The 72089-nt window shown below is 44.3% G+C and overlaps 1 protein-coding gene and 1 long non-coding RNA gene across 2 annotated transcripts; both read left to right on the top strand.

The window, feature by feature from the left end:
- Window positions 1–20497: 20497 nt before the first annotated feature.
- Window positions 20498–21504, top strand: LOC123494276 (uncharacterized). The gene is made up of 3 exons (XR_012186882.1): window positions 20498–21002; window positions 21091–21166; window positions 21256–21504. It is a non-coding gene; the product is annotated as an uncharacterized lncRNA (long non-coding RNA).
- Window positions 21505–22980: 1476 nt separating this feature from the next.
- LOC123494538 (protein FAR1-RELATED SEQUENCE 5-like) lies at window positions 22981–45833 on the top strand. The gene is made up of 5 exons (XM_045230447.1): window positions 22981–23049; window positions 23487–23601; window positions 23683–24143; window positions 24238–24327; window positions 45732–45833. Exons 1-5 carry the CDS (start codon window positions 22981–22983, stop codon window positions 45831–45833), a joined length of 837 nt encoding a protein of 278 aa, XP_045086382.1.
- The last annotated feature ends 26256 nt before the right edge of the window (window positions 45834–72089 follow it).

The raw sequence follows: 72089 nt of genomic DNA, 5'->3' as shown, positions 1-72089 counted from the left end.
GGCCGACCCTCGCAAATCTGGAGAGCTATTCTGGACAGAAGGGATATGCTAAAGTTGGGTATAGTCCGGCGAATTGGCAACAGGAAAACGACAGAAGTTTGGACACAAAACCGGATTCCAAGACCGGGAATGATGAGACCGGTGTCGCCGTTAATACAGAATCCGCCGCGCCTAGTGTCGGAGTTTATCAATGCCCAGGAGGCCACTTGGAACGAGCAGCTTGTCATGTCTGTCTTTTTACCTGTCTATGAAGAAGCAATATTGTCTATACCTCTATGTACACGCAACATGGAAGACTTCTGGGCATGGAGTGGCGAGAAGAAGGGTAATTTTTGTGTAAAGTTGGCCTATAGACTGATTGTGCAAGCAAGGCTAGAGGGAGAGCATGGAAGTGGCGACACCACATCAGCATCTGGAAACACGGGTAATGAATGGGCTAAGTTATGGAGGACGGATGTGCCATCGAAGGTGAAGCTGTTTTTATGGCGATTTGCACGCAGCTCTATCCCAACAGTGGAACTACTCCACCATAGAAACATGTCGACTACATCCACATGTGTGTTTTGCGGTGCCAGGGACTCATGGAGGCATGCTTTGCTTGAGTGCCCGATGTCAAGCAGTGTATGGGCTCTATCTGACGATTCTCTTGTCGAACATATGAGTCAGCAAGATGGTGAAAATGCAAGGGAATGGATTTTTGCTCTGAAGGATGGCCTTTCGCATGAACATTTTGTACGTATGACGGTTACCTTGTGGGCAGTGTGCGCAGCTAGGAGGAAAGCTACATATGAGGATATATTCCAGAGTCCGTCTGCAACACACTCTTTCATTAACTCCTTCCCGAGCGATCTTCAAGTGGTCAAGAACATGAGCAATACTGTGGTGCAGGCCAGAATGGCGCGACCAACTCATTGGCTGCAGCCGCCGTTGGGCACATCCAAAATAAATGTTGATGCGGCCTGCATGGGAAGTTCAAGCGTTGGCTCGGTCGCAGCGGTGTGCAGGAGCAGGGAGGGGCTCTTTCTTGGTGCGTCCACTGTCGTGTTCAAGGGTATCTCTGACCCTCTGACACTTGAAGCCATGGCAGTCAGGGAATCGATGGCACTAGCAGAGGATCTCCAATTGCAAACGATTCACGTGGCGACTGATTGCATGGAAGTGGTGAACGATATCAAGCAGAAGAGTAGCCCGAGCTATGGGGCAATTATACATGAGATCATAGAGTACTCTAATAGTTTTAATTTTATGTACTTTTGTTCATGAATTTAGGAGCTTGAATTTCGAAGCTCACAATCTAGCGAAGCATGCTTTGAGACTAGGGATTGGTCGCCATGTCTGGTTAGGCCACCCCGGTGATCTTACTTTCGTCCCTGTAAACATTGTGACGGTCTAATAAAAGCTTCGCATGATTGTCTAAAAAAAGCAGCCCACCGTAAAACATAAGGACCCAGGCTCACGCACGTACACGGTAGTTTCCTTTGGCCCCTTGTTTCCAATCTGCTAGTTATTGGCTTCTTGCGATTGGAAAAACCTACTCGCTGCCGCCGCCTAGTAGATCATCTACCGTCGGGCATGCGCCGTTGCGCCGATCCACAGGCACATTCCGGCCGGCTGACAGCGATCAAGCGAGGAAAAAGGGTTAGTTTATTTTTTAGGATTAGATGACTTTGTGTCTTATGATGTACTCGTAGAACTACATACAAGGAAAACTAATTTTCAATTTTCAATTCTCTAATTGTGTTTGTGTAGTCATGAAGATGAAGAGAGATGAATCAATTCATAGTTTTTTATGGCAATTGGTTATTTTTTATTTTTCTTATGCCAATTGGTTCAAGCTGTCACCCATGTGAACATGATGCAAACCAAACGATCTGCAACCTAGCCAAGAGAACAACCCTACTCCTGCTAAAGGTGATTATCAGCCTGATCATTGTTTTAGCCAGCATAAAATGAATTAGGGGTTCATTAGGGGAAGCACTATCACGAGGAGCCACCATGGACCTAAAGATGCATGACTTCCTCTCCGCCTCCATGGTACAACCCCTCTCATCAACTTCAAATATTTTAATTTATTTTGTCTAACATGAATGATCGTCGATTGATGGACATGAAAATCAGATTGGAATCAATTATTCGTAGTACAACGTACCTAATTTTGCTATATAAAGTTAATACAAAATGAAGTTGTCTTGTCGAAGATGGACAATTTGGTAGTCTTCTTCTAGTGTTTACATCAATGAAAACATGGTTTCAGTTTTGGCCTTTTATACAGTCTTAATATTTTTTGGCTGGGTCGAAGCTCATCAGTATGTAAGAGCTCAAGTTAGGAACTCGCCCCCCTACACCAAATTCCTAGCTCCGTCCCTGGTCGCAAAGGAATCCTAAAGTTTTGAAATGAGATGAATAGATTGGGAGTATATTGACTCCAAGGAAGTATTTGATACCATTCGCAAGAACTGCAAAGTGTCTGACTTGATGGCTCTCCAACAAGATTTGAATGAAGAGCTAATTCTATAATTATTTACCACGATGCAGTTTGAAGATGTGTTAGATAAATCCTACCAATAGATGTTAAATGGCAAGGTGTACAAGTCAAGTATATGTGAGTTTCCTGAGGTGCAAAAAAAATCACAAGCAAAAATCAAAACTTTGAGACTGTACATTAGAAGGAAATGTCCAATAAGGAGAAGATAGCATGGTTATATAGTGTGACCTTGTGTTCAAACATAAATGAAAATCTTGTAATGACAACTGGACTCCATGAAGGATCTTTACAGTTAACTACCTCTTGAGAGTCATTTTTGACCCCAAGGTTGGAGATAGCATATCAAGATCCAAGGTTTTTCCAAGCAACTTCTTATGCTTGGCACGGATGTTCCTGTGGCTTCGAGCAACCTCTATGGTGTGGGCTTGGTCGGTGGTTGTCTGCAAAGATTTTGAAGTCGCTCGCTCGGACATCAGTGATGACGATTATGCAAATGTGGTACATCGATGAGGTTTTCATTGAAGTGGTGTGATTGATGTATCTTCTATGTGCCTGATCAACGAGTTGTGCCTGTTTTTCCATTAATTAACTAGGTAGCTCTCTTCTTAATTAATGGATTAAGCCCAAAGTGTTTTGGTTTTAGAAAAACCATCTATATTTTTAAAGTATAAAGATTGTTGCATATGACAATGAGAACAATGTTCCATCAATTTGGTCCATTCATTCAAAATTTTAATCAATCATGTAGTGAAAGGTCAAGTTTTTGTCATGGACAATGAGCACATTGTCATAATCCAAAGAAATAAATTGACATGTTTGATCCTAAAAAGCTTAAGCTCGAAAGAACAAGATCAAGAAACTAAGTAAGCAAAAGCTGGATAAAGAACTTCCTCAGGTTCTATGTCCATTGAAGAAAGATTTGCAAACCTAAGACAAAGGACATCATGTTATGTTCTTTAAAAACTGAAGTCAATATTGATGTGCATCTCACTATAGCTTTTATCTCAAAAAAGCTTAGGCAATACAAAGATCAGATAAAAAATGCATCAACAAGTGGTTGCTCAAGTAAAGAGAACAACCACTACCCGATAGTGAAGTCCATTCCCCTCCTCCACAAGCAGAAGAACCTACTGCCACCTCAATTGTTGAATAGTCAGTAGAAGAAGAAAAGCCGGAATCTCAAGACTCGGAAGCCACTCCCAGCCCTAGTGATGCATAAGAAGAGTAAGAATGTGACAAAGATCTCATTTCGTCAAAGAGTTATCTTCCTAGTCCATGGCTTGTGGATTTGATAGTAATCTTCTCTAACTTTTTGGCGTCCTTGATGTCAAAGAGGGAGAGAAGAGTACTACTTTAAGATCTTATTTGCTTCAGGGGAGAGAAGAGTTAGTCATGGTGTTTGTTTGTGTGTGTGTACTGGTTTGATAGTTACAAGACTTGTTTCTATTGCAAGATAATGTGTGATCTTGTTTGTATGTCTTTGTAAACTATATTCTTGTGTTATGCTTGCCCTCATGACATGCTACTTGTTCATGCATATTGTTATATCATGCTATATTTGAGAGTGTTGTTTTGTGTTTTTACAAGTGATGTCTTTACTACAAGTGTTGTTGTGTCATATACTTGATGTTCTCACACTACCTAATGATATGTGCATCTACATTCCAAAAGAAAAATTCAAATAATGCACACAAATAGGGGGGGGGGGTCAAAATATGTGTTGAGTACCTAAACTTACAGATCTTTACCATTTCGTGATATACTCAATCGTGTTGTCATTAATGCACCAAAAAGGGGGAGACTAAAAGTCCATCTCTTAGATACCCCTGTTGGGTTTTGGTGACTAATGCCAAACCAATTGACAGACTAACTTTTTATCAAGTTTAATTTCAAGAATTTAGTCCCTATAATTTTGTGGATACCATTTGTGGCCACTACCTCCATGTTTTGAGCAAGGTGTCTACCTCAAGCTTTTGTTTGTAATTTATAAGATTTTGGTGAACCAAGATTCACATTTAGTGTAGTACAACCACTATCAAGAGGGGCACAAGCAAATGTAATCTGGTTTGAACTCTATGAAAAATATCCTAAGCCAAAGGTCCTAAAAACTATCCATTTTAGCCACTCTACACCTAAGTTTTTCCTAAGCCCCGGCACCACCATGTTTTCTTGAGCTGTACTACTTTATTAAATTAAACCAATTTCCCCCTGTTCGGAACTGACTCTCATTTTGTTCTGGTACTGCCGAGCCAAACTCATTTGATACATTCCTTTCTTAGCTCTAGCACCTTTGACCATACTTTATAAATGGTACTTCCGGATATTTTGGGTTTAATTCTTCCCCTGATACTTTTGAGCTATGACTTTTGCATTTTTATAGGTCTCAAACATATCTATTATTTTTTATTGTTTCATGCTTGAAAGCACATTTGCTCCCTTGGTGGTGATGGTAATTCATGTCAACATACATGCTGTTGGACTAACATTTTCATCTAGAATATTTCAGGAAGTGTTCAACATTGGCTTGTAGATGGATGGAGAAGTGGACCCCTCAAGCTACAAAGGACAAGCATTGGCAAGAGCCTCGACACTACAGTTTTTGTTAAGTGATCAAAGATCACATTGAGTCCACAGGAAAGCCAATACTAAAGGGGATGAGACCTTGACCATGAGTCATTTGCTCAAGTGCCTGGAGATATTGCTCCAAAACCCTCAACCACTTTCCCACATTCCAAACTTTCGAAAACCCTAAGTATATTCTCGGTCCCACTAAAAATCTCCCATCCGGACCCACCGAGATACTGAAGACAGTGCCATAAGTCAAACCCTAGAAACTCGGTACAACCAAGATGACATTCGGTCCCACTAAAGTGCATGTGCCAGGTTTCTGTACCCAATTGATTTCACTTTGGAATCACCAAGTGAAACCAATCGGAATTAATGCAATGAGGTACTGCTTAGGTCATCTCTAATCAGTCTCACCGAGTGGATCCATCCGGTATCACAGAAACGTCTAATGTTCGAATCTTTTGCGCATGTCCGTCTCATCGAGATTTCAATTAGGTGTAACCAAGTTATGCATAAAGTTTGTAATGGCTAGATCTTTGGTGATGGCTATATACACCCCACCCACACCACCTACTCTCAGAGAGAGCAACCAGGATGAAACTGCACTTCCCGTATCAATTTTCTGAGAGAGAACCACCTAAACTTGTGTTGAGATCAAGGCATTCCACTCCAACCATTTGATCCTTGATTTTTAGCCCCCTCAAGTTGCTTTCCTCTCCAATCCTTCTCCCACCACCATGCCAAATCTGTGAGATAGTGATTGAGTGTTGAAGGGACTACCTTTTGAAGCACAAGAGCAAGGAGTTCATCATCAACAACAACACCTACTACCTTTTGGAGAGTGGTGTCTCCTAGATTGGTTAGGTGCCACTTGGGAGCCTCCAAGCTTGTGGATTTGAACCAATGAGTTTGTAAGGGCAAGGAGATTGCCTACTTTGTGAAGATATACCCCGAGTGAAGCTAGTCCTTCGTGGGTGTAAGACATGATGGAATAGACAAGGTTGCTTCTTTGTGGACCCTTCATGGACTCGCGCAACCGTTACCCTTTGTGGGTTGAAGTCTCCATCAACGTGGATCTACAATAGCACCACCTATTAGAAGCACGCCAAAAATCACCGTGTCTTCATTGCGTTTGATCTTCCTATCTCTACCCCCTTTACTTTATTTGCACTTGCATATTGTACAATTTCCGTTGCCCTATCTCTAGATATGCATGTGTAGAAACTATTGGTTGCAACTTAATTAGTTGCAAAATCTGCCTAATTGTCAAGAAAATCAAAAACTACACCTTTGCCTTTTTAAGTGTCTATTCACCCCCACTAGACCTATCTTCTCAATCTTTCAATGCTATTATAATATCACTTTTGAATACTTTTTATAGCATACATATTATTTTTCAGGACTAACCTATTAGTGGCTAGAGACAGTTGTTGTTTTCTGCATGTCTAACTTTTCAGAAAATCCATATCTATGGAGTTTTAAAAATTCTGAGGATTTAATACGATTTTCACGTCATGAAGATTCCAGAAAGTGTTGGGACCTGTCGAGGGTGCCAGCCAGGGGCCCCACGCAACCAGGTGGTGCGACTAGGGGGTGACCCGCACTGAGAGGTCACGTGGGCCGCCTGTTCACCACCTTCCGTCCATTCTTCACCTATAAATTCCATATTTCCCAAAACCCTACGTACCAATTTTATCAGAATTTTTCCGCCACCACAAGTTCCTGTTCCGAGGAGATCCAATCTGGAGGACTGTTTCGGCACCCTGCAAAAGGGGGGATCCATCATGGGAGGCTTGTTCATCAACCTTGCTGCCTTCATGACCATGTGTGAGTAGTTCCTTTAGGACCTTACGGTCCAGAGCAGTATTTAGATGTCATCTTCTCTACCTTGTGATTCAACAAAGTTCCCCTGAGCTGCCTCACATGATCGGGATCCATAAGATGTAATGGGTGTTGTGTTTGTTGGGATATGATGAGTTTTCACTTTATGGTCAGATTGTTCATTGAATTCTATTGAATCTTTTGAAGTTACTTTGTTGTATAATTAAGTAGCTTTGTATGCTCTCCGATACATTTGTCTTCTTTTGCCAAGTTTGATGGGTAGTTCTTCAGAGGGATTGGTGCAGAGTAATGGGTTCAATTTTTTGGTGATTCATCCTAGTGGAAGAAAGGGAACAGACACATATTGTATTGTTGCCACTAAGGATAAAATGATGGTTTATTTATCACACTGATGTCTACTATGCAACCTTCTTCTTGTAGACGTTGTTGGGCCTCCAAGTGCAGAGGTTTGTAGGACAGTAGCAAATTTCCCTCAAGTGGATGACCTAAGGTTTATCAATCCGTGGGAGGCGTAGGATGAAGATGGCCTCTCTCAAGCAACCCTGCAACCAAATAACAAAGAGTCTCTTGTGTCCCCAACACACCCAATACAATGGTAAATTGTATAGGTGCACTAGTTCGGCGAAGAGATGGTGATACAAGTGCAATATGGATGGTAGATATAGGTTTTTGTAATCTGAAAATATAAAAATAGCAAGGTAACTAATGATAAAAGTGAGCACAAACAATATTTCAATGCGTTGAAACAAGGCCTAGGGTTCATACTTTCACTAGTGCAAGTTCTCTCAACAATAATAACATAATTGGATCATATAACTATCCCTCAACATGCAACAAAGAGTCACTCCAAAGTCACTAATAGCGGAGAACAAACGAAGAGATTATGGTAGGGTATGAAACCACCTCAAAGTTATCCTTTCTGATCGATCTATTCAAGAGTCCATAGTAAAATAACATGAAGCTATTCTTTCCGTTCGATCTATCATAGAGTTCATACTAGAATAACACCTTAAGATGCAAATCAACCAAAACCCTAATGTCACCTAGATACTCCAATGTCACCTCAAGTATCCGTGGGTCTGATTATATGATATGCATCACACAATCTCAGAATCATCTATTCAATCAACACAAAGAACTTCAAAGAGTGCCCCAAAGTTTCGACCAGAGAGTCAAGACGAAAACGTGTGACAACCCCTATGCATAGGTTCATGGGCGGAACCCGCAAGTTGATCACAAAAACATACATCAAGTGGATCACGTGATATCCCATTGTCACCACAGATAAGCACGACAAGACATACATCAAGTGTTCTCAAATCCTTAAAGACTCAATCCGATAAGATAACTTCAAAGGGAAAACTTAATCCATTACAAGAGAGTAGAGGGGGGAGAAACATCATAAGATCCAACTATAATAGCAAAGCTCGCGATACATCAAGATCGTATCACCTCAAGAACACGAGAGGGAGAGAGAGATCAAACACATAGCTACTGGTACATACCCTCAGCCCCGAGGGTGAACTACTCCCTCCTCGTCATGGAGAGCGCCGAGATGATGAAGATGGCCACCGGTGAGGGATCCCCCCTCCGGCAGGGTGCCAGAACAGGGTCCCAATTGGTTTTTCGTGGCTACAGAGGCTTGCGGCGGCGGAACTCCCGATCTAGGTTATTTTCTGGAGGTTTCAGTATTTATAGGATTTTTTGGCGTAGGTCCCACGTCAGGGGGGGGTCTCCGGGTTGTCCACGAGGCAGGGGCCCACGCCCAGGGGGTGGGCGCGCCCCCCACCCTCGTGGGCAGCCCGGGACTCTCCTGGCCCAACTCTTTTACTCCGGGGGCTTCTTTTGGTCCAAAAAAAATCATCAAAAATTGGCACGTCAATTGGACTCCGTTTGGTTTTCCTTTTCTGCAAAACTTAAAACAAGGAAAAAACAGAAACTGGCACTGGGCTCTAGGTTAATAGGTTAGTCCCAAAAATCATATAAAATAGCATATAAATGCATATAAAACAATCTAGAAGGATAATATAATAGCATGAATACTTCATAAATTATAGATATGTTGGAGATGTATCACACACTTGGATGATATTTTCACTATCTACATTATGTCATCATGCTTACTGAAATGCCTTGTTTGTCATGAACTTAATACTTCGAGATGCATGTTGGATAGCAATCTTGGGGTGGAGTATTAGTTGTAGATGTAGTTGCATAACGGTCTACATATCACGGGTGTAATGCCTATACGAGATTATACCATGAATAATCCTAGTCATAAATATAAATACTACAATTTAATCACCGCGCAACTGTAATTTGTTTACCACGCTACACTTGTATGCTTGGAGAGATGCCACTAGTGAACCTATGCCCGAGGGGTCTATTTCGCTTTACCAAAAACTCTACCAAAAATATTTTTATATATCTATCTAACAATTCCTACCATACCGTGCAACTTAATCTTATAACTAGCAGGACAAGAAGGTTGATAACCTTCTTGACATGTTGGGGACAAGTGTATGGTGTTTTGCGTGCAGGTACCCGTGACTTCCTTATCTATAAGAACTCCTTTTGGTTCGATAAGCCTTGGTTCTCTACTGAGGAAAATACTTATTGCTAGGTTACTTCACCCTTATACCTGGGGTTACCTAACCACTCTTACGAGAGAGCAAGCAAGATCTCTGCATAAGTTCCTATTGAGAATTGCAATGGTCAACTATGGTACTATCAAGACATTGGTCTTACCAGGTACTTCCAAGCCTGTTTTATGCAAGCAGAAAGGAGCCACCACTTTTCTTTCACAACGACCACCTACTATTATCCCAGTACTCCCATGTGATGTGTTCTCCTCAGGTTTTCGAATTCAAATTTGAATGTGTAATACTATCGAGATTTATTCAATAATACTTCCTGGCTAGTTACATTTTTAGTGTAACAGTCAAATTTCTGTCGAGCTCATATTTCTATAGTAGGATCGATATAAATGTCCAGTTGCCAATGAATCTTTGTGAATGTTTGCACACACACACACATATATATATATATAGATAGATGTCTAGTTCAGACCATTTGGATTCAAAAAAAAGTTGTCTAGATGTATAGATTCCATTAATTTAGGCAAACATGGCGCACACCCATGCCCCAACCTATATGCTAGTAACCACTAGACATTTAGTTATTATGGCTAAGAGTGTAGTTCACGTCTTGAATAAAAATAAGGCTATTATGGCTAAGAGTGTAAGTAACACCTTGAATAAAAATAAGGTCAGATATGCAGAAGCAAGTTCATGACATAGATCAATAGAGGGGTAAAAACTAAGTCAATCTAATCGATGCAACCATTAGCTTAGTCCGTTTGGTAGCCTCTCTCCTGTAAATGACGTACATTTCACTTTAACTACACTATATTTATGTTTTATGGTATTGGTGGATTAATTAGTATGTTTGATTTCATGGGATAAGATGAATTTTACTGGATAAAACAAGCACGATCACTTGTATGGTTTATAATTAACATATTGGTGTCATTTCAGTATCAAGTTCAAAGCAAAACACAAGATGTCCAATAGATTACCAAACTAACTAAACCATGTGAAACACATTTCACAGCCACTAAAGTAGCATACTAACCATTAAATGGTAAGCTCCTCATAAAAGCCTTATAGACGCATTAGGAACCATGCCAAAGATATTTATTGAACTGTATGATTTACATATCTGTGCTGAGATATTTAAGTAACCACACACACACACACACACACACTATGAATATGTTATTTAGAAAACACATTTAAAGAAATCATGCATCATATTTTGAAGGGCATTATCTCAAAAAGGAAAAATAAAACTTTTTCCGTAATATATATAACAAATAACTCTATAATTAAATTTATCAACATGTTGTGTGGTTAAATAAAAAATATACACAATTTTATATTTTTAATTTTATAGAGAATATATATATATATACACATACATACATAAACACTATTTTGATCACGGGATCAGAATAATATTCTGCTCACAACCTGAACGGCCTGAGTAACGCGCCTGAACTTTCCCTCTGTACGAACACGACCTTCGGGCTATCTTCGCAACCGTGGCTTCCCCCACGAATTATTCTTGTTAGTCGTGTTCTATATGATGTTAGTGTAATCTAGAAACGTTTTTAGCAACTAAATACCAGTTTAAATAGGAATCTCGCTCGTTAGCGGATTTTGCTCTCGGTCGTGATGAAATTGCGTTTTTTGCAATTTTACTGCCTGAGTTGTTCGACCTGAACTTCTCCCAGTGCTAGGTTGAACTTCCGCCAACATTATCCAAATGGGGCTTGCGATATACCGTTGGCAAGCTATGGACACCAGTATCATGACCCAAGTTAAATTTTTGGCAAAATGTAAGCGGTTTAAGAGCAGTTTTGAAAACCGTTTTTTCTTCATACAAAAAACGTGAATCGTATTTCGATCGCATTTCTAAACCGTTTATCAGAATGAGGAAAATAATATGGCGTTGGAAAGCTGGTGCAAAACCGCTCCTCCCACATGTTGAAAGTTTTCTCTAATTCCCTACGGTTAAGGAATAATTTGGAAAATCGTAATTCGCAAACCGAACAACCGAGTTCGTATTTTCGATGTCATTTCTAAATGGCTAATCCAATTGAGGCAAAAGATATGGCGTTGGAAAGCTTATGAAAATGCGCTACTTTTTCATGTAGAAAGTTTTTTCTAATTTTGAACGGTTTAAGAGTAATTTAGTAAATGGTACAAGCTCCACCGAGTTCGTATTTTCGATCTATTTTATGAACCGTATGTCCGAATGCAGCCAATGATATAGCGTTGGAAAGCTTGAGGAAATGCAAAACTTTTTGGTATATATTGTTTCTCCCAATTCCTTATTGTTTTAAGTCAATTTTGAAAATGGCTAAAAACGTATTTTCGCCGTAATTTCTACAAACTTTATCGGAATGGCGCAAATAATATATCGTTGAAAAGCTAAGGAAAATGCGAAACTTTTTCATGTTGACGGTTTTATGTGATTCCTAGCCGTTTTCAAGTAATTTAGAAAATGGCGAGATCATTCGTTCTACCTTTATCGCGAAATAGATTCTTCAAAAATGCACCACGTGAAGAACGTGAACTTCTCGGCAGGTCTACTTGAACTTCACTCTGTTTTTCATGTGCTTTTTTTTGCTCATAGATCTCCATCCACTGCTCGTAGCTCTCCATTCACTCACCGAAATTGAGCAAGTGATATACCGATGGAAAACTGTTGTAAACACGCAACTTTCTCGTGTTGATCGTTTTTTCATACTCGCGACGATTTTAAAAGTTTTTCATCTAAAATTCATTCACTGTAGTAGTTGAACTTCCTACTGTTTTCACGTTGAACTTCTGTGACGTATTTTCGTTTGTAATTTTCTCATTCATTCGTTAGTGTTACACAAATGATATTCCTTTTGTACAAACCACTCTCACAATAATTTTTTTTAACTTTCTCCGACGGAGGACTTGAAATTATAACAACAAAATAATTAGCCTTTGCTTTTTTATTCTTTTTTAATACAAATGCGCACCGTGTAGTACGTGAACTTCTGACAGTTATCAATCTGAACTTCTCTCGGTTACATGAAAATATCTGATTTTCTTAATCCTTTTTTATGAATTTTGAAGCGCTCTAATTTTAAAAGTTGAACTTCTTGTTTTTTTGAACTTCTTGTTTCCATTCTTTAATAACGAGGAAAATCTGAGTTTTCTATAATCATCAAACTTCTCTATCTTTTTAATATGGACTTCCTGGTTTATTTATTAATCCTTTTTTATGAAATTTTGAAGCGCTCTATTTTTAAAAGTTGAACTTCTTGTTTTTTATTTTTGAACTTCTTGTTTCCATTCTTTAATAACGAGGAAAATCTGAGTTTTCTATAATCATCGAACTTCTCCATCTTTGTAATATGGACTTCCTGGTTTTTTCTTAATCATTTTTATGAAATTTTGATGCGCTCTATTTTTTTTTAAAAGTTGACCTTCTTGTTATTTAATTTTTGAACTTCTTGTTTTCCATTCTTTAATAACGAGGGAAATCTGAGTTTTCTATAATCATCGAACTTCTCCATCTTTCTAATTTGGACTTACTGGTTTCATTTCTTTTAGTAACGATAAAAACCTACTTTTTGATAGACATCGAGCCCCTTCGTTAAATTTGAACTTCTAGGTTTATTTTAATAGAACTTATTGGTCTTATTCTTTAGTAACCGAAAAAATGAGTTTTCAAATAAATATCAAACTGCTCTGCTTTTAAAAATTGAACTTCTTGGTTTTATTATTTAGTAACAAGAAAAAACTGAGTTTTTAATATGTGTTAAACTACTTCATTTTTTAAAATTGGACTTCTTGGTTTTTATCTTTAGTATTGGGGGAAAATGCCCAAAATGACATTGTTTTTGTTTTTGTTTTTGTTTTTGAACTTCTAAATCCTAGGTTTTAATATACTTTGAACTTTTGTATTATTTTAATCTGAGCTTCACATTTTTTATTTTTTGAGTAAAGTTTTTGTTTTTGATTTTTAAATAAACATGATTTTTTTGATCTTCATGGTCGATTCTTTAATTCCTTTTCTTTAATTTCAACTTCTTCATTTTGTTATTTAGTAACGAGAAAACATCTAAGCTTTTTTAACCTTTAAACTTCTCTCTTATTTTACTTTGAACTTCTTAGAGAAAAATATGGTTTTAAATAAGCAAACAATTTTCTCGTTTTTTACCTTTGAACTTCTAGGTTTTTTTGACCTTCTCGGTTATTTCAAATTGAACTTCTACGTTTTTTGACCTTCTCGGTTCTTTCAATTTTTCTAGTTTTCTTTAAATCCGTTTTTATAAACTTTTTTTTGTGTTGGTCTGTTATTTTGAGTTGGCCTTCTCTCTTAATTTTTAGAAACGAGGAAAATCAAACTTTTATAAACTTTGGTTATTTTCTAGAAACGAGAAAATTCCAAATTTTTAATGTGCATCAACTGCTCTATTATTTTATTTTTACCTTCTTGGTTTTATTTTTTAGAAATAGGGAAAATCTATTTCTTTATATGTGTTGTCCCTTTATATTTGATGAATTTCTTCTGTATTTGACACATGTGAACTTCGAAACTTCTGAAACATGAACATGTGGAGAAAAAGTTCATTTCCGTCCCTGCATGATTCATGTTTCAAGTTTATAAGTTTTTTCCCATGTGTTTTTATGTGAGAGACTGAATGAAATCTGCTTTATTTTTCTCCTTCAAGATTTTGACTTTCTTGAATGTTATTTTTCTTCTTTTATTGCCAAGTACTTCGTATTTTGAACTTTAACCTTTCTCATTTTTTGTTTTTGTACTGTAAGTAGTGAAAACATTAGAGTAAGTAATAACATTATGGAAAATAATTTCCAATTCTTTTATAAAGTTCCAGTGCGAATCAGAGTTAAAAAAATACAAGCTTTATAGCTGACCGTGAACACTAGGTAAATAGAACGTTTGCTTTTTATCTGAACCACAAGTTATTTTTATCACTAAATAGTCACACACATTCCTTATCCTCTCACACAACATACGTGTCTTATCCACACCACGTAGGCACACTACTCGTTTATCTCTTTCACTCCATATTTTTTTAGCTTTTATCTTCTTCCTGGTAACGCCCAAATTAACTATGCAAGCAAACACAAGCAGTAGCAGCAGTAGCTTGGTGATGGCCATTCTTCTCATCTGCTGGCAGTAGCAAAAACGCAGAAACTACAATCAAGTGAAACGCCGTTGTTGCCAGTGCCCCCACCAGTTTAACTTCCATCCTGCGCGAAGCTGAACTTTTCTGAATTGAATATGTAGTAGAAGAACAGCGACATCAACAATCTGATCTCTCCGTCGCCCTTTGTGGTGTGTAGGAGGGGTGCGGGGAGACGCAGGCAGAAGTGGGCATCACCTCGGCGGGCTTCGACGGCCGACGCAAGCCAACCCGCAGGTGAGGCGCGGATCCCGTGTGGCCTGTGCCATTACAAGGCGACGCAGCGCATTGGGTGGCATCGTTGGAGAAATTGTGGCAGTAAGGAGCGGATGTGGCTGCAAACTTGGTGTGCAGAGCAATCCCCACCGGTGGTGGTTAGCCGTGCGGGTGGCCGGAGGAAAGAGGTTGGCGGGAGGGACGGAGGTTGGGCATGGGAGGCGGCGCGGGGTGCTGGGAGCGGGGCTCTCATGGTGCCTGGCGGCTGGAGTATTGCGGCGGCGGCTGCGGGTGGCAGATGGCGGCGGCGTCGCCCTGGCAGGTCGTAGCAGCGCCATGGGTAGGTCACGGCCCCTGCGTGTGGCACCTACGCGTCGCCAAGGGCGGCGCTGGTCATCGGATGCGGTGGGCGGCGGAGGTTCGGCGGCGGGGGGCAGTTCGCCGGGGAGTGGGCTCGGCGGCGGGTGGGAGGCTGGGCGGGGCGGCGGCAGATGGGAGGCTGGGCGGGGGTAGGAAGACCGGTCACGACGCGCGTGATCTGTTTTCGTCGAGGTGGGGGGGGAGAAGGTCGTGGATTTTGTAATGGGTCGTTCGGGAGGTTCTTCGTGGGCAAGTTGGGCCGGTATGATTTTCTCTGTTCAGATCTCGTCGGGCCCTATATAGGAAAATACATCCTACCACCTGGTGGTAATTACCCCACATATCTCATATACTACCATGTGGTACTATATATATTATTTTATTATTTTAAATATGTTCATATACTATATCTAAGATATTTCAAAGCAAGTTACGTGAAAAGTGTGCATATGAATCCATAGTTTTTTGTTATATTTGTGAAATACGTACATATTTGTACATAAAAAAGAGCATACTCAAAACATGGTACATACTACCCAAAAATTAGTATATATATACTACCTAATCATTGATATATACTACATACTACACGTAACTTGGGTAGTATGTACCATGTTTTATACCAAATGTAGGACAAATGTTTCCTACAAGCAGTGGTAGTTACCACCACTTGTGTTTTGTATGTTGTATGTAGTATCTGCCGAAACCAAGAGTATGTACGTGTAGTATGTAGTATATAACAATGATTAGCTAGTATATATACTAAGTTTTAGGTAGTATGTACCATTTTTTGAGTATGCTCTTTTTTATGTACAAATATGTACGTATTTCACAAATATAAAAAACAATGGGCTCATATGCAATTTTTTCATGTAACTTACTTTGAAATATCTTAGATATAGTATATGAACATATTTAAAATAATAGAATAGTATATATAGTACCACATGGTAGTATATAAGACATGTGCGGTAACTACCACCGGGACACCTAGGTGCCTGGGCACCTTGCCTATCCATCGTTGCATCGTGCTTAGCGACTGATTTGAAAACCAATATAAATGATTTAATTACTAGTTAATTTGGCAGGCTTTAATTCTTTAACCGTCCATGCATGCATGTCACATCATAGAAAAGGAAGGTCATTAAAATACCATAGTGAATAAAAATCAACATTTATTACCTCCTTATATAGCACTTATTTATTTGTAAAATAAATAACTACGTATGTAAATAGACGTGTATATTACGTAATTTCAGTAGTAAGTATACACGTACCCATCACATAATTGGGTATACACATACACATACCCGTACATGTACTTTATTTGAAAAGCACACGCGTATGTACATAATTTTTTTAGGGGTATATGCATACCCCGCGTATGTACATAATTTCTTTGCTAGGTATATGCGTACCCGTGTATGTATATAATTTCTTTTTTTGCAGGGTATGTATATAATTTCGTTAGTAGGTATATGCATACCCACATATGTATATAATTTCTTTTTTTTGCGGGGTATGTATATAATTTCGTTAGTAGGTATATGCATACCACGTATGTACATAATTCCGTTAGTAGGTATAAACATTTCCGCTATGTATATAATTTCTTTACTACCTAAAACCTAGAATAAATCATTAGATATATACGTAGCCGTATACGAACATAATTTTATTAGTAGGTATATATACCAAGGGTATGTTTATATTATTTGGATTCAGCGCACAATTTGTCGATATACATAATAAAAAAAATTGTCATGGATACCTCATGAAGGTATCGATTTTTATGTATACATGTATTCATCTGTGCATAGAAAATCCACAAGCCGGTGAGTTACATTGTGCGTACATAGTATACCTTAATCTAAAGAGGATGCATGTAATCATGTATATATCTTTCCTTTTTATTGTGTCATTCTCACTCCACCAATTAATGTGTGTTTTAATTTTATTCAAATCAATAAATGCAAATGGATGGACATGTGAGCTATTAAATGCTAGGTGCCTGGGCACCTAGGTGCCCCAAACAATTTACATATATATATATATATATATATATATATAGGTAAATTAACTGGGGCACCTAGGTGCTTGGGCACCTAGGGCATCAGCCGTTAGATCAACTCATCATCCTATCGAGATATATCGGGTTTACAACTGCCCAACCCACAACCCGTTAAAATCATTAAATACATTGGCAAGCACACGAATTTGGACGGGTTTTCAAAAATATTGCATGCGGATAAATTAATACCTATCATAATGTTTCGCATTATTCTGATGCTATTTAATTCGACCGTTTCCAAAAATAAAAGTTGCACTCTAATTTGATTGCTTTCCATAATATTAAAAATTAGCCAGTCATGATTCACACCTTTCAAAAATATTGCATGCGGATAAATTAGTACATATCATAATGTTTCGCATTATTCTGATGCTATTTAATTCGGCCGTTTCCAAAAATAAAAGTTGCACTCTAATTTGATTGCTTACCAAAAAAAGGGGCTCATGCACTGCCATAATTTGGCCGAGGAATTAAAGCGGGAGGAAATCAAAGCATCCGGCATGCATTACATACCTATACGTGATCCACTCTCCCTGATTCATTTCCTACATGCGCACACCCGGCTGATTTGACCTCTCCTTTGTCAGTCTTCCCCAAAAGCATACCCAGATCATCATCGGTCCATCGTTAATCTTCAGACGAGCATACCCAGGTGACGTCCCCCCTTCGTTTAGCTTGGCCATGGTAGCCAGTGTCACCTTCGTGGTCGCCGACTGTGGTCGTTTTTCTCCATCACAGCTATAGCAATTTACATATTTCTTTTCCATTTATAGGTATATTCATGCCTAGGTTACATAGGTGTGCTACCGCAAGAAGAAAGAAAATTCTTGGGGTTGGTCGTGGCAATATGGCTGCAGCTGCAGACCACGATGACGACTTCATGGAGCCACCGGTCAGGTCGTCATCACTTCCCGTAAAATATGTAGCGCCGATTTCTAGATGCACACCCATTTCAATTTCGTCCACCGTGAACGATTTTAACGATGAAAAGAAACGCTTAGTCAGGGAGATGAAGTTTGATGGAATTTGAAACTACCAGAAATCACAAACTCTCGTGAATTTAGTCACAACCTTCTATCTAGGGTATCCACTGAAGATATAGCAATTAGAATGGGTGATGGATCTCTTCTCTACTTCACTGATGGTGATGTTCACAAAGTTCTGGGTATCCCATTCACGGGAAAGGAGTTGCGAATTCCTTCCACGGAAGAAATCAATCACATCAAAAATATAATATGCATCCGACTGAACGTCCCGGAGTTTAAAAAAATCACGAGAACTGTACTAACTGATATTCTAAGCAAGAAACATGAAGCACCAATGTCGGATGATGAAGTTGCTGCCTTCAAGACTGCATTCATTCTACTTGTGATGACCAAATTCCTTGCGCCACAAACTTTGTTGGACAATATATGTCCGAGGTATTTTATGGCGCTCAAGAATTTGGATGACATACATAATTGGAACTGGGCAAGGTATGTCGTTAATGACATTATAGCAGCAGCGCGGGCATTGGCCAACAAGCTCACTGATGAAACAAAAGCCACCTATATAAATGGATGTGTCATATTTCTGCAGGTATTTACATTCTACATTCAGATATTCTACTCTGTACAAACAGCTTGCATGTAATTCCAGTTAATACTTACATTCTACATTCAGATATTCTACTTGGACAACCTGGAATTGGGTCCGCTAAGTCTCAAGCATGATTGCTTCCCACGAATTATGGCGTATGATAAACATGCAATAAAAGTACGAATGAGTATGGACCTCAAAGAGAAGAATCAGTACAAGCCAACCCAGTTTGGGATGATGAAGGTAGAAAACAATCTCATTGTTACATTATAGTGTGCGTATCGTAATGAATTAGGACCTATTTTTACATATTTATCTTCATTTTTTATGTCCTTACATGCATTATTTTTCTCTCAGCTACGTCCAAGAAGTGAAGTCTGTTACAGCAGACATACAATGGGTATGATGTCGGCTTTTCGAGCTGAAAGTGGCACTGTCCCATCAGAGATCAATCCTGATAATAGCAAGGTATTTTCATAATTCTCTAGTTATATTCGTTTAGCATACTGTCTGCAATCCAACATGTTGTGTATATATGTTTACAGATAGTTCAGCAAGCATTCCTGATTAGGGACAATTTGTCAGATGGAAATATAGATTCCTGCGCCAATGTACTTCGTCAAACTTCTCATGTTCAGCTGCAGCATCCCTCTGGTATTTCCTAAACTTTCATCCACTGATAGCAATTTTAATAAGTAATGGTTAATCTATTTCATTTCAGCTCTAGCTCAGATGCAATTTACGACCAACATACCGACAGCAAATAATCTGCATGCCAAAACATCAACATCAATGGGTACACCAGGTTCAAATGGATCACTCGATTTAAATCGGTCGGTTAAGAGTGAGCAAGAGACGAGCTTGAACCTGAACAAAACATACCCACGTCAATCATTGTGCGATATAGAGCCACCCTCCTTTGATCTCGGCATTGACCTAACACCAGTACAAGAATCAAAGAAAGGTATTACTTACATACATTTTCATTCCTTTCTCATTTACATTTCTTAATTACTTTTACTGCATACAGATTCTGCGGACTGTCGTCATCCTATCTCACCACGTTCTATGTCACGTGAGATAGCAGCATCTAGCTGCATTATTCTACAAGACATGTACGTTGAGAACAGCCAAGGAGAACTAAAGCATGTGTGTGGCATAAAACGAGAGTACCCTGAACCCAAACTCTTGGACTTCAGTCTTTCTACCCATAACAAACCTCAGCGTCAGCGTTTCAAGTATTCTATTAACTCTCCATTTGGTGACGCGGCCGCTGTACATTCTTGTCCAGAACACGTGATGAATGTATTAGTTAACTGGATTAAGAACTATCAGACTGAAGATGTATCCAGGTATTTCAACTTCATATTTTTTGGTCCATACCCAAAACCTCTGAAGCTCGCAATGTTTACTAATTATCCCCTACATCTAGCTCTACTTGGGTAGCTCATGTCAAGCCAACCGCGATCAAACTAACGGGGACAGACATCCATAATTTCATTGAAGGCAATGACAGAGTTGAGTATCCAACCGTGAGTCTTTACACTAGAAGGCTCATTCAACTGGATTTTGAGATGTATGGGGAAACTGACGCTTATGGAAAGCGCCACTTTATTGAGCCTGATTTTGGGGTTAGTTATCTTGTTATCCTGCTCCGCATATATGAATTTATTACCCAAACTTTTATTTACATAAGACTTTTGCAGGTTCATGCAATAGCTGGTGGAGACTGTTGGAACCCGGAATTGTTTCGACAACAGTTCACTGGTCCGCACCTCAAGTACAACGTCTCCAAGTGTGAAAATGTAAGAGTACAAATTTTGCTAAGCTACATTAGTGTGCTTTGTCTAACGGACGGGTATATGGTCACTGCAGATTCATGTTTCCCTATGCGATATTAAACACTGGTCTTGTTATACATTCGACTTGCATCGAAGAGTTATTTACATCCTTGACTCTAGTAAGCCTGAAAAGAGCGAGGATGTTAGGCAATACAGTAGGCATACTTGGATTGTACCTATGTTGGCTTCTGCCATGCAACAATGCTTGTCCCTGTTCTTCAGTGACTGGAAAGAAGATGTAACTACATGGGCTTATAAGGAACCTGTTGTGCCTACACACCGGTTTGAGTAAGAATTTCCTCTGCCTAACCTTACGTCTCATGATAATTCAAGATTTTACTGTTTTAATTACTACCGGTTACATCTAATTGTGCAGGGTTGAGAGTGGTGTTTATACTTTGGAGTTCATGAAGAATTGGAAGGGGACAGACGTCGCCAAAGAGCTCAATTCAGTAAGCCATCCATAATTTTTCTTAAGACATTTTCAATAAAAAAACTGTCATCCATGTGTTGCCTTACTTACTTCCTATCGTCAACCCAGGCTTGCATTGACAAGGTTAGGGCCAACATTCTACTGGACATTCTTACCATCAGAGATAATGTAGCGGCACTTCCAGATTTCGTCAAACAACTTGTGAGGCAATACGAGGATGGAGTAGTCGTGAAGAAATGAAGACTCTCTTATTACCTTTATTTCATCATTTACATAATTATATCGAACTTGTTTTCACTTTCGGAAAAAGTATTGACCATTCTATGTAATAAATACGACAATTTGCTTCATTTTATGTTCAATCTCTTCATACGTTCCCTTGGGTATCATGTTGTCGGTTCATATTCCCACGGACCTGTCCTGGGATTGTACTTTTTAGCGCCGACAGTTAAAATTCATACACGATGCTTCATACAAATTAGACTACAATTTTCTCCTATGTTCTGGATTTATACTTCAACTCATTTGGGTTTCCCATACTCCAATGAGATCAAAAACGAATATTACCTTCAGTTCCATACATACACTAAACCTTCTCTTCTAATACACAGCCGTCAAAAAATATCAAAGCAAAATGGTGCCACATTGATCATGGCGGGCTCAAATGGTAGCAACTGATCCAGTGTTGAGTTGACGGATCCATGAAAGCGGCGACCACCTTACTGACTACTATTTTACATTATTCTGCTCGAGTAACCAACATCCACACCAACGTCTCTTCAAATTATAAAAAACGAGTACTCACACTGCCATCGTACATTCATTGTCATTGTACATAACCAATATCGACACCTTCTATAGTGGTCACAGTAGTCAGTTCAATTTTTAACATAAAATGTCAGGCAAAGTATCATAGCAAACATCAATTTTAATATAGATTCAGCGACGATTCTTTAACTAGGTGTCTTGCAATTAAGAAGCAATCTAAAATCGTCCGTAAAAATGGAAGCAGAGCAAGTGCTTGTGCACTGCCTTGTACGTTGTACCACTACTAGTGAATGCAACAAATCGCTAATTCCTAGTAATTAGCTAGGCAATGAATCACACCATAACTAAGAGTTAATAACCCGAATCAGTTACTGATCATGGCTAGTGGAGTCTCCTATCTCACGTATGGGTATTTAAAAGGAGAACCCCTCCTTCCCAAACACACCATTTCACAACGAAACACCATAGTCTGAAGCGCAAACCTAATGACCACTCCTTCTGAAGGAGATGTCGCTGGTGGCACGGAAGGATGTCCTTCACTGGATTGTTCTAATCAAGGCAGGACTACCAGTGGCAGGTCATTTCTGATACTACTATACTCATCTTCCCTACGTAATAGACATATTAGTCATTTTTGTTCTAGAAACTTGTACTCAGTGCTGACTCATTATATATTTTATAATTAGTGATGACTCCGGAACTGCGCTGGTTACTATTCCACCAGAATATTGCGATGCAACGATTATGGATCCTTTTTAGGCCAGGTATTCCATGAAGACACGGATGCCTTCCAGTTTTATAACATGTACGCGTTGAGAAACGGGTTTGGTATAAGAATTCGTAAACAAGTCAAAAATGTTGCTGGTGACACTACTTACATCGAATTTGTATGCTCATGCGCGGTATGTACTACTTATCGTTTATCGCTCAAACTAAAATAATTCATGATTGTGGGATCATTCAATTTTTCTGTTGTCTTGTATTTCCTTTCTCAGGGCAAGCCATCTAAGGGGGTTCAAAAATCTGTGAAGAGAGGTTGCGGTGCCGTGATGCGCATACACAGACATGAAGAACATAAGTGGATCATCACAGAACTCCGGCAAGAACACAATCACCCCCTTACAACCAGCACAGGTATGACCCGCAACTAGAAATCACATAACAAAATCGGTGAGGGCACCAAGCGCATTATGAAAGATATGATGGAAAACAACAGCACCACAACTCAAATGTATGGATATATAGCCGGGATTGCCGGAGGAGCATCGATGCTGCCTTTCACTAGGACGTATTTTCAAAGTGTTAAACAATCAATCCGAATTGAAGAAAGTACAGATGACATCAAGAAGACATTACGACTATTTGTAGAAATGCAAAAATCAAGCAAAGATTTCTTTTATGCTGTCGATGTTGGAAAGAATGGAAAGATAAAAAATGTTTTCTGGTCGCATGCTTGGTCTAGGGATAGTTACAAGCACTTTGGTGACGTGGTCACATTTGATACTACCTACCAAACAAATATATACGGTATGCCTTTTGGTCTTTTTGTGGGTGTAAACAATCACTTCCAGACTGTCATCTTTGGTTGCGGACTGGTTATAGAAGAATCAGAGGATGCCTTCAAGTGGTTGTTTAGTACTTTTCTTAAAGCTGTCGAAGATAAGCATCCAGTTGGAATTCTCACAGGTTTACTCTCCACATACCCTTACAGCACTTTTCCATTTTCTTTTCTTAAAACATTCTAATTATTTTGTACAAATAATACAGACCAGAACAGGGCCATGGAACTTGCCATCAAAGCTGTACTCCCTAACACAATCCATAGGTGGTGTAAATGGCACATTTTTTACAAAGCCAAAGAACATATTGGTCCTAATCTTTACAGCAAGACATCTGATTTCAAGGACAAGTTCCATAGAGTTCTTAATCATACAAGGACCATAGATGAGTTTGAAGGTGCTTGGAACTCACTTATTGCTGAGTATGATCTCCATAGCAACACCTGGCTACAAGATGTGTGGGATAAACGTGATCGCTGGGCACCACCATACTTCAAAGATTTTTTCTTCGCAAAGATGACAACAACGCAACGCAGCGAGTGCATGAATCATGTGCTCAAAGCCTACGTTTCACCATCATCAACCATGCATAACTTCGTTAAACAATACGATAAGTTTATTGCTGATAGGATTGCGGCTGAGGACAAACTTGAGTTCGACACTTCGAAGGTATATTTATATTATAATACAAATATACCTTTTCCTTTTTCTAAATGAGATTCATTACCATACCTCATGCCGTTGCCACTTCTCATATTCGCAGGATGCAAGGCAGCCGAGATGTGGATCACCAATAGAGAGGAAAGCTGCTAAAGTTTACACAGACACCATGTTTGCGAAGTTCAGCGACCAGGTATACATGAGTGCGTCTTACTTTGTCCAAGAAATCAAAGATGATGGCACATACATAACAGTTCACATGGAATGCGATACGAGGGAAAACTGGAGTAAGTTGGAGTTTCCAGTTCATGTAAAGAAAGATGAAGAGGAGTACAGATGTATTTGTAGGTTATTTGAACACATGGGCATATTATGCTCACACATAATCAGGGTATGCACAATGGACCCTTTCAGTACTAGTCTTCTTTTCCCAAGGAAATTAGAGTCAAATTATATTATTCATTTTTGTGTCAGGTTATGATGCATATTGGGTGCCGGAATCTTCCAGACAAATACATCAAGAAAAGATGGACGAGCAATGCCCGAGAAGGAAATAAAAGCAGATTCAACATGCATGCTGCTGCTTCGAGGACTCACCGGCATACCCTGTTATTCGAAGCTTGCATGGACCTATCGTCCAAAGGTGATGCATCAGTTGATGCGTACCATGTTGCAATGAGGAAAATTACTGAAGCTTTACAGGAGATCCGTTTGATGCCAACCCAAGAAGATGCTACGGCTATACTTCAAGTCCACACAACATCTACACATTTATCTGCGGAATCAGATGATGAGTGTGCCAATGAAATGGAAGACGAGGACATCTTGGAAGCTCAACTTCATGACGATGTGCTTCCACCAAACCGACGCAAGAAGCGAGGACGTCCAAGGACAGCAAGGCTCAAATCTGCTGCCGAAGGTGGTGTACGTACAAAACGGAAATGTTCATTCTGCCAAGAGAAAGGACACTACAGAACTGGTTGTCCTCAAAACCCAGAGAATTTGACAAAGTCAAAGATTAATAAAGTCTGCAAGAAGTGCCAGCTTCCTGGCCACAACACCTCTACATGTGGCGATCCTCCTTTACATACTTGATACGTTTCAGTACAAGTGTAATAGTTTTCTTACAAAATTTCCTTCATTTTATTGAAGCATGTACTGTTCGTCCTTAATAATAACAGTGCCAAGATATTTATGATTTCCCATTCATTTTGTTTGTTGCATAACACTAAGCAATGGTCGTGTTATTCTACTGTCGTCCTCACTGCCAACTGTTAAATGAGTTTAAAACCCAGGTTGCATGGCAAACTTGTGTTCTGACTGAGTATCATCGTGTTGTCTGTTGCCATACCTTGCTCATGTTTGTCGATACAAGTTTAATACCCAGTTCAATAGTCTGATAGTCTTACCTCCGACTTATTTCTAATTCCGACTGAGTATCATTTCGGTTTCATTATTTCAAAAAAAATGTACATTAATTAGAGGCGCATATTTGGAAGGTATTTCAATTCCTAGTTATACCATTTCCATATTACACACGTCCCGCAAAATTTTTGGAAGGTATCTGACGGGAAATCAGTTCGGTTTAATTTTGCAAAAATTGACTGACCATTGATGACAGCCACATTTTCGGAAGATGATACCCTTTCCATGTTATACCCTTTCCAAAAAAATGGATAATTTCGGTTCGTTTTTTCCAAAATGATAAACCACTATTGCACAAGCCACGCCATGCAAATTTCTTGGCAGGGTATTCAATTCGCATGCATCATTGGGGGTATGAATTACAAATAGACATATGTAAACTAATTTCTTACCGATGGACAATAAAACGCAAAAATAAACACCTATTTGTTAACGGGTTATACCCAATAACAGATCTGACGGCATCTAGACAAGGTGCCTGGGCACCTAGGTGCCCCAAACTGGCGTCCTATATATATATATATATATAAGAGCTTGGTATAAAAGTAAAGAATATATATATCACATTTCCGCTCATAGTCTGTGACAGACTCCTTGTGCTTCCCTTGTCTGGGGCATACCACATAGTGGTTTGTCCTATACCACGCCCCTTTGCTTGTGTGAAAACCTACATGTCTTGCATACTGTTGACGCTTAAAAATGGCACAATCTTAGAGAGTAGCTTTAAGTTATATCAAGACTAATTTAAACTTATGATTGGAGGTAACCTCCGGATGGCTCTCTTTAAGAAGATCGAGATGGATATGAACATGGTCTAAAACGGAGCTCTTATGCAATAGTTATGACAAGTTCAGAGATGCTCATGTTGACACCAGATTAAAGAATGACATGAAACTCAATTTAGATGGCCTCTGATGGAAAAAGTTTCAACACGAAAGTTGTGCGTATCGTCGAAGCGGTGTATTCTGATATAAAGATCGTCCCAATTCGAGTTCGTATGAAAAAGTTAGAGCCATCGGAATGCAGCCTTGCTAGGAGGCAAAATATGGCGCGCCCCACCAGACATGTGTCTCGTGGGTAGCGCTACCAATCGGTTGTTTTGCGTGAGTGATTTGGCCCTCAAGATGGCTTCGACTCAAAAAATGTTCAAAACGAAAGTTGTTCGTCTCATTGATGCGGTCAAATTTGATTTTGGGCTCATCTTCATCCGAGGTCGTTTGTGGCCTGTGGGACCTAAAAACCGAACTAATGTTCCAGACTTACCTAAATCCGAGTTCGGTTGATTTTGGAAAGATTTGGACGTGATTTCGAGTCCTTTTCTTGTACGAGAAGTCCATCCGCCTCTTATATACCTAAGGGGTGACGGCCGATTGAACAACACATAATCGACAAAATCATCTACCACTTTTTATCTTTTTATCCTTCTCCTTAACCCTAGTTCTTCTTCCCCGTTCTTCGTTCATTCTTCTTGTTGCAGGGTGACGAACCTCGAGGCCCTAGGGGGCGGTCAGGCCGACCTAGGGCAGCCCATAGCCGCCGCGTGCCCTGACGGGGTCCCTCCCGGGCGTGTGGGGTGTTGGGTCTATAAAAGCGCCCGTCGGAATGCTTGCGTATCGCGCTTCCGGTCGGGTCTCCTTCGACGTGAGCTGCGGTGCATCACCCCCGGTGTCGTGGGTACACGGTGACGTGTTTGTGTGCGAACACACTTTTTAGCGACTCCGCTGGGGACGAAGCTTTGAACAGTCTCCATCCCGTTCTTGCTACGAAGAGAGCGTCATCTAGGGTTTTCAATCTACAAAGGTAATATGAATATCCAATTCAGTTATGTAGATGCAAATAATGCATATGTTGTTGCTAGATCGTTTAATCAGCATAATGTGTCGGCTAGCCCTAGTTTTATTAATCATGCATCTAGTTATGCGCAACGGCCGATTCAAAATAATTTTCATGCTTCAACTTCATATAATTTTAGCAACATGCAACATATGTATGCCAACTCCCATGCATCAGCAATCCCACAAACTTATATGCCGATGAACAACATGATGAGTTCGGTTAATCAAGTTGAAACACCTCATGTAGGCACTTTCAATAGCATGCAACAAAGTGTTTCACCTTTTTATTCATCGGCAACTAATTTGCAAAATGTTAATCTGAACATGCCGATGGATAGGGGAATTGACCATGCTACTACTAGTTATTCAGCCAATTGCCCTCAACAATCATATGCTACACCTCATGCTACTAATTTTTTGGCACCATATGCAACTATAGGTATTCATAATTCGCCTTCGCACCTTCACGCTAATAGTCGAATAAGTGAAAATTCTATAGGATCACATGTGTGTTCACCTACTACCGTAGCATATCATCTCCCCCTACACTATTACAGAATTTCGGCAACATCTCATTGCCGAAAGAGTCTAGAGGCATCGGGGGGCAACCGTATCCATACTGGGTGATTGAGAACAAGCTTACATTCTATTGGGATTTGTGCAACCCTATTCGCCAAGAACTAATAGAAGGCGGGAAGCCTCATGACTTTGCTACTGTAAAAGCAAGAGTTGTGCAAATGATGCATTCGCCTAGTTCTGTAGCAACCAATGTACCCCCTAAACAATTGCAAAGTTTTGGCACCTCATTGTCGAAAGAGTCTCAAAGCATTGGTGGGCAATCTCATGAGGAGTGGATGCAAATTGAGATGAAAAAGTTTTAAGCTCGCCAAACTGAGATGTGGGCTAAAATAAGACAAGAGCGAGAAGCCTTGCAAATTCAAAAAGAGAAAAGTATTGATTCAAGTAACAAAGAAAATTCGGTTATTGAAAAAGCCGAATCGAATAGTATGTGTACCGAATCTATCAAAGAAAAAGAGGATGCCAAGGTATTGGAGAGTCATTCAAAAGTGGAACATGGTATTATTCGAGTGACACAACCATCATTCTCTCCCAACGTGTATGAAGAGGTATGTCTACCAAGTGATTTGCCTATTTTCAGATCTGGTCACAACTTTATTGTTGATGCATCTATTAGGATAAATCTTATAAGTTATTTTGAAAGACCAATGATGAAGGGTAATTTACTTATTAGCAATAAAATTGTTACAAAGCATATCGGTCAACACATTGTACCATTCGAAGAGACCGATAGTGACTTATTATTGAAGCCAAACCTTTTCCCATTGTTTTATGTGAAGTTTATATCTAAGTGGGTAGTTTTGCTTGTTTTGTACTTGGCCTACACTTGGTCTCAATTGAGACATATGTGTTCTAGCTATTTTCATTTCAGGAATATAAAGCCAAGGTTAAATTCTTTTAAGAAATCTGATGCCAATATTATATCTTATCCAAAGACATCGGAGATAGAGTGCAAAACATGATGCATAGCCGAATGGGGAGATTCTAAATCTGAACCATTCGATTACTTACCTCCAAAGCCGTTCGCACACCAAGATCGGCTAGAAAACAAAAAGTATACCTTCGATTCAAACATGTGTGGTCAAATCTTTGATTTGTTGTTGAAAAATAATTACATTAGAATTCTTGATCACCATGTCAAGCCATCTATGCAAGGTGAAAGTGCTAGTTATCGACTAGAGGGGGGTGAATAGGAGATTTTTATGAAAGTCTTCAAAACACGAGGTCTTTGAAGACAAACAGTTGAAATGAGGCTATTGATATGCAGCGGGAGATAGACTACACTAGACAAGCAATGTAGTGAAAGTACGAAGACTATGATCAGCTAGGTAGTATGGATCAGAATGGAAGACAGTATGAAGCCAAACATGCAATTGTCTTCACACGGTGAAGTCAATCAGATCGGGCAAGTAAGCAATGACTTCACGAAGACAAATTGAAATGTAAAAGGAGGTGGGGGATAGAACCAGTAGCTTGGTGAAGACAAGGATTTGCTAGACCAGTTCTAGTTGTTGTGACAACTGTACGTCTGGTTAGGGAGGCTGAGATTGAACTCAGAAGACCGCGTCTTCACCTTATTCCCCTTGAGCTAAGGACACCCAGTCCTCGCCCAATCACTCTGGTAAGTCTTCAAGGTAGACTTCCAAACCTTCACAGACTTCGTTCACTGGCAATCCACAATGGCTCTTGGATGCTCAGAACGCAACGCCTAACCGGCTGGAGGATTCACAGTCCTCAAGTGTAACAAGTCTTCACATGTAACACCCCGAGAATCATGCTACAGTAACTCTCTGTGATTAAGCTAATCATGTTGCTAAACAGGGCTTGATCACATTGGAATCACATTTCTTTTCAAACTCCTAATTCAAACTTCAATTAAATTTATAGTGGAAAATAAAAGTTTTCAAAAATTTAAACAAAAATGTTCGGGCCATGCCAAATATTACAAGGGTAATTATACTAAAGAAAACATATTTTTATAAAATGCCTAAATAAATTAAATTGAAATAAAACAGGAAAGAAAATAAATAAATAAAAAGAAAATACAAAACAAAACAGAACAAACAAAGAAAAAAAGGAGAAGGAGAAGCCCCCCCCACTGGACCCTGGCCCAACTGGGCCGACCCCAGGCCCAGCCGGCCTGGCCCACCTCCCCGGGTCGCCCTCCCCTTCCCTGTTCCCCCGACCGGGGTCGGAACAGGGGCAGGTCCCCGCCGCACCCCCTCGCCGGCGACGGGGGAGGATAAGGCCGCCCCGACGCCTCGGCCTCCGCCCATCCCTCCCACTTGCCCCTCTCGCTCGCCTCTGCGCCTCTCCCTCTCCCCCCCCAGATCCACGCCGCTCCCTCCTTCCCCACCGCCCGAGCGCGGTCGCCGACGTGCCGCCGTCGTTCCCGCGGCCACCGAGCCCCGTTCTCGTCCCCGACGTGTCCACGAGCTCCGCCGCGTCGAGCCCGTCCTCCCCGACCACCTGCTCGAGCCGGGACCCCCCCTACATCACCCCCAACGCCGTCGCCCTCTTCCTCGGGTCGCCGCCGTCTTCTTCGACTCCGGCGACTGCTGCTGCTACTAAGCCTCTCACCGGCCTCCGTGTGCCGCGCGGTGAGCTCCTCTACCTCCTACCCTTCTCCGTTTGCTCTCGCGCGAACCTTAGCTAGCTCTCACGACGAGGCCGAACGCATCGCCGCGGAGCTCGCCGCCGACGCGTCTCCGGTGACGTTTTGGTCACGGGCCCGTACCCATTAGACTCGCCGCACCACGTAGTTACTCCCCAGCCTCTCCGTTTGCTCGATAGCACGCCGTAGCTCCGTTTTCGTCGAGCACCCGTGCACGCCGCCACCTCCGCCGCTCGCCGGCGCCGATTCCGGCCAAGTCCGGCGAAGCTACGGCCACCACTGGATGCGGCGCTGCGAGCTCGTTCGAATTAGACTAGCCCCGCTCCTCCCCGAGCCCCGTAGGCGAAATCCGGCGAGATCCGAGCCGCGCCGCCGCGTTTGGCGTCGCCGGCGTTGAGCCGCCGGCCGCGCTGAGCTGGCACACCTGGGGCCACCCCCTGGGTCACTGCCAGTGGGCCCTCTGGCCCCCTGTTGACCTGTTGACCAGTTGACCTGGTCAACTGGGCTGACTGGGCAGGCCCCAGCCACTGACGTGCGGGCCCCACCACTTAATCCGATAATTAAAACATTTTAATAATTAAAACTAATTAGTTTAGATAATTAGACTATGACAGGTGGGGTCCAGTAGTTAATTAATCTAATTTTAGTTAATTTAATCTTTTGATTAGTCCACTGTCTATGACAGGAAGGACCCACCTGTCTGGTTTGACTGGTCAGCCGACCTGTTGACCTGCTGACGTCAGCATTACCTCATGCTGACGTCATAATTCATTTTTGCTAAATTCAAATAATTCCAGAAATTCAAATAATCTTTGAAAATTCATATCTTTTAAACCGTAACTCGGATGAAAATGTTTTCTACATGAAAGTTGCTCAGAACGACGAGACGAATCCGGATACGCAGTCCGTTCGTCCACCACACCTCCCTAACCTATCGAACTCGCAACTTTCCCCCTCCGGTCCATCTGTCCGAAAACGCAAAAACATCGGGAATACTTTCCCGGATGTTCCCCCCCCCCTTCGCCGGTACCACCTACTGTCGCGTTAGGACACACCTAGTACCGCTCGTTGTCATGTCACGCATCGTCATGCTTATGTTTGCATTGTATTTACTGTTTCTTCCCCCTCTTCTCTCCGGTAGACTACGAGACCGACACTGCTGCTGCCCAGTTCGACTACGGAGTCGACGACCCCTCCTACTTGCCAGAGCAACCAGGCAAGCCCCCCCTTGATCACCAGATATCGCCTATTCTTCTCTATACTGCTTGCATTAGAGTAGTGTAGCATGTTACTGCTTTCCGATATCCTATCCTGATGCATAGCCTATCCTTGCTACTACTGTTGTTACCTTTACCTGCAATCCTACATGCTTAGTATAGGATGCTAGTTTTCCATCAGTGGCCCTACATTCTTGTCCGTCTGCTGTGCTATACTATCGGGCCGTGATCACCTGGGCGGTGATCACGGGTATATACTTATATACTATGTACATGACACATGTGGTGACTAAAGTCGGGTCGGCTCGTAGGAGTACCCGCAAGTGGATCTTTGTGGCGGAGCGACAGGGCAGGTTGAGACCGCCTAGGTGAGAGGTGGGCCTGGCCCTGGTCGCCGTTCGCGGTTACTTAACACGCTTAACGAGATCTTGGTATTTGATCTGAGTCTGGCCATTTGGTCTATACGCACTAACCATCTACGTGGGAGTAGTTATGGGTATTCCGACGTCGTGGTATCAGCCGAAGCTCTTTTGACGTCAGCAACTGAGTGGCGCGCGCCGCATTGGACCGTAAGCTCGCGCTTGTATTAAGGGGGCTAGGTCTACTTCCGGCCACGTACGCAACGTGCAGGTGTGCATAGGGCGATGGGCCCAGACCCCTGCGCGCATAGGTTTAGACCGGCGTGCTGACCTCTCTGTTGAGCCTAGGTGGGGCTGCGACGTGTTGATCTTACGAGGCCGGGCATGACCCAGAAAAGTGTTTCCGGCCAAATGGGATCGAGCGTGTTGGGTTATGTGGTGCACCCCTGCAGGGAAGTTTATCTATTCGAATAGCCGTGTCCCTCGGTAAAAGGACGACCCGGAGTTGTACCTTGACCTTATGACAACTAGAACTGGATACTGAATAAAATACACCCTTCCAAGTGCCAGATACAACCCGGTGATCGCTCTCTAACAGGGCGACGAGGAGGGGATCGCCGGGTAGGATTATGCTATGCGATGCTACTTGGAGGACTTCAATCTACTCTCTTCTACATGCTGCAAGATGGAGATGACCAGAAGCGTAGTCTTCGACAGGACTAGCTATCCCCCTTTTATTCTAGCATTCTGCAGCTCAGTCCACTGATATGCCCCTTTACACATATACCCATGCATATGTAGTGTAGCTCTTTGCTTGCGAGTACTTTGGATGAGTACTCACGGTTGCTTCTCTCCCTCTTTTCCCCCTTTCCTTTCTATCTGGATGTCGCAACCAGATGTTGGAGTCCAGGAGCCAGACGCCACCGTCGACGACGACACCTACGACACTGGAGGTGCCTACTACTACGTGCAGGCCGCTGACGACGACCAGGAGTAGTTAGGAGGATCCCAGGCAGGAGGCCTGTGCCTCGTTCGATCTGTATCCCAGTTTGTGCTAGCCTTCTTAAGGCAAACTTGTTTAACTTATGTCTGTACTCAGATATTGTTGCTTCCGCTGACTCGTCTATGATCGAGCACTTGTATTCGAGCCCTCGAGGCCCCTGGCTTGTATTATGATGCTTGTATGACTTATTTATGTTGTAGAGTTGTGTTGTGATATCTTCCCGTGAGTCCCTGATCTTGATCGTACACATTTGCGTGCATGATTAGTGTACGGTCAAATCGGGGGCGTCACAAGTTGGTATCAGAGCCGACTGCCTGTAGGAATCCCCCTTTCCACACTCCTTGGCCGCAGTCGAGTCTAGACATTACAAGAACTTTTACTAACATGGCTGTGTGTCTTACGGGCCCACGTCGCCATTGGGTGGTACTAGGATCTTTTACTCCTCGACCTTTACTCTGGGACTCTGAACTCTCTTCTACTCGGGTCAAACGAATTTACTAACTCTAACACTAGGATCCCGTGACCACATTCACCCCAAAGTTGGATAAGCCATAGTTGTTTCTTAGAATAGTATTTTGAACAATTCACACACTGTCATTTGACTCCTTTGAAACGTCTTTGCTTTCAGATGGAACCCACGAGGCAGGTCGTTCGCCACACGACGGCCATTGGTGCCTCGGGATCACCTGCGGTGCTAGCTGAGATGATGACCTATCTGGGTTATCGCTGGCACCCTGAGTACACCGTCTACGAGGAGTACCAGAACTTTAACCAGGAGCAGTACCGTGCCATCGTCCACCTCTACTCTCGGGAGTACGACTCCACTACTGCGCTGCACACCGCACATGGTGTTGGTGTGACCATCGATATGGCTGTCCACGATGCTGCCTATGCTGCTCTGACGCGTCTTCGTGGAGAGTATCGGGAGTTGGACACCTCCCCTTTCAGGCACATTGCTATCGCATCTGATGTTGGTGCGGAGGGATACTATACTGCTGCCTACTCCACTGTCATCCGAGAGCCCTTCTACCATCAGAACCTGGTTCTGCATGCTGATGGGCTGGATCGAGCTAACCGAGCTCTTCGCCACGAGATGTACACCACCCGTCAGCACCTTTACCGTGCTCTGACGCTGTTGCACCCCTTTGTCCGATCTGGACAGGTACCGCGTACTTCGATCTACCCAGCCAGGACCGTGATGCCCCACGGTGTCGGTTGGCCAGAGGTGGGAGGCTACTCCCCTGCACTTGGTCCTCTTCTGCCACCTGAGCGTCGGGCTCTACACCTGAGTTTCCGCGGCCCCCAGTCTGCTGACGTGGAGGGCTATCCGTTGCCTCACTACCAGCTGTCGGGCTACGATTACCTCCACAGTACCTCTTGGGACTGATGTAGTCTTGCTTAGTTAGTATTAGTTGCAGTCGCCGCGAGCCTGTGTGCCGCCTATGTTGTTTTAGTCTATGTACTGAACTCTATGTACTGAACTCTATGCATGACGCCTTTTGTAAGTTATGCCGACTACTATGTAGTAGCTATCGTGCTCCTTTCATTATGCATGTTTCATCATGAATGATTCTTGTCTTTGCAAATTTCTCAATGCTGAACTACCCCTGTTATATATTAGCAGGATGGTTAGACCAGGTGGTCGTGGTCGTGGTGGCGATGCCCCACCACCACCTGAGTACATGGCTGGTATGATCCAACAGTTTGAACTGAACCGCCAATTCATGGAAAATATGATGGCTCAGTTTCCTCGCCCCAATATGAACCAGCAGCCAGCCCAAGTGACTCTTCAAGATTTCATACGCCTCAACCCAACCATCTACCGCAGCTCAACTCAGCCTCTGGATGCTGATGACTGGCTCCGTGACATCACCTATGAGATGGAGTCTGCTGATGTAGCCCCTGCCAGCTATGTCACCTTTGCTTCCTTCTTCTTGAAGGGACCCGCAGCTCAATGGTGGGACAGCCACAGGCGTACTCTGCCAGCTGGAACAATCATCACATGGCCAGACTTCCAAGCAGCTTTCCGTGCCCGCTTCATTCCTCAAGGAGTCATGGACCGGAAGAAGCGTGAGTTCCGCAACCTCACCCAAGGCAACAAAACTGTTGAAGCTTATCAGCGGGAGTTCCTGGACTTGTCTCGCTATGCTGAAGAGGACATTGCAACTGATGCACGCATACAGGAGAAGTTCCGTGATGGCCTTCAAGCTGACATCAAGCTCGCACTTCTAGTGCATGACTTTGCTGATTTCGCCACCTTGGTGAACAAGGCCATCAATGTCGAAACTGGTCTGCAGGAATACCAGAGCTCTCACAGGCGCAACCGTGACACGGGCTCATCTTCGGGCTCGCCCTCACAGAAGCGTAAGATATGGATCCCGAACAGCATGTACCGTCCAAATGCATCTGCCCCAAGGCAGACCTATGCTGCACCTCGTCTGCCTCCACCACCATCTAGGCAGTCAAGACTTCCAGCTCCACCATCCCAAGCTCCTGTTCCCACTCCCAATAATGGTCTGTGCTACAAGTGTGGACAACCAGGTCACCGTGCCAGGGACTGCAATCAGAATCAGAATCAACTTGCCCTTCCAGCAATGGGCCGTGGTAACAACCAGCCCCGCAACAACAATGCTAAGTCTTATGGTCGTGCTCATGCCAACCACGTTGATCTCAACGAAGCTCAAGACCAGCCTGCTACTGTGATGGGTACACTCCTCGTAAATTCAGTACCAGCATCCGTTTTATTTGATACAGGTGCATCGCATTCATTCATGTCAGAAGATTTTGCATACAAGCACGACGTTAAATGTGAGGAGATGAACACCTCTGTATTGGTCAAAACCCCCGTGGGACAGTGTCAAACCTCCCTGGTTGGCATCGACGTCCCCGTGGAAATCGAAGGGCTGGAATTCTATGCCTCTCCCATTATCCTGAAGTCGTCTAACATCGACCTCATTTTGGGGATGGATTGGTTGAAAGCGCATACTGCTTCTATAGTTTGCGCCACTAAGACCGTCCATCTACTTCACCCTTCAGATGAAATAGTTGCTTACCAAGCTCATCTGGTGCAAAATGCCGAGGCAAGGCTCTATGCATTGAATGCATTGAACGCTGCACCACTCGAGGGCATTGAAAACATTCCCGTCGTGCGTGAATTCCTCAACGTCTTCCCTGAAGAACTTCCAGGGATTCCCCCTGCTAGAGCTGTCGAATTCATCATCGACTTGAAACCAGGCACCACTCCTATAGCCAAGCGACCCTACAAAATGCCGCCGCATGAACTCCTTGAGCTTAAGGAGGAAATCGACAAATCTCTTCGCAAAGGATTCATTCGCCCAAGTTGCTCTCCTTGGGGAGCACCTTCTCTCTTTGTCAAGAAGAAGGATGGGACAAACCGGTTAGTTCAAGACTACCGTCCTATAAACCAAGCTACCATTCAGAATAAATACCCTCTTCCTCGGATCAATGATCTATATGATCAACTGGCGGGTTCGTCAGTGTTCTCTAAGCTCGACTTGAGGTTGGGTTACCACCAGATCCGTGTTCGCGAAGAGGATATCCCAAAGACCGCCTTCGTGACTCGCTATGGTTCATACGAGTACATCGTCATGTCTTTCGGTTTAACCAATGCTCCAGCCACCTTCTCTCGTCTGATGAACTATATATTCATGGATTACCTCGACAAGTTCATTGTGGTTTATCTGGATGATATCCTGGTATTTTCCAAGAGCGAAGAAGAACATGCTGAACATCTTCGACTTGTGCTGGAAAAGCTACGAGAGCATCAACTATATGCCAAGTTCTCCAAATGTGAATTCTGGCTACCCGAAGTAACCTATCTCGGGCATGTCATCTCTAAGGATGGTATTGCCGTCAACCCTGAACGAGTTCAGGCTATTCTTGATTGGACTCCTCCCAAGAACGTTAAGCAAGTCAGAAGTTTTCTCGGTCTCGCCAGCTATTGCCGTCGATTCGTCGAGAACTTCTCCAAGATCGCCAGGCCTCTGACTAACCTGTTGCATAAGGGCGTCAAGTTCCAATGGACAGACAAATGTCAGGAAAGTTTCCAGGCACTCAAAGACAAGTTGACTTCTGCTCCAGTTCTAGCTCCACCTGATACTAAGAAGGACTTTGTCATTTACTGCGACGCTTCCCGTCAAGGATTAGGCTGTGTCCTAATGCAAGACCGCAAAGTGATTGCTTATGCCTCTCGGCAATTGCGCCCTCACGAAGAGAACTACCCAGTTCACGACCTCGAACTTGCTGCTGTCATTCATGCGCTGAAGCAGTGGCGACATTACCTTCTCGGTAATCGTTGCGAGATCTTCACTGACCACCAAAGTCTGAAGTATCTGTTTACTCAGCCAGATCTGAACCTCCGTCAACAGAGATGGATGGAGCTTGTTGCAGACTTTGACTTGGGTATTTCCTATACGCCAGGCAAGGCTAATGTAATGGCTGATGCCTTGAGCCGCAAGTCTTACTGCAACCACCTCCAGGTTCACAAAGTTCAGCCCTCGCTTGTTGAAGAATTCAGGAAGCTGAACCTCCATATTGTTCCTCCGGGTGCACTCGCTCCCCCTCCTAAGGAGTTTGGCAAGGTGAACCTCCACGTTGTTACCCAGGGTTCCCTCAATACCCTAGTTGCTAAACCAGATCTCGTGGACAGCATCAAAAGGCTACAGAAGTATGGCTCTGAAGCCCACAAGATTAAGCGCTACCTCGCAGAAGGAAAGCCCTCATTCTTCACCATTGCTGAAGATGGCACCTTATACTTCAAGGGCCGCCTAGTGGTGCCATGTGCAGAGAAAAACCTGGATATGACACAGGAAGTTATGAAAGAAGCTCATGATACGCCTCTATGTATCCACCCTGGTAGTACAAAGATGTACCAAGACATCCGTCAGAGATTCTGGTGGTCTAATATGAAGCAAGACATTGCTCGTTATGTTGCTGAGTGTGACGTTTGCCGTCGTATCAAAGCAGAACTTCAAAGGCCTGCTGGGACTCTGCAACCTATCTCTATTCCTGAATGGAAATGGGACCATGTTGAGATGGACTTCGTCACTGGATTTCCCAAGTCACAGAAAGGTAATGATGCTATTCTTGTCGTCATTGACCGGCTTTCCAAAGTTGCACATTTCCTGGCGGTCAAGGAAACGATCACTGCTAGTCAGCTGGCAACGCTCTATATGTCCAGGATTGTTTCACTCCACGGTATTCCATTGGTTATCAGTTCAGACCGCGACAGCTTATTCACTTCAAGATTCTGGGCAAGTTTCCAAGAAGCCATGGGAACTCATCTGTCATTCAGTACTGCGTTTCATCCTCAGTCGCAAGGGCAAGTTGAACGCGTCAACCAAGTTCTCGAAGATATGCTTCGAGCTTGTGTTATTTCCTTCGGCAAGAAATGGGAGGAATCTCTCCCGTATGCTGAGTTCTCTTATAATAATAGCTATCAAGCTAGTCTGAAGATGGCCCCCTTCGAAGTGTTATATGGACGAAAGTGCCGAACCCCTCTGAACTGGTCAGAATCTGGGGAACGTCCACTCTTTGGTCCGGATATTATCCAGGATGCCGAAGAACAAGTCCGCATTATTCGCGAGAATCTCAAGACTGCTCAGTCACGTCAGAAGAGTCAGTATGACCGTCATCATAAAGACATGGTCTATCAACCTGGCGAAAAGGCTTATCTTCGAGTCACACCTATGAAGGGTGCTCACCGCTTCGGGATCAAGGGCAAACTAGCTCCTCGCTATATTGGCCCATTCACTATTCTCGAAAGGCGTGGAAAAGTGGCATACCAACTGGAGCTACCGCCGAACCTTTCTCAGGTTCACGATGTGTTCCATGTGTCACAGCTCCGCCGTTGCTTCAAGGACCCAATCCGAGCTGTGGATCATGAAGTGCTCGAATTGCAGCAAGACCTCTCCTATAAGGAGCATCCGGTCCGCATTCTCGACCAAGCTGACCGCCGCACACGTCAGAAGGCGATCAAGTTTCTCAAAGTCCAGTGGTCGCACCATTCTGAAGATGAGGCCACTTGGGAACGAGAGGATCGTCTGCGCGAAGAATACCCCGCACTGTTTCCTTCTACCTCCTAAATCTCGGGACGAGATTTCTTGTAGTGGAGGAGATTTGTAACACCCCGAGAATCATGCTACAGTAACTCTCTGTGATTAAGCTAATCATGTTGCTAAACAGGGCTTGATCACATTGGAATCACATTTCTTTTCAAACTCCTAATTCAAACTTCAATTAAATTTAAAGTGGAAAATAAAAGTTTTCAAAAATTTAAACAAAAATGTTCGGGCCATGCCAAATATTACAAGGGTAATTATACTAAAAAAAACATATTTTTATAAAATGCCTAAATAAATTAAATTGAAATAAAACAGGAAAGAAAATAAATAAATAAAAAGAAAATACAAAAGAAAACAGAACAAACAAAGAAAAAAAGGAGAAGGAGAAGCCCCCCCCACTGGACCCTGGCCCAACTGGGCCGACCCCAGGCCCAGCCGGCCTGGCCCACCTCCCCGGGTCGCCCTCCCCTTCCCTGTTCCCCCGACCGGGGTCGGAACAGGGGCAGGTCCCCGCCGCACCCCCTCACCGGCGACGGGGGAGGATAAGGCCGCCCCGACGCCTCGGCCTCTGCCCATCCCTCCCACTTGCCCCTCTCGCTCGCCTCTGCGCCTCTCCCTCTCCCCCCCAGATCCACGCTGCTCCCTCCTTCCCCACCACCCGAGCGCGGTCGCCGACGTGCCGCCGTCGTTCCCGCGGCCACCGAGCCCCGTTCTCCTCCCCGACGTGTCTACGAGCTCCGCCGCGTCGAGCCCGTCCTCCCCGACCACCTGCTCGAGCCGGGACCCCCCTACATCACCCCCAATGCCGTCGCCTTCTTCCTCGGGTCGCCGCCGTCTTCTTCGACTCCGGCGACTGCTGCTGCTACTAAGCCTCTCACCGGCCTCCGTGTGCCGCGCGGTGAGCTCCTCTACCTCCTACCCTTCTCCGTTTGCTCTCGCGCGAACCTTAGCTAGCTCTCACGACGAGGCCGAACGCGTCGCCGCGGAGCTCGCCGCTGACGCCTCTCCGGTGACGTTTTGGTCACGGGCCCGTACCCATTAGACTCGCCGCACCACGTAGTTACTCCCCAGCCTCTCCGTTTGCTCGATAGCACGCCGTAGCTCCATTTTCGTCGAGCACCCGTGCACGCCGCCACCTCCGCCGCTCGCCGGCGCCGATTCCGGCCAAGTCCGGCGAAGCTACGGCCACCACTGGATGCGGCGCTGCGAGCTCGTTCGAATTAGACTAGCCCCGCTCCTCCCCGAGCCCCGTAGGCGAAATCCGGCGAGATCCGAGCCGCGCCGCCGCGTTTGGCGTCGCCGGCGTTGAGCCGCCGGCCGCGCTGAGCTGGCACACCTGGGGCCACCCCCTGGGTCACTGCCAGTGGGCCCTCCGGCCCCCTGTTGACCTGTTGACCAGTTGACCTGGTCAACTGGGCTGACTGGGAAGGCCCCAGCCACTGACGTGCGGGCCCCACCACTTAATCCGATAATTAAAACATTTTAATAATTAAAACTAATTAGTTTAGATAATTAGACTATGACAGGTGGGGTCCAGTAGTTAATTAATCTAATTTTAGTTAATTTAATATTCTGATTAGTCCACTGTCTATGACAGGAAGGACCCACCTGTCTGGTTTGACTGGTCAGCCGACCTGTTGACCTGTTGACGTCAGCATTACCTCATGCTGACGTCATAATTCATTTTTGCTAAATTCAAATAATTCCAGAAATTCAAATAATCTTTGAAAATTCATATCTTTTAAACCGTAACTCGGATGAAAATGTTTTCTACATGAAAGTTGCTCAGAACGACGAGACGAATCCGGATACGCAGTCCGTTCGTCCACCACACCTCCCTAACCTATCGAACTCGCAACTTTCCCCCTCCGGTCCATCTGTCCGAAAACGCAAAAACATCGGGAATACTTTCCCGGATGTCCCCCCTTCGCCGGTACCACCTACTGTCGCGTTAGGACACACCTAGTACCGCTCGTTGTCATGTCACGCATCGTCATGCTTATGTTTGCATTGTATTTACTGTTTCTTCCCCCTCTTCTCTCCGGTAGACTACGAGACCGACACTGCTGCTGCCCAGTTCGACTACGGAGTCGACGACCCCTCCTACTTGCCAGAGCAACCAGGCAAGCCCCCCCTTGATCACCAGATATCGCCTATTCTTCTCTATACTGCTTGCATTAGAGTAGTGTAGCATGTTACTGCTTTCCGATATCCTATCCTGATGCATAGCCTATCCTTGCTACTACTGTTGTTACCTTTACCTGCAATCCTACATGCTTAGTATAGGATGCTAGTTTTCCATCAGTGGCCCTACATTCTTGTCCGTCTGCTGTGCTATACTATCGGGCCATGATCACCTGGGCGGTGATCACGGGTATATACTTATATACTATGTACATGACACATGTGGTGACTAAAGTCGGGTCGGCTCGTAGGAGTACCCGCAAGTGGATCTTTGTGGCGGAGCGACAGGGCAGGTTGAGACCGCCTAGGTGAGAGGTGGGCCTGGCCCTGGTCGCCGTTCGCGGTTACTTAACACGCTTAACGAGATCTTGGTATTTGATCTGAGTCTGGCCATTTGGTCTATACGCACTAACCATCTACGTGGGAGTAGTTATGGGTATCCCGACGTCGTGGTATCAGCCGAAGCTCTTTTGACGTCAGCAACTGAGTGGCGCGCACCGCATTGGACCGTAAGCTCGCGCTTGTATTAAGGGGGCTAGGTCTGCTTCCGGCCGCGTACGCAACGTGCAGGTGTGCATAGGGCGATGGGCCCAGACCCCTGCGCGCATAGGTTTAGACCGGCGTGCTGACCTCTCTGTTGAGCCTAGGTGGGGCTACGACATGTTGATCTTACGAGGCTGGGCATGACCCAGAAAAGTGTGTCCGGCCAAATGGGATCGAGCGTGTTGGGTTATGTGGTGCACCCCTGCAGGGAAGTTTATCTATTCGAATAGCCGTGTCCCTCGGTAAAAGGACGACCCGGAGTTGTACCTTGACCATATGACAACTAGAACTAGATACTGAATAAAATACACCCTTCCAAGTGCCAGATACAACCCGGTGATCGCTCTCTAACAGGGCGACGAGGAGGGGATCGCTGGGTAGGATTATGCTATGCGATGCTACTTGGAGGACTTCAATCTACTCTCTTCTACATGCTGCAAGATGGAGATGACCAGAAGCGTAGTCTTCGACAGGACTAGCTATCCCCCTTTTATTCTGGCATTCTGCAGCTCAGTCCACTGATATGCCCCTTTACACATATACCCATGCATATGTAGTGTAGCTCTCTTTTCCCCCTTTCCTTTCTATCTGGATGTCGCAACCAGATGTTGGAGTCCAGGAGCCAGACGCCACCGTCGACGACGACACCTACGACACTGGAGGTGCCTACTACTACGTGCAGGCCGCTGACGACGACCAGGAGTAGTTAGGAGGATCCCAGGCAGGAGGCCTGCGCCTCGTTCGATCTGTATCCCAGTTTGTGCTAGCCTTCTTAAGGCAAACTTGTTTAACTTATGTCTGTACTCAGATATTGTTGCTTCCGCTGACTCGTCTATGATCGAGCACTTGTATTCGAGCCCTCGAGGCCCCTGGCTTGTATTATGATGCTTGTATGACTTATTTATGTTGTAGAGTTGTGTTGTGATATCTTCCCGTGAGTCCCTGATCTTGATCGTACACATTTGCGTGCATGATTAGTGTACGGTCAAATCGGGGGCGTCACATCAGATCACGCGGACAGAAAGACTTCAGTGATGCCTAACACTCTTTGGCTCTGGGTGTTTTGGGCTTTGTCCTCGCAAGGATCTCTCTCTCAAAGGCTTCAGAGGTGGGTTGCTCTCAGACGACAAAAGCCGTGTACTAACTCTGAGTAGGCACCAATTTATGGTGTAGGGGTGGGCTATTTATAGCCTGGAGGCAACCTGACATGATATGTCCGAAATGACCCTGGGTCACTAAGGAACCGACACGTGTCCAACGGTCGGATTTCAAACACACGCGGTAGCTTGGCTTGGGCTACAAGCAAGGCTGACTCATCCAACTCTGGATAAGATTTGCTCTCATTGTTTTAACTCGAAGACATAGGTTTTTGGTTGAGCATCACATTAGTCATCTGGCTTTGTTCACTTGGATCCCACTTAACAGTACGGTGGTTCCTATGACTCAATAAAGAAGAAAAGGAAACTACGAAACAACTATGTCTTCGCACTCCATAGTCTTTAAGTGAATGTCTTCACATGTCATAATCTTTATCTTGAATGTCTTCACGAACCATCATTATCTTTAATGTCTTCACACATTTTTAGGGGTCATCTCTGGTAGGTAAACCGAATCAATAAGGGACTACTACCTGTGTTATCCTGCAATTCTCACAAACACATTAGTCCCTCAACCAAGTTTGTCGTCAATACTCCAAAACAAACTAGGGGTGGCACTAGATGTACTTACAATCTCCCCCTTTTTGATGATTGATGACAAATTGGTTGAAGTTTTAAACGGGGATAAAAGTATGTGAAAGTTAAAGATCAAAGTCATTGTCTTCATAAGTTGTAAAAGGCTCCCCCTGAAGATGTGCATATAAGTAGTTTGTTTTTGAATGCAAATGCACATGGCAGGTTTTACTTTGTGGAGATCCTCTTCAACTCATGAAGACAACTCATCATGCATACATAAGTATAATGAAGATAACGAAATGCACAATGAGAAATGGGCGTTTGCAGAATGACTTCATGTGGAATTTATCATCGCATCACAAAGTAGCAGCAAAAGTAGTAGACGACCATCAAGTTTAAGTGTTACAACTCAAGAGCCAAATAGTTTCAAAATGAGAGTTGTAAGAACTTAGCAAAAATAAGGCAACCACCCCATATGGACCCGCTTGAAGACTATCAACCTCATATGCTTCTCCCACTTTTGTCAGTAAGGACCAAAAAGGTTTGAAGACATAGAGGATCTACTCGTTCCCAGTTGGAGAAGATGTTGGAGCAGGGTCAAAGTTGGAGTTGGAGTCGTGGTGCAGTGAAGCCATAGTTGGTGAAGTGGCGTTATCTTCTTCATCGATGACTCTCGCAACAACAGTTGCAGCCGAAGATGAATGTTCAGAATCTTCAATGGAAGGTGTTCGACGCCAACTTGTAGATTGTGGAGGCCTGGAGTCAAACTTGAATGTCTTTGTGAAGATCATCTTCAGAACAGAGTAGTGCAAGGCTCTTCCAGGACCGCCGACAGGCTTCATGCGCGACGAATGAATTCTTGGTGGCCAAGTTGCGAATGCGATTTACATCGACCAGAAGACTCTGCATTTGGCACTTCAGCTAGTCATGATGCCTATCCTGCTTCTGATGTAAGGATACAAGAATCTCTCGGTCGTTGAGGACACGAGGACGCTTCTGAGGCCTTTGAGCAATTGTACTGGCTGTGGCTTCAGTATTAGCATGATGCGGCATACGCAAGTTGCCAGCCAGAGGATAAGCTGGAGAAGCTGAATTTGGCACATGAATGCCTTCAATTGGTTGAGTGAGGCTTTGATCTTCTGCATTTTGTAAGTGGGGTGGCTTCTTGGCAAGTTCAGGATAGATGGCTTCATAGTCCATATCAACATCAGGAAAAATACAACATGGTTGCAGGCTGAAGGTTGATAGTTGATTGTTGAATGAAGCTTGATCAAGTGCATCACCCATGGAGCATAAAACTTCAGTCCAAAGAGATCAATGCCAGAAGCTGCAAGCTGTCGGATGAAGAAATCCCGCGTATTGAATCTGATGCCATCGATGATATAGAAGACCAATGTCTTCATGGCGCCCTCGAGTTTGGCATTAGAAGAGTTGCCTTTGATTGCCAGAGAGTACGCCTCAGAATGTGATATACTATGCAGGGCAAGTACTCGAGGTCCTGAACAAAGAACTCCTTGGGGTATTCGGCGTCATGAGGCAAAGGCTTCATCATACTCAGCATCTGGCTCATATTGGGCTCTGGTTTCTGAAAGATGCTCTGCAGTTCATTTTGATGAAGCTGACAATCTGGTTCAAACAACTCACCAGGAGTGGGCAGGGAAGTAAGCTCAATGATGTCTTGAGCTTTGGCTTCATAATGTACGTCACCTCTCATCCACTCAAGGATCCAAGTCTTCGGATCCCTGTTGTAGCCTCGAATGTGCAATGTGGCATAAAACTGCAGCAGAAGCTCTTCGTTCCAGTGCTCTTTGTCAGTCACGAACGGCAGCGGCCCAACGTCTCTGAAGCAGTCATGGGCCTCTTCAAGGCAAGGCAGCCCAACAATAGCATCACAATTCACACGCTTATGAGGAAAAATCCAGTCTTGGTTGTATAGAATGCATGAGTAATAGCTTCGTTGCTGATGGCTCCAAAACCTGTCAGAAGAGATCTTGAGCTTCTTGTATGGGTTCTTGGCAATGTCAAAGAATGTGTTGTGCTCTCTGAAGCTGAGCACACTAAACGAGCCTTGAATTGTTGCAGTACTGGGAAGTCTTGGCAGTCTTAGCTTTGGCTTCTGAGTTTGAGGCCTTTGCTCCACATGATAATCATATTGAGGGCCAGGAGCAGTGGGTGGAACCATGATAGGCCATCTCACCGTGACAAGCTCACCACCATGATTCTAAGCGCGTTCCATTGTATGAGGCCTTGGTGGAGGAATGGCTACATCAGAAGTGGTAGGCTACACATTGTCTTCAGGGGCAGCATTGGCTTCGAGCTCCACATTGTCTTCAGCCATGACAAAGTCATTGGCTTCAGTGGTGACGGTGGTGGCAACCTCATTGATTTCAACCTCCATGGCTTCAACGACTGGAGGGTCGGGCATGATCACATTCTTTTCCTGGATGGCTGGATCACTGGTAGGGGGTAACTTCTCTTTCTTCTTCTTTTTCTTCATCGGCTGATGCAGCCGGAATGTCTTCAGCAGCTTTGGCTTCAGACTCAGAAGCAGACACAGAAGGGATGGCTTCAGGGAACACTTGACGTGTTACTGAGCTAGTTTGTTGCACATCTTCTTCTGGAATGCTTGACATGGAGACCTGAGGCCTAAGGCCTTTGCAAAGCCTGTGAAATGCGGCCGACGCCTTTGGAGAGGGAGTGGTCTATTCCATATAATCATCATCAAGCACCGGAGTGGTGACTTGAGCTGGTGGAGTACGGGGGATCTCATCTTGCAGGGGGGTGTCTGGTTGTTGCTCTACCCATGAATCATCTTGAGCAGGTGGCGTCAAAGGACGGCCAATGCTTATGAGTTCACTGCTCGTGGGAGCAGGCGATGATACCGAATTGGGTTCAAGCTGAGGGAGGACTTCATCATCTTCAACACGGTCCTCATGACCAATGTCTTCAGCTACGTTGGAGTCAACAACTGGAATCTCTTCACTTTCTGGAGCCTCTGTGGAAGCAGGCTCATCAATCACAAGGCGGCGCTGGCGGTTAGTAGGTGGAGCAACAGAGATAGGTTCAACATCGAGGGGCTCTTGGGCAGCAGCATGCTCTTTTCTTGAAGACTTTGAAGCCTTTGTCTTCAACTTCTTCTTGGAGGGAGCAGCATCAGAGGTGTCATGATGCTTCCTCTTCCTGGCTTTAGCTTCAGCTTGCCTTGTCTTCATTTGCTCTGAAGCTGCTGAAGGGACCTTTGGCTTCGAGCCAGTCATGCTGGCAGTGAAGATAATGCATGGTTGGCCTTGCCTTGAAGCTTCTGGTTTAGCTTTAGTAGACTTCTTATTCTTCTTGGCAGCCATCTTGGGGTCGATGCCAGGACGCCCAAGTGCCTTTATCTTTTTAGCCTCATTGTGTGCTTGCACACACTTCTGCGCATAATACTTCATGCGCTCATGCGAGCCTTTAGCTTCTTCACGCTTCTTGATGAACTGGGCCTTGAGGTCATTCATCATTTGCTTGAAATTTTGCACGTCAGCAACACTGAGTTTAGCCATGTGCTTCTTGAACTGAGCCTTCTCATAATCGATCTTGTTCTTCAGCTCAACGATTTTCTAAGCTATGGCGAGTTCATTGGCAATGGCTCCTTGAAAGGTGACGCTGATGTCCACGGACAGCTGTAGATCACCAATGTTGATGCTTTGATCCTAAAACCATTCATCAATGAAGTTGTTTAGTAAATCAGCATCAAATAGAGGAAGATCTTGGAAGATCTCGGCCTCTTGCTTGCTCTCGATCAACATTTCCAGAGCATCATCTGCGAGATCTTCATCACCTGACAGATCAATGGTGTTGTCCTCATTGCGCATAATGGCAACATGAGTAAGGTCATGCCCAAAAATCTTCTTGGGCTTCTTGGTCTTCTTGGAGACTCGAGATTGATCTTTAGACTGCACACTTCGTTCAGGAGGTGCAGTTTTCAATGGCTTCACAGTAGAAGCTTTAGGAGCAGCAGCGGGCTTTGAAGCTTTTGTTTTCTTCTTCTGCTTCAGGGGCACAGGGGCATCCTCAGAGTCTGTGTCATCAGCAGATGGATCAACTGTGGCCCTTTGAGCTGCAATATGGGAGAGAAGCCCATTGAAGCCATTGAAGGGCCCGATGACATTGGGATTTGCTTCACGAGTGCCATCAGACCTTGGAGCAGACGGACCAGGGTTGAAGTTGAGTCCGAATGCATTTTTGTTCTTGGCGGCAGAGTCCTTTGCAAAATGAAAGTTGCGCTTGAAGAGATCCTCATCACGGCACCATTGAAGAGATGATGGGTCGGCATTTTTAGGCTGAGGCCCTCGGACCATGCACGGATAGAAGCCTTGAGCAATAGCTTCAGGCTTCGTCTTAGATGGCAGATTCTTGTAAAGAATATCGCCCCATGGGCGCTTGACAGCATTCTTCTCTGCATACTCAGGAGTGACGAAGTTATAATTGAACCATTTTTCTCCCCAATATCTTCTGATCCACTGGATTTTGGTTTTGCGCTATCCATAGGTCTCCTATGGATCAGACTTGTATAGTTCATAAAGATCCGGAGGCAGATCTAGAGCAGTATTTCCACGGTGCTGCCTGCCACCTTTCCTTGCAATTTCTCGGTTGCCATTATATTCAGACTAAAAGGCTTCAACACAGTGAATGGCTTCCGACGACTAGTCAGACAAGAGCTGGCTTCAGGAGATTCAATGTGATGCTGTAAGTATTCTGCAAATGAATGCAGACTATGAGAACCAAGGGATTCTCCCACGAACATGTACCTGTGACAGCATTAGAGATGCGAGGGAAGGGGAAGAGGTCATATGCATTCTCAAAAGATTTTGAAGGTAAATCAGTTTGAAGACATTGGCCTCATAGTGCAAAGACATTCACTTATTTGAAGTGAGTTGGTTCCAGATTTGTACGAATCCATGAATAAGTACAAGTGAGTAATCTAACTAGTTGTGAGGCATAAGTGAATATTCTTGCAAGATATGAGATGCAGAAACAGAAAGATCCAGATTTGGAAGTTTAGAAACCACTTTTGGGTGAAGTGGACGGATTCAATAGATCGAAAAGCGGTAAAAAGCGAGTTTATTTACCACTTGAAGAACTGCTAGACGAGGCAGAACGGATGCCGAGCAGTCCAATCTCCCGCGCCCTAACTTGGCGGCGGAAGACACCTACAGCGGCGGCGGAGAAGACGAGGTCCGCGGCCGGCGTGAAGACGGCGTCGAAGAGGTCGCGACAGCTAAGCACTTCGTCTCCGGCGTCGACTCGAGCTAGCGGTGGCGCTAGGGTTTGAGCGAGATGGCGAGGTGGAAGAGGAGATAATGACCGCGCAGGTGAGTATTTATAAGGTGAAGGGTTGTGTAGCGCAATTACGCAGGTGCCCCTGGCGGTTCACATCTGATGGACACGTGGCGTGCGCGCAACTTATTGGGAGTTGATCCATGCTCCCACGCGTGCCTGGTTTGCCGGGTGGTCGTTCCGGCTTCTCCGGTATTTAGGCAAAAGAGATATAGCATTATAACAGTTTTAAATGTGTGTCTCTGTATCTTCAGCTGACAAGGACGCAGTGAAGACATTCGACACGTGTCAACAAAATGCATACGACTAGACAGAAAGAAATTGAGGAAGAAGCACAGAAGGGGTTAGGGTCCGATCACATTCACTTAGTTTAGAAAATGGCAAGTTTGAAAACATAGCTATAAGTGAATGCTGTAGAGGACAGAACACACACACACACACACACACACACACACACATATATATATATATATATCAGAAAAGACCAAATTAACATTGCGAAGATAAACTTTGAAGTCAAATCAATGTTGAAGACAAAACCGAATATGAAGACAATGCAACTATGACGCCAAATGAAAATCTTCGAGAAAGTTTGGTGGTGGCGTTACCCACCGTATAGGAAGTATTAGACCCAGACACGGCACACAATTATTGTGGCGCTCCGAAGTCAAATTCCACATTAATGTATTCACACTTAGAGGGTAAGTCTTCATGATTTGAAGATATATGTTACTTTGTGTGTTGCACATCTAAGTCATCAACATGCATAAGCGTTAGGATGTGTGTCCATTCACAGGACATTCGAGGATTCTAAGATATTTAGCTCACACCGCAGCTTGCAAAACCTTTTCTCATCCAAGGGCTTTGTGAAGATATCTGCCAATTGCTCTTCAGTGTTGACGTGTATGATATCGATGTCTTCCTTCAACACATGATCCCTGAGAAAGTGTTGACTGATTTGAATGTGCTTTGTCTTTGAGTGCTGAACTGGGTTGTCAGCAATCTTGATGGTGCTCTCATTGTCGCAGTAGAGTGGCACATGCTTCATGTAGATGCCATAGTCCTTGAGAGTTTGCTTCATCCATAGAAGCTGAGCGCAGCAAGATCCAGCAGCAATGTATTCAGATTCAGAAGTGGAGAGTGATACACGGTTCTGCTTCTTTGAAGACCAACAGACAAGAGATCGTCCAAGAAAGTGACATGTGCCTGATGTGGACTTGCGATCAACCTTGTCACTAGCATAATCAGCATCTGAGAATCCAACTAGATCAAACTCTGAGCCCTTTGGATACCATAATCCTAGTGTTGGGGTGTGAGCCAAATATCGAAGAATTCGCTTCACAGCTAAGTGATGCGATTCCTTTGGTGCCGCTTGGAATCGGGCACACATGCAAACGCTAAGCATTATATCAGGCCTAGATGCACATAAGTAGAGTAAAGAACCAATCATGGAGCGGTATACCTTTTGACCGAACTCCTTACCATTATCGTCGGGGCCCAATTGGCCTTTGGTTGGCATTGGCGTCGTGTACCCTTTGCAGTCTTGCATTCCAAACTTCTTTAGGCAATCTTTGAGGTACTTCTCTTGTGATATGAAGATGTCATTTCTCTGCTAACGGATTTGAAGACCAAGGAAGAACTTCATCTCACCCATCATTGAGATCTGATATTGCTCTTGCATCATATGCCCAAACTCATCACTATATCTCTTGTCAGTGCAGCCGAAGATAATGTCATCCACATAGATTTGGCATACAAATAGTTCACCATCATATGTCTTCGTGAAGAGAGTGGGATCTAGAGAACCAGGTTTGAAGCCTTTTCTCTTCAGGAAGTCTTTGAGTGTGTCATACCAAGCGCGAGGTGCTTGTTTGAGGCCATACAGTGCCTTGTTGAGCTTGTATACCATGTCAGGACGCTTTGGGTCTTCAAAACCAGGTGGTTGTGCAACATACACTTCTTCAATTTTGCCGTTGAGGAAAGCACTCTTTACATCCATTTGGTACAGAAGAATGTTGTTGTGGTTGGCATAGGCTAGCAGTATGCGAATGGCTTCAAGCCTAGCCACAGGAGCAAAGGTTTCATCGAAGTCAATCCCTTCAACTTGTGTGCAACCTTGAGCGACGAGACGAGCTTTGTTTCTGACAACTTGACCATGCTCATTGTTTGTTGTGATAGATCCATTTGGTGCCGATGATATTGTGCTTGCGGAGATCAGGACACTTTACTAGCTCCCATACATTATTCAGCTCAAAGTGTTAAAGCTCTTCTTGCATAGCTTGAATCCATTCAGGTTCCATGAAGGCTTCATCAACTTTCTTGGGTTCAGATATAGAGACAAATGCAAAGTGCCCACAGAAATTTGCTAGTTGTGTTGCTCTTGAACAAGTGAGTGGACCAGGTGCATTGATACTATCAATTATCTTCTCAATCTGGACTTCATTTGCAACCCGAGGATGTACTGGACGAAGATTTTGCCCTTGCTGATCATTGTTTTCATCTTCAGCATTGACTTCAGGCTGAGCATTGTCTTCATGCTGATTAGGTGCAGAAATAATGATTTCCTCTTCAGTCTGTTCCTCTATAGGTATGATTTCTCCAGTACCCATTAGCTTCATCTAGCACATTTGGCAGGTGCTCTCTTTGCGAGCCGTTAGTCTCATCGAACCGCATAGCCACAATTTCAACCACTTTATAGTGAAAGAGGTTGAAGACTCTGTAGGAGTGTGAATCCTTTCCGTAGCCAAGCATAAAACCTTCAATGCTTTCGGTGCAAATTTTGAAGTGTGATGTGGATCCTTGATCTAGCAGCTAGCACCAAAAACTCTGAAATAGCTGACATTTGGCTTCTTACCAGTCAGGAGCTCATAGGATGTCTTCTTTACGAATTTGTGAAGATAAACACGGTTGATGATGTGGCAAGCAGTATCAATGGCTTCAGGCCAGAACTTCCTTGGAGTCTTGTACTCATCAAGCATCGTACATACCATCTCAATGAGGGTTCTGTTCTTGCGCTCCACGAGCCATTCTGCTGAGGAGTATATGGAGCAGAGAACACATGTGTGATGCCCAATGTATCAAGATAATTGTCGAGGCCGGTGTTCTTGAATTCTGTGCCGTTGTCACTTCTCATGTGCTTGATCTTGATGCCATAGTTGGTCATGGCACGATTGGCGAATCGTCTGAAGACATCCTGCACTTCAGTCTTGTAGAGAATTATGTGCACCCATGTGTATCTTGAGTAATCATCAACAATAACGAAGCCATAGAGACATGTTGTGGTAGTAAGAGTAGAGTAATGAGTGGGGCCAAATAAGTCCATGTGCAGCAGCTCGAAGAGACGTGTTTTCGTCATGATCGTCTTCGAGGGATGCTTGGCCCTTGTCATCTTCCCGGCTTCACAGGCACCACAAAGATGATCCTTCTTGAGCTTGACGCCCTCGATGCTAATGACATGCTTCTTCTTCACAATAGTGTGCAAGTTCCTCATGCCCGCATGCCCTAGCCTCCGATGCCAGAGCTAGCACTTTGAAGCTTTTGCTAGAAGACATATGGCAAGTTGTGGTCCTGCAGAGAAATCTACCATATACAGATCATCTCTTCGATACCCTTCGAAGACTAGAGATTTTTCAAATTCCATAAGCACAAGGCAACGATATTCTCCAAATATCACAATCATTTTTAGATCATAAAGCATTGAGACAGACATTAAGTTGAAACCAAGGGATTCAACAAGCATCACTTTTATCCATGTGCTGATCCTTTGAGATTGCAACTCTACCTAGGCCCAGTACCTTGCTTTTACCAGTGTCAGCGAATGTGATGTGACTTTTGTCAGACGGGCGTAGGGTTGAATCCATAAGAAGACTTCGATCACCAGTCATGTGGTTAGTGCATCCACTGTCCGTAATCCACACAGTAGCCTTCAGAGCCGTACCCTACAGGGCAGTTAGCGGGATAGGCTTCACCAAGAGTATTGTGAAGCATAAACATTTGACGAACAAGCATACTATCAAAGTTCATGTACTTGTTCGGGTAGATAGGATGTTTGTCGAAAAACCCTGGGACGAAATACATAGTAAGACCATTTTGGCACTTTATCTTGCGTCCCACAAGATGTTTTAGGTCCCCAACATTAGCGCCAGAAGCCTTTGATTTCCGGCTGGAGACCTTTCCCTGCAATAGAAAGTTAAATCTTCTTAACCACCCACATCTCCAGGGGTGGCTAGAAGCAATGAGTCTAAGTGCAGCATCTGAGAACTTTGGCTTTGGAGCCCTAGCAAATAGCCTTGCAGGAGGTGAATAATACTCATAAGAATAAGCAAAAAAGTTCTTGGTTTTATGAACATAGCGGTTTGAAGAAACACGCTCATATTCATAAGTCTGAGTATGGTTTCCCTACAAAACATTGGCGTTAGGGTGATCCTGGGGGGCCCTCTGTCTGTATGAAGCCTTTGGACCATATGAAGCCTTTGGTTTGGGGTTTGTCTTCTTCCCAGGTGGTGTCATGATGACATTCACGGGAAGCTTCTCAAGACAACTTTTGGGCACCCATATCATCTTCAAAGGTGGTCCATTCCTGCAGTTAGTACCAATACACCTGGCAAACACTTCACCATTCTGATTCTTAAACAACTTATAATTTGCATCAAAGGATTCATCAATGTAATGGGGTTAGCACAAGTGAAGCCAGATAAGGTAGATGGGTCCACTGAAGGGCCCTTTGCAGCAACCCATGTGGTTTTGGGGTACTGCTCAGGCTTCCAATATGAACCATTAATATTCATTTTCCTCTCGAACCCAACACCCACTTTCCTAGGGGTTCGGTTCAGAATCTGTTTCTTGAGGACATCACATAGTGTCTGATGCCCTTTGAAGCTTATGTACATGCCTGTTTCAAGCAATGTCTTCAACCTAGCATTCTCATCAGCAATAGTAGTAGTATCCTCAAACAAGGGGTTACTCACCACATCAGCATTTGAAAGTATTGCAACAGAAGCAGCAGTAGAACATTCAGCAATAGAGACAACATTATCACGCTCAAGACATTTTAAACATGGTGGCACAAAATCTTCCTGAGCGGAACTGATCTGTTGAGTGCGAAGTGAATCGTTCTCCTTTTGAAGATCTTCATGAGACGCTCTCAGATTCTCTAGATCTTGCTTCCTCTGAAGATAATCATAGGAAAGCTTCTCATGAGTAGCTGAGAGTGTTTCATGATGACTTTCAAGTTCCTCGTACTTGACATGAAGATTTTTAATGTCTTCAATCAAGGACCGAGTTTGATTCATTTCCGCGTCCAACAGGTCATCGCTTTTGTCTAGCAGCTTTTGAATGTGTTCCATAGCAGTTTGTTGTTCAGTTGCAATTTTAGCAAGAGTCTTGTAGCTAGGTTTGGATTCACATTCAGAGTCATCTTCACTGGATGTTTGAAAGTAAGCATCGCGTGAGTTTACCTTGGCACCTCGTGCCATGAAGTAGTAGGTCGGAGCAGAGTCGTCCTCATCATTGGCTTCAGCGTCGGCGACGTGACCATTGTCTTTAGTGTTGAAGATGGACTTGGCGACGAATGCCGAAGCTAGAGCCAAGCTTGCCACGCCTGAATCAGACTCCTCCTCAGACTCCACCTCTGCCTCCTCAAAAGCAGACTCCTCCTCTGAATCCATTTCCTTGCCAACAAATGCACGTGCCTTGCTGGATGAGCTCTTCTTGTGAGATGAAGACTTTGAAGAAGACTTTGAGGATTTCTTCTTCTTCTTGTCGTCAGAATCTTATTCCTTGCTCTTCTTCTTCTTCTTCTTCTTCTTCTTCTTAGATTCCTTGCCCCATTGAGTGCACTCAGAGATGTAGTGACCTGGCTTCTTGCATTTGTGGCATGTTCTCTTCTTGTGGTCACGAGAGGAAGCGTCATCATTTCTTGAGCTGGATCTTGAAGACTTTCCCAAGCGATTCTTTTTGGAGAACTTATGGAACTTCTTCATGAGCATAGCTAGCTCCTTTCCAATGTCTTCAGGATCCTCAGAACTGCAGCTAGATTCTTCTTCAGATGAGCAAGCGGCCTTTGCCTTCAAAGCACGGGTTCGGCCATAGTTGGGGCCATAGATGTCTCTCTTCTCAGATAGCTGGAACTGATGTGTGTTGAGCCTCTCAAGTATGTCAGACGGTTCGAGATCTTTGAAGTCAGGACGTTCTTGTGTCATCAGGGCCAGGGTGTCAAATGAGATGTCAAGTGATCTCAGGAGCTTCTTCACGATTTTGTGCTTGGTGATCTCAATGGCGCCAAGAGCGCGAAGCTCATTTGTGATATCAGTGAGGTGCTCAAATGTGAGCTGGACATTCTCATTGTCGTTTCTCTTGAAGCGGTTGAAGAGGTTGCGAAGAACATCAATCATTGAGTCTCTCTGAGTTGAGACGCCTTTGTTGACCTTGGATAGCTAGTCCCAGACTAGCTTCGCAGTTTCCAGTGCACTCACACGGCCATACTGTCCTTTGGTCATATGACCATAGATGATGTTCTTAGCGGTCGAGTCCAATTGAGCGAACCTCTTGACATCAGCAGCGGTGACACCTTCACCGACCTTGGGAACTGTAAGTGCATCTAGTGCCACCCCTAGTTGGTTTTGGAGTATTGACGACAAACCTGGTTGAGGGACTAATGTGTTTGTAAGAATTGCAGGATAACACAGGTAGTAGTCCCTCATTGATTTGGTTTACCTACCGGAGATGACCCCTAAAAATGTATGAAGACATTGAAGACAAAGGTGGTATGTGAATATATTCACATTGAAGACTATGACATGAGAAGACACCACGTGAAGACTATGGAGCACGAAGACTTAGTTGTTTCGTTGTTTCCTTTCTTCTTTGTTGAGTCATAGGAACCACCGTACTATTAAGTGGGGTCCCAGTGAACAAAGTCAGAGTGACTGAAGTGATGCTCAACAAAATCATATTTCTTCGAGTGAAGACAATGAGAGCAAATCTTATCCAGAGTTGGATGAGTCAGCTTTACTTGTAGACCAAGTCAAGCTGCCGCGTGTCTTTGAAATCTGACCGTTGGAACACGTGTCAGTTCCTTAGTGACCCAGGGTCATTTCAGACAAATCAGGTCGGGTTGCCTAGTGGCTATAAATAGCCCACCCCCTACACCATAAATTGGTGGCTGCTCAGAGTTAGTGCACGGCTTTTGTCGCTAAAGAGCAACCCACCTCCGAAGCTTTTGAGAGAGAGAAATCCTTGCGAGGACCAAGCCCAAACACCCAGAGCCAAAGAGTGTTAGGCATCACTAAAGTCTTTCTGTCCACGTGACCTGAAGACTTATTACACTTGAGGACTGTGAATCCTCCAGCCAGTTAGGCGTCGCGTTTTGATCATCCAAGAGTCATTATGGATCGCCGGTGAACGAAGTCTGTGAAGGTTTGGAAGTCTACCTTGAAGACTTACCAGAGTGATTGGGCGAGGACTGGGTGTCCTTAGCTCAAGGGGAATAAGGTGAAGACACGGTCTTCTGAGCTAAATCTCAGCCTCCCTAACCAGACATACAGTTGTCACAGCAACTGGAACTGGTCCAACAAATCCTTGTCTTCACCAAGAGACTGGTTCTATCGTCTCCCTCTCTTTACTTACAGTTTGTCTTCGTGAAGTCATTTCCTGTTTGCACTACCTGTTTGACTTCACTGTGTGACTACTTTCGCTGTTTGGCTTCATACTATCTTCCATCCTGATCTTTACTACCTAGCTGCTATTAGTCTTCGTGCTTTCACTTCATTGAATACCTGACTATGGCTTGCTTAGTGTAGTCTACCTTCTGCTGCATATCAATAGGTTCATTTCTATTGTTTGTCTTTGAAACTTTCATGTTTTGAAGACTTTCATAAAAATCGCCTATTCACCCCCCTTCTAGTCGATAACTAGCACTTTCAATTGGTATCAGAGCAAGGTACTCCCTTGTTCTGTGTGATTCGGTTTAACCACCTGGAGTTTTAGCTATGTCGACTGCAGGGATAATCAAAGTCTCCGCTGCTTGCCCCGTCTTCAATGGAACTGAATATCCCTGCTGGAATGATAAGATGCGCATGCATCTTGAAGCCATTGATGTCGACCTTTGGTATGTCGTCAAGAATGGTATTCCCAAGACTGGTGAAGGTGTCACCCCTGCTGATGTCAAGAAGTTCATTCAACTGGATTCTACTGCCAAGAACATCATCTGTGGTCATCTGACCAAAGGACAGTATGGCCGTGTGAGTGCTCTGGAAACGTCGAAGCTAGTCTGGGACTGGCTCTCCAAGGTCAACGAAGGCGTCTCAACCCAGAGAGATCAAAGGATCAGTGTTCTTCGCAACCTCTTCAACCGCTTCAAGAGAAACGGCAATGAGAATATCCAGCTCACGTTTGATCGCCTTACTGACATCACGAATGAGCTTCGTGCTCTCGGCGCCACTGAGATCACCAAGCATGAACCGTCAAAACACTGCTAAGATCACTTGACAGCTCGTTCAACACCCTTGCCCTAATGATACAAGAACGCCCTGACTTCAAGACACTCGATCCGTCTGACATACTTGAGAGGCTCAGCACACATGAGTTCCAGCTATCTGAGAAAAGAGATATCTATGGTCCCAACTATGGCCGAACTCATGCTTTGAAGGCAAAAGCTGTTTCCTCATCTGAAGAAGAATCTGACTGCAGTTCTGATGATCCTGAAGACATTGGAAAGGAACTTGCTATGCTTGTGAAGAAGTTCCAGAAGTCCACTAAGAACAAGGGCTTCAGAAAGTCTTCACGATCCAGCTCAAGAAATGATGAAGCTTCCACTCATGACTACAAGAAGAGAACATGTCACAAGTGCAAGAAACCTGGACACTACATCTCTGAGTGTCCACAGTGGGACAATGAGAACAAGAAGAAGAAGAAGAAGAGCAAGGAATATGATTCTGATGACAATAAGAAGAACAAATCCTCAAAGGCTTCTTCCAAGTCCTCATCCAAGTGTTCATCTCATAAAAAGAGCTCATTTGGCAAGGCTCGTGCTTTTGTTGGCAAGGAGATGGATCCAGAGGAGGAGTCTGCTTCTGAGGAGGCGGAGGTGGAGTCTGAGGAGGAGTCCGACCCTGGCGTTGCAAGTCTGGCTCTAGCTACAGCCTACGTTGCCAAGTCCATCTTCAACACTGAAGACAATGGCCCCGTCACCAACGCTGATGCTAATGACAAGGACGACTCTGCTCCCACCTACTGCTTCATGGCACATGGTGCCAAGGTAAAATCATGTGATGCTTACTTTCAAACATCAAGTGAAGATGACTCTGATTGTGAATCCAAACCCAGCTACAAAACACTTGCTAAAATTGCAACTGAACAACAGAAAGCTATGGAACACACTCAAAAACTGTTAGACAAAAGCGATGACCTGTTGGACGCGGAAATGACCCGATCTCAGTCCTTAATTAAAGACATAAAAAATCTTCATGTTAAGTACCAAGAACTTGAAAGTCGTCATGAAACGCTCTCAACCACTCATGAGAAGCTTTCCTATGATTATCTTCAAAGGAAGCAAGAGCTGGAGAAATTGAGAGCGGCTCATGAAGTTCTTCAAAAAGAGAATGAGTCACTTCGCGCTCAACAGATTAGTCCCGCTCAGGAAGGATTTGAACCACCATGTCTAAAATGCCTTGAGCGTGATAACGCTACTTCTGTTGCTGAATGTTCTACTGCTGCTACTGTTGCAATATCTTCACTGTTGATGTGGTAACTAACCCCTCTGCTGAGGATACCACTACTATTGCTGATGAAAATGCTAGGTTGAAGACATTGCTTGAAACAGGGATGTAAAAAAGTCTCAAAGGGCATCAGACACTGTGCGATGTCCTCAAAAAGCAGATTCTGAACCGAAACCCTAGGAAAGAGGGTGTTGGGTTCGAGAGGAAAATGAATGTTGATGGCTCCTACTGGAAGCCTGAGCAGTATCCCAAAACCACATAGGTTGCTGCAAAGGGACCTTCAGTGGATCCATCCACCTTATCTGGCTTCACTTGTGCTAACCCTATTATCATTTATGAATCCTTTGATGCAAACTATAAACTGTTTAAGAATTGGAATGGTGAAGTGTTTGCCAGGTATATTGGTACTAACTGCAGGAATGGGCCACCTATGAAGAAGATCTGGGTTCCCAAATGTTGTCTTGAGAATCTTCCTGTGAATGTCATCATGACACTGCCTGGGAAGAAGACAAATCCCGGACCAAAAGCTTCATATGGTCCAAAGGCTTCATACAGACAGAGGACCCCCCAGGGTCACCCTAACGCCAATGTTTTGCAGGGAAACCATACTCAGACTTATGAATATGAGCGTGTTTCTTCAAACCGCTATGTTCATAAAACCAAGAATTTTTCTGCTTATTCTTATGAGTATTATTCACCTCCTGCAAGGCTATTTGCTAGGGCTCCAAAGCCAAAGTTCTCAGATGCTGCACTTAGAATCATTGCTTCTAAGCCACCCCTGAAGATGTGGGTGGTTAAGAAGAATTAACTTTCTATTGCAGGGAAAGGTCTCCAGCCGGAAAACAAAGGCGTCTGATGCTATTGCTGGGGACCTAAACCATCTTGTAGGGCGCAAGATCAAATGCCCAAATGGTCTCACTATGTATTTTATTCCTGAATTGTTTGCCATTCATCCTATCAGTCCTAATCTAGATCTGAGCTTTGATAATCCTCTTGCCCGTCAAATGTTTATGCTTCACAATACTCTTGGTGAAGCCTATCCCCCTAACTGTACTGTAGGGTATGACACCTCATGCTTCAGATTGGATTATGGACAGCGGATGCACTAATCATATGACTGGTGATCGAAGTCTTCTCATGGACTCAACCTTATGTCCATCTGACAAGAGTCACATCACATTTTCTGACACTGGTAAAAGCAAGGCATTGGGTCTAGGTAGATTTGCAATCTCAACGGATCAGCACATGGATAAAGTGACGCTTGTTGAATCCCTTGGTTTCAACTTAATGTCTGTCTCAATGCTTTGTGACTTGAACATGATTGTGATATTTGGAAAATATCGTTGCCTTGTACTAATGGAATCTGACAAGTCTCTAGTCTTTGAAGGGTACCGGAAAGATGATCTGTACATGGTAGATTTCTCAACAGGACCACAGCTTGCCGTATGTCTTCTAGCAAAAGCTTCAGAGTGCTGGCTCTGGCATCGAAGGCTAGGGCATGCTGGCATGAGGAACTTGCACACTCTCGCAAAGAAGAAGCACGTCATAGGCATCGAGGGCGTCAAGTTCAAGAAAGATCACTTGTGCGGTGCCTGCGAAGCTGGAAAGATGACAAGGGCCAAGCATCCCTCGAAGACAATCATGACGACATCTCAACCCTTCGAGCTGCTACACATGGACTTATTTGGCCCTACTCACCACTCTACTCTCACTACTACTGCTTGTCTCTATGGCTTCGTCATTGTTGATGATTATTCAAGATATACGTGGGTGCACATAATTCTCTACAAGACTGAAGTGCAGGATGTCTTCAAACGCTTCGCCAACCGTGCCATGAACAACTATGGCATCAAGATCAAGCATATCAGAAGTGACAACAACACTGAGTTCAAGAACACCGGCCTCGACCTTTACTTGGATACATTGGGAATCACTCATGAGTTCTCCGCTCCGTACACACCTCAGCAGAATGGCATCGTGGAGTGCAAGAACAGAACACTCATTGAGAGGGCTCGGACGATGCTCGATGAATACAAGACTCCAAGAAAGTTCTGGCCTGAAGCTATTGATACTGCATGCCATGTCATCAACCGTGTTTATCTGTAACATCCCAAAATTCTAAATTTTGGAATGTTATAATAAACAGATAGATTGGATTGATTGTCTGATTGATTGACTGAAAGTGAGTGGAATTCGAAATCTTTTGAAAGTTAAATGAGAGGGAATAAAAGGACTTTCCCAAACTTTCATTTTGCTTTTATGATCTCCATGAATTCAAATTATTTTCATCACAAAACCCTCGAGAGAAGATGACATGACTTCTTCCATTTATTTAAATGACAAGGGGTGATTGAAAAATATTTGAATTTCATTTGAGAATATTTCCAATTTTGAAATATGAGTTGGGAGTTTCAAAGGATTAAAAATCAAAGTCCCATTGAAATTATTTTCAATATTGGAGTTATTTGAGTTTTATTCAAATTATTTTTCTCCAAAAATAAAATATACAGAAAATAGGGTAACATGATTCCCTACATCAGAAAATTGGAGAAAAATAAATTTGAAATCATTTTGGTATTTTTAAAATGATTTTTATTGGATTTTATTAAGGCAGTAGCACTTTTTGCTTTATGTAAATTTGTGAGGATTTTATTTGACTTTACAAAAATGTTCACGCGGTAGGAAATCTTTTTCTGAAAATTTTGATATATTATATGCCTATATAAGTTTATTATTTATTTTGGTTTTATTGCTTGTCTGATAAAAAAACAAAAAAAACTTCTGGACCGACCGGGCCGGCCCAGCCAGCCAGCCAGGCCACGGCCCAGCCGGCCCACGCGCCCGCACCGCCGCCTCCGACTCCGGGAGGAGTTCGCCGCCTGCACGCCTCCCGAGCGCCGCCACCGCGCCGTGCCGCCTTCGGTCTCCCCTTGCCCCTCCTCCAAGCCGCGCCCCTCCCCTGGCCTTTATAAGGCGAGACCGCCGCCCCGCCCCTCTCTTCTCGTCCGCCGCCGCCGCACCCCGCAATCGCCGGAGTTGCCGCCGCCACCGAGATTCGTCGCCGATGCCCCGCTCCGCCCCGCCACTCCCGACCGACGCCGCCCCCTCAATCCTCACTGCCGCGCCGCGCCGAGCCCCCTGACGCCTTCGCCGCCGCCGGAGACCCACCGGAGCCGTCGCCCCGTCGACGTCCGAGCCGCCGCCGCCATCTCCCTCGCCGCCGGCAGCCACCGTCGCCGCGAACCGGTATAACCGCCGCCCGATTTTCTCCGTTTTTTTCCTTTTGTTCGGTTTTTCTAAAAAAAAACAAACAAACCCTCGACTAGATCTGTTTTTTTTAGGTTTTTCTAAACAACGAACGTCCACTGTTTAGAACTAGTTAATGCATGTTCACTATTTAGCGTTTTTCTTTTTCTGTTATTTTCGGCCAGGGACCCGTCTGTGAATATTTTATTTACAGATTAGCCCTTGATCTTCAAACGTCTATAACTTTTTACTCGTTTGTCCAAATCCAACGAAACCAACGCCCACTTCCTCGTTATGATCTCCTCTATCTAGTAAAACAACTTAAACATGTTTTTGAAAGTTTTAAAATTTGAATTCAAACTGATTTGTATTTGAATCTTCTTTTGATCATAACTTGAGTTCTGTATCTCCGTTTGAGTTGATTCTTTTTGCAAATCGAAGCTCTTGACCTAAACTTTCTGATAAGGCCAAATTCACATAATTTTGGTACTGTTAGAAATATCTTTATGTTGCAAGAGTTAATTGCTTGGTTTTGAAGTTTTCCGAAATTGTTCTCCTCGTTCTTTCTGATCTTTTGAGTGAGTGCTTATGTGTGGTTACCATTGCTTGCTTGCGATAGATTGACCGGAGTGTGACGAGTAGATCTATCAAGAGTTTTGAGTGCGGATCATCTTCATCAACAGTGCAGGCAAGTTCACACTTTGATCATACCCCGTTCATACCCAGTTTTATTGCATTAGATCTGTTTTCCTCAAACACATTGCATGATTAGGGTCTAATTAAATTGTGGGTACTGGGAAGTAGTTGAGGTAGTACCTATTTCCTGTTTTATTTTATCAAACCCATGGGAGTTACCTCTACGTTGCTAATATATTGCCATGCTATGCTCGTAGACGTGGATTGGGTTTGAGTGATATTCATGACAGATGTGAGATGTTTATTAATGGTTCAACTTAAGGTGGCAACTAAAACTCACATCTGGGTGGATTGAGGCACCTGGAGAACCCAGTGTTGCCTGTATGTATAAGGTCCGCCACCCAGGCTCAAAGGGATCATAAGATTATTCATGCTAGAAACTTCCGTGTGCAGCCACAAGCTATTATGGGCTCTAGCATAGCTGAGTAGGTTACATGATCTCTTGAAGAGGTGGACTAGCAGATGTAGGGGAAAGTAGGTGTACCGGTCCATCCAGAGTAAAGAGTGATTGTTTCTGAAAGACTGTGTCTCGGTCATCCGTTTCTCAAACATCATGCAGTGCGAGAATCAAGCGGAGGCGATCGAGTCTTGTGGGGAAAAGTGCACAAACCTCTGCAGAGTGTACAAACTGATCATGATTAGCCGTGTCCCCGGTTATGGACATCTTGAGTATCTAGTTCTTGGATTATCCCGTTGATCTCATCATGTTACTTTAATTAATATTGTTGGGTTAATGATGATACTTAATTGGGATTGAGATGCTGTCAACCATCTCAATGTTTCACAACCACCATGATAGTTAAATAAAATTTATTCCTTTGAAGTAGGGAAAAATTGGCTTTTCGCAAAAACATTATAACCATAGAGCTTTTCCACCAGCCATATATGCATGTAGTGATAGCCTTTGTTCATCATTTCTCTATGGTGTGAATTTGCCAGCATATTCCATGTGCTGACCCGTTTTCGGGCTGCAACGTTTCATGTTGCAGGATATCTTACGACGAGTAAGTGATACGTTAGGGTTACGATTTCTACACTCAACTTTGCCGTTGGTGTTGATGGGAATCCACAACCTGGTTACTTCCGCTATTTGGATTGAGGTAATAGTATTTACGTTATTCTATACATGTGATTTACCTCTGTTATAAATCCTCGAGTACTGTGTGTGTCAGCATACCGATCCAGGGATGACACTTAAGCACAGAGACTTGATCCATTCGGGTCGGGTCGCTACATTGTCTTCACAAGCTTCTGAAGAAAACATCCTATGAACTTCTCACTGGTAAGAAGCCAAATGTCAGTTACTTCAGAGTATTTGGTGCTAGGTGCTGGATCAAGGATCCACATCACACTTCAAAATTTGCACCGAAAGCATATGAAGGTTTTATGCTTGGTTACGGAAAGGATTCGCACTCCTACAGAGTATTCAACCTCTTTCACTATAAAGTGGTTGAAACTGTGGATGTGCGGTTCGATGAGACTAACGGCTCGCAAAGAGAGCACCTGCCAAATGTGCTAGATGAAGTTCCACCTAGTGAATCCATCAAGCTCATGGGAACTGGAGAAATCATACCAAATGAAGCACAACCTGAAGAGGAACTTATCATTTCTGCACCTAATCAACCTGAATACAATGCTCAGCCTGAAGACAATCCTCCAAATGATGACAATGATCAGCAAGAGCAAATTCTTCGTCCGGTTCATCCTCGTGTTGCAAATGAAGTATAGATTGAGAAGATAATTGACAACATCAATGCGCCTGGTCCACTCACTCGTTCAAGAGCAACACAGCTAGCAAATTTCTGTGGGCACTTTGCATTTGTCTCAATATCTGACCCCAAGAAAGTTGCCGAAGCCTTCATGGAACCTGAATGGATTCAAGCTATGCAAGAAGAGCTTCAACAGTTCAAGTTGAACAATGTTTGGGAACTTGTCGGGGATATACCGTGGGGTATATCCCCGACATTAGCCCCCAGTTTAATTTGGATTTATCCATGTTAAACTGATCCTGGGCATCCTTAAATCCTTGTCATTTCCTTCTAGAAAATCCGGGTCATTAGGCCAGCTTCATAATCAATTTGCTGACATTGACTTGTCACAGAAAAATATTGTGAAGAATAACTCCTTTGACTCAGCTCCCAATGCTTAAAAAATATTGGTCCTTGAAATACTCATCTGATCCTCAGCTGGTTTAAGAATGTAGAACTTGCCGGTTTATCATTCCCAAAATTGTTGGTTTATGAATATTGATGGCACCGGGTCATAACTGTTTGTTAACATCAGCTTTAAAAATATGCCTCTTATATGCCTATCACTTGTAGCCCCCAAGTCTTAAGAAGGTAACGTAGTAACAATTTGCTTCAATATGAATGTCACAAGCTTGAGAAAAAAATCCGGTTTGTTCATCTCAATCACCAGTCGGAACCGAGTATTCCACATATGTAGCCCCCATGTGCCGGGTTGTCATGCTTGCAGCAACCTGGGACTTGTAATTGCCTTATGATCTTAAAAACTTCAACCAGTGTAGCCCCCAAGGGCCGGGTCATTATGCAATAATGAGCAGGGACTTTATAGATATGATCATGTAGACTTGAACAGCAACGTGTAGCCCCCAAGGACCGGCTTAGTAAGATAATACTGAGCTGGGACTTTATGTATACTTCATTGGAAATAATACCATATGATGTAACCCTCACCATGGGGCTTGAACCCACGTCCTGCAGCGACTCGGGACTATTCCTTCCATTGTAGAATAAATCATATCCTTTGATAAAATAAAAGCCATTGCGCTAAAGCGACTTTGAAAACCTCAATAATACCGGTTATTAATAACCATAAAAATCCAGCCATGTTGGCTATTCAAGATAATATAATCCGGTATGAAAACCTTATTCATTCAATATCATCATGAAAATTCAGCCAAGTTTGGCTATTCGAATAATATAACCCAATGATTTATAAGCGCATGATTCCAATGGCGCAATCCAAATATATACTGGCGACTTATAGTCCAAAGCCAGGCCGGTTTAATAAACACCGGATAATTTATCATCATGCTTTATTCAACCTGTTTCTGCATACAACAAGTTTAAAGTGTCCTGGCGGTTTACCGCCGGACGGGTCATAATGCCCAACATATAACCTGGGTTGATAACCAAGGCTGCACTTAAAAATAATCAACTATGAAATATATCATACCTGTGACATTAAATCACATCACTGGTTGGCCAACTTTACTGTAGTAAAAGGTGATAACCCCAATCTTGAGTAGGATAACTCCTTCCATATTGCGCCGGTTTATGATAAAACCGTACCGGGTTGTGATAAACACCGGATTAACCATATATAATACTGGCGACTTGTAGTCAAAACCAAACCGGGTTGATAATCTCCGGATCATGACTGATCATATATTGACAACTTGTAGTTGACAACCTAACCGGGTTGATAGACACCGGTTTGAAAACATCACAAATCTTATCAAAAGAAAGAGAAACTTAGCAAAAGGCAAATAAAACCGTTGTAGTCGAGGCTTTTCATGGGCTGCCAGGCCCTAAATTCGACAGCAAAGAATCCCCAAGCAACATTGTGAGCTGTGCTCAGTGGGTGCCTACGTTTGAGCTGTTGTTTTACAACACTCTCTTTGGCCCTGGATTGATGTGGCATTGAGCCGATCAAGAGGTGTGACTGTGGTTCGGATACGACCAAGCCCCCAAGTGATGCTGTGGCATTGCGCCGATCAAGAGGTGTAGCTATGGTTCGGGTACGACCAAGCGCCCCAAGTGATGCTATGGCATTACGCCGATCAAGAGGTGTAGCTATGGTTCGGATACAACCAAGCCCCCAAGTGATGTTGTGGCATTGCGCCGATCAAGAGGTGTAGCTATGGTTCGAACACGACCAAGCCCCCAAGTGATTTCTTCTGGTGGCATTTCGCCGATCAAGAGGTGTAGCTATGGTTCGGATACGACCAAGCCCCCAAGTGACCCTTCTGGTGGCATTTCGCCGATCAAGAGGTGTAGCTATGGTTCGAATATGACCAAGCCCCCAAGTGACCAATAAGATAAGCCCATAAGGCAGGATACCCATGTTTGAACCGCGCATCATGGCAACAGGTCCTCTTCGGCAACCTTTAACTTTTCGCAAGGGATATATTCTTCTTGAACCGGGATTTTGAACCGGATATTGAGAGCTTCAGAGCTTTGTGGGAGACAGATTTTCCCTTGAACCGGATTTTAAACCGGAATCTTTCTTTTTAAGCCGGAAATTTTCTCACGGCCTTTAAATTTGCACCAATATGGCGATTTAGGGTCCTGCATTAGATAACTTTGCAAGCCGGAGTAATTGCTCTTTTAGAGAAAGCAATATATAATATAAATATATAATGGATGGATTTCACCTGATATGTTAGGCCAGAAAATATCCACCACGGAGTTGATGATCACCACGGGCGAGTCGGCCGCGGGAACAGACGAATGAACCGGCCGCGGCATTGTAAACCGCAGACGATGAGTTAGTCGCGACATTAGAAACCGGTGCGGACGGGCAAGTTGTCCTCCACGTTGTAAACCGGTGCGGACGAGTGAACTGGCCGTCCGCTCCTCAGGTAATGTGACACGGAGGAAAACGCCGTTGTAGACCGTTGCCAGTGCGTGCTTTATACCCGCAATATCACAATAATTTTACCTGTATATAAAAACACCAATATGGCAGTGTAATGGTGCTCAGAAGAATAAAAATGTATTGATAAAATATATAGAAAGGATAGCACCTGGTATTTTTTGTTGGATGAACGCGGATGTTGGTGCCATATAATACTGAATAGTATATGCATGTTGAGCTCCGCTGACGTGACGTAGCGTAACATCCACGTGACCCCTTTTTCTTCTTTTTCTTCTCTTTTTTTGCACTCCCTGACGTGCCTGGGAAACAGGCAGTAGAGGAAGATGATGTTCTCAGCAGTTTGTGGTTTGACCGCTCCCCAATCACATAATACACTGCAAAAATTTCCTATCGTTTCCTGCGACGGTGATCCTTGCACTGATCGGCTTGCAGCTTGTAGCAGTGGTAACACACCTGACGCCGTTTTAATCTTCTTGCACTCTAAATCTCCATCCATCAAACCGTGACAGAGGAAGCGACCGCAGCTCGGTGGGTCAACACCGGGCGGTTTGAGCAGCGCTGTAGCAGAGGCAGAGGCGAGGCAATTCCGGCACGAACACCTAACTACAAAGGCACAGCGAGGCGGAGCCAAACTGACGAACGGGCAACTCGGGTGCACGGGCGCAACAGCCGGCGGTAAGTCGGAGTCAAGCCCAACGAGCGGGCGGCTCGGGTGCGCGGGAGTGTGAACCGGAGGCCGGAGGTGTGCGGGCCAGCGGGCGGTTTGTCGCGCGGCGGCAATCTGCAGAAAAAAGGGCCAGTTCAAAGGAGGACCGAAGCGACGCTCTTCATCGCAGCGTGGCTAAAACTTGATAAGGCGGAGGCCCGGCAACCTGGAACAGAAGCACACGAGGCAGGTCCGCTAGGGGTGGCTCAGGTAAGCCGTGGCAGGCAGCTTAGTATGGCCACGCGCCGGCTAGGATGCGGAGGTGAAGGCGGTTTGAGGCCCAAGGTGCGGCGGTTTACGGGTGGCGGCTGAAGGCCATGGCCGAGTCAGAGCGCAGCCAGGGCGACTTATCAGCGAGAAGAAGGTAGCAGAAGGCCGGCTCGTGGCAGAAACTAGTCGAAAACGACTCGCTAGCGCAGGCGGCGACTTATGAATCTTGGCCGGTTTACAGATTCGTCGGGCCAACTGAGCGCGAGGAGAGGCCACTTTGGGCAATGGAAAAAAACCTGCGGCAGCTTAGAGGCACAGCTGCGATGGAGGAGAACAAGGGCGCAGTGGCAGCCTGCACTGTCGGTGACTCGGGGCCGGTTTGTGGTCGGAGCGGCGCGCGCGTCAGACGGCGGAACACTACCACACGGAGGTGGCTTGTTGCCGAGGCGAGCGAGAGCAGTTCAAGGCCACATCGGCGGATCACCGGGGTGAAAGAGGCGGTTCAACACCTGCCCGGCGGCACGAGGCCGAGGCGGGTCGAGGCAAGAGGCGTCGGAGGAGTAGACGGACCAGCACTCGCTCCAACAGTGAAGCAGAGGCGGGTCAACGGGGCTGGTTACGGTGATTGACGCTGAGGCGAAGGAGACTCGCGGCTCCGATCGAGACCGACTAGTGGTGGCTCGACGCGGGGCGCCGAGGCAGAAATGGCGGAGCCAGCGCGGCGGAGCCCGCAGACTAAATCGGTAGCGGGTCGTATCCGCTTTGACTCGGGCGCAGCAGCGGTTTGGAGCAGGGGCAGTCGCGCTCGACGGAAGCGAGCCAAATACGGCCGCTTATAGTAGTAGTTGAACTGGACTCCAGCGGCAATGGTTTCAGCAGCGGCAATGGCTACATGTGGCAATGATAAACCGGAGCGGCAGCTGTCTGCAGAGCAGAGCAGAAGAGAGCTCAGGGTGGGATTTCCACTGTGTGCAGACGCGGAGGGAAAAGAGGCCACGGGCAGGGCCGGCGGTTTGAAGACAGGCGTCGTCCACGGCGGCTCAGCGCGGAGGTAGAAGCGCCCGCTATCGAGGCCGACTCATAGGCGATGTTCGTCAGGTTCTGCGGCGTCTCAGGCAGGCAGACCACGGATCAGCAGGAATCCGTGCGGGGGCCACTCGGCGGAGGCGACGGGTTGGATGCAAACGTGGACCGAAGCAAATCCGAATTGTGGTTGGCTCCGTGTCTGGGTCGTGGGCCATTCCCTTTTTTTTTAATCAGTGACTCTCGGCAGCCCAGATGGAAACTTTACGCAATATCTTGATAATAGTAGTAGTGGAGGTGGAAACTGAGTCTTTGACGCAAATCCTCCATAGCTGATTTTTGCATCACACGCTTCATATCCAATCTGAACCGGTCTTGATGGACATATGGAATCTGCAGGAGGTCGCGGGGCGTATGCCATGTCAGACGTAGTTTTGCAGCGGCGCCTCCTATGCAACCCTAATATCTTTCACCTTAAATCTCATAGATCTAAAATCTGGACTAATCCACTTGAAGTTGACGCAAACCCTTCCAACCGGCTCATCCGGAAAATTGCACAACTTCTTGATCCCTGGAAAGATCCCTCCAAGAACTCAACACCACCGTGCGCTCGCCCCACGGTGGGCGCCAACTGTCGTGGAATTGTCACGGCAGATGTCCTAGTGTAAGGACTTAGTCGTGAGGCCAACGCATCTATGTGGTAGCTTGAGAGGGGTTGAGCGGAATCGAGAGACGCAACGCAAGACAAAGGATTTAGACAGCTTCGGGCCCCGGGAAACATCATCTGGTAACAAGCCTACATGTTGTTTGAGGCTAGGTCTCATTATGATCATGAGGGAGTCGCCGTGAATCGGCTCTCCTCTAGTTGTGTCTAGCCCTAGAGATTGTTTCTTCTTCCCTTGTCCCTTTGGGGTGCCCTGCCCCTCCTTATATATGTTGAAGGGGCGGGTTACATGTAGAGTCCAACTCGGGTTAAGACTTAAACTATTCTGACTTCTCTTCATGGGCTTCTTAACATCTTGGGCTTCATAACGTCTCAGGCTTCATAACGTCTCGGGCTTCATAATGTCTCGGGCTTCATAACTCCTGGCAACTGAGTTATCGCTGTCTGCCGGGTTATGATTGGTGCCGGTTTATGATTGTTTGCCGGGTTATGACTGGTGCCGGTTTATGATTGTCTGCCGGGTTATGACTGGTGCCGGTTTATGATTGTCTGCCGAGTTATCATCTGACTTAACTCCTACCGGGTTATCATCCGACTTAACTGTCTACCTTAACCGCCAGCCGGTTTATCACCTGCCGGTTTACCGTCTGTCTCAGCCACCTGTCTTGACTGTCAGCCGGTTTATCACCTGCCGGTTTACCAAGTCCCAGCAAGGTTATAACTCCGGCCCGGTCATACTGCGGGGTATATCCCCGACAGGACTTGTCAAGCGTCCTGACCCCCGCAGGCACAACATAATAGGCACAAAATGGATATATCGCAACAAGCAAGATGAGCATGGTCAAGTTGTCAGAAATAAGGCTCGTCTCGTTGCTCAAGGATACACTCAAGTTGAAGGGATTGACTTCGATGAAACATTTGCTCCGGTGGCTAGGCTTGAAGCTATTCGCATACTGCTAGCCTATGAAAATCATCACAACATCCTGCTGTATCAAATGGATGTGAAGAGTGCATTTCTCAACGGCAAGATTGAAGAAGAAGTGTATGTTGCACAACCTCCTGGCTTTGAAGATCCAAAACATCCTGATATGGTGTACAAGCTAAACAAGGCACTGTATGGCCTCAAACAAGCCCCTCGCGCTTGGTATGACACACTCAAAGACTTCCTGAAGAGCAAAGGCTTCAAACCTGGTTCCCTGGATCCCACACTCTTCACGAAGACATATGATGGTGAACTGTTTGTGTGCCAAATATATGTGGATGACATTATCTTTGGCTGCACCAACCAGAAATACAGTGATGAGTTTGGACACATGATGCAAGAGCAATATCAGATGTCCATGATGGGTGAGCTGAAGTTCTTCCTTGGTCTTCAAATTCGTCAGCAAAGCAATGTCATCTTCATATCTCAAGAGAAATATCTCAAAGATTGCCTGAAGAAGTTTGGAATGCAAGATTGCAAAGGTTATACGACGCCAATGCCAACCAAGAGTCATCTGGGTCCTGACGCCAATGGTAAAGAGTTCGATCAAAAGATATACCGCTCCATGATTGGTTCTTTACTTTATTTATGTGCATCCAGGCCAGATATCATGCTTAGTGTTTGCATGTGTGCTCGATTCCAAGCGGCACCAAAGGAATCGCATCGCTTAGCTGTGAAGCGAATTCTTCGATATTTGGCTTACACCCCAACACTAGGATTATGGTATCCAAAGGGCTCAGAGTTTGATCTAGTTGGATTCTCGGATGCTGATTATGCCAGTGACAAGGTGGATCGCAAGTCTACATCAAGCACATCTCACTTTCTGGGACGATCACTTGTCTGTTGGTCTTCAAAGAAGCAAAACTGTGTATCACTCTCCACTGCTGAATCTGAATACATTGCTGTTGGATCTTGCTGCGCTCAGCTTCTATGGATGAAGCAAACACTCAAGGATTATGGCATCCATCTGAAACAAGTTCCACTCTACTGCGACAATGAGAGCGCCATCAATATTGCCAACAACCCAGTTCAGCACTCGAAGACAAAGCACATTGAAATTCGTCCTCACTTTCTCAGAGATAAGGTCATGAAGGAAGATATTGATATCATACACGTCAACACTGAAGAGCAATTGGCAGATATCTTCACAAAGGCCTTGGATGAGAAAAGGTTTTGCAAGTTGCGGTGTGAGCTAAATATCTTGGAATCCTCAAATGTCCTATGATCAGGCACACATCCTAACACTTATGCATGTTGA

Source organism: Aegilops tauschii, chromosome 6 (genome assembly GCF_002575655.3).
Source record: "Aegilops tauschii subsp. strangulata cultivar AL8/78 chromosome 6, Aet v6.0, whole genome shotgun sequence".
Lineage (NCBI taxonomy): Eukaryota > Viridiplantae > Streptophyta > Magnoliopsida > Poales > Poaceae > Aegilops > Aegilops tauschii.
The sequence above is the reverse complement of the archived record's forward strand: the minus strand, read 5'-3'. Positions and strand labels throughout refer to the sequence as shown.

Bases quoted from the DNA above. Each gene is read 5' to 3' on its own strand.
- LOC123494538 (XM_045230447.1), top strand. From the start codon at position 22,981: ATGAAGAACATAAGTGGATCATCACAGAACTCCGGCAAGAACACAATC. The intron at 23,050-23,486 runs GTATGACCCGCA...AATCACTTCCAG, and splicing joins CCCCCTTACAACCAGCACAG to ACTGTCATCTTTGGTTGCGG. The intron at 24,144-24,237 runs GTATATTTATAT...TCATATTCGCAG, and splicing joins TTGAGTTCGACACTTCGAAG to GATGCAAGGCAGCCGAGATG.